A 64,135-nucleotide genomic window follows, 5' to 3' on the forward strand; every position below is an offset into this window, starting at 1 on the left:
AATTTAAACTTCAAAAAAAATATATAAATATTAAAAATGAATAATATAAAACAGTCTCCGTAATACGGAGATAAAAACTAGTAAAATTATATTTACTTGTTTGAGATTCAAACTTGATGACAGTTGCCAAACATAGATTGGTTGGTATGGGTGTTGCTTGCCAAACATATGACACGGGTCCCGCTTCTTTATTTCGATTAATTTTTTTACTTACGAGCACACACGTAACCTTTTTTTGTATTATTTTTTCATTTATAATTATTTTATACATAATTTATTTTTCTACAACGCGCATTCAACGAAATGAGTTTTTCTATTCTCAAATAAACTGCAGCTTGCATTTTCATCTACGTTTTGACATTCAAAACTACCCTTGCAACTTCAATACTTCAAACGTTTTGATATTCACCTACACACGACAGCGTCCGATAATTAATTATAATATAATTGTCATGCATAATAGCATAACTTATAAGAAATTTATTAACTAAGAAAACAAAATTACATAGTTGGTTTCTTATAATGTTTATGGTTGGATTATTCTTAGCTTTTAATTATTATTATTATTTTTTTATAATTTTTGGAGGATCATGTCAAATAAAGTGAAATTTGAAGTAACTAGATTTGGAATTCATTGAGTAGAGGAATTTATAGTTTAAATGAATGAATATACGCGATAGGACTGGAATTTTTAATGCTCTTGGTCGACAAACTAAAAAGGTAAGAGCCGGTTAAATTCCCCAACCTTATTTCCATAGAAAAAAATAATAATAATAATAAAAAGTGTTTTGTTTATGAGTGTTACGACAAGCTGGATGCGAATACGGTCCGTTTGTGGAGATGGAAGAAAACCTTGAACCAGGTGGAATGGAGCGAGTTGTCGTAATGTATGAATTTATTGAGTCATACTACCCTTAGTTCCTCCCCGAACCGATGGATTCGGGTGTTATTTTCCATAGTATCTACGAAGAAACTTTTGTTTTCTTCTTTAAATTCCCTCGTCTGTTTTGTTTTGAAGTGGATTGGGTTCCTAAAATAAAAGGATAAATATTATCGTTTGGGAGGCCGAAATGGAAAGACTCTTGAGTCTTGTGGGTTTATCAAAAAGAAACATTGATGTTGGCCCACTATATTGCAAACTTTGTGGAGATTATGAGGAAACTAGTGAACAAATTTTCACCGTCTTGGCAATTTGTTAGCAACTGGTGTCATATTCCTCGTGATTATGTCTTTTGGATTCGTGACTTGCTTGAGTATCAAGGCTCTAGCATTACGGACCGTCAGGTGTTATACGGGGTTATTCTCACAACCGGCATGTAAAAATGGTGGAAGATATAAAATCCTTAAGTTTTCTCTGGATAAAAATTCATTCTCCTTTCAAAAATATTGTTTAGAAAGATTGGTGTGATTTCTCTTTTTAACTTTTTTGTTGGTTTCTAGCGTCTCGCTGGTTGTTTGAATGAAATTTACCGTTAGAGATTTTTACATATATCTGTAACGGTAAATTTCAAATCTAGCTTTATCAGAATTCAAACTATATTCAAATATTAAATCTACCTTTATCTCTTATTTACATGTCTCGTTCGTTCATTAGTGTTTTGTTTCTTTAAGTCTGATTAACTTTTGTAAGTAATGTTGAAAACTGAATTTAGTTCACAAGTAAACTGGCATATAAATGTTAACTAATAATACCTTTCAAGTTTATTTCCAGAGAAATACTGAAAATACTAGACATAATAATTTCAACAATACACAAATAAAACTAGTCATTAAAACCCTCACATAAACCACCTCACAACACATCAACAAAAGAACATATTATAACACATGAAAGCCAAATTCACATCTTGGCCTAGTAATCAAAGAAAGGGTTGTTCTTGAACAACCTATCTGAACTGTTTCTAACTTTAGAAACGCGAACACTTCGAACATCTTTCTGGGATCCTGGTGTAACCCGAGCCCGATCAGCAAAAAGATTCGGATGACAATTTTCATCATCAATATTGTCAAATGTTGTCCATTTTTCCTCGGATATTATCGGCTCTTTCTTCTTCATGGCTGAAGTTGACATGTTCTTGATCTCATTAACATGATCTTTAAACTCTTTTCTCACCACTTCCAACACTGTTTCTCCATATTGATCACACCATTTCCTGAAATTCTCATAATAATAATAATTATTATTATTATTGGTAAAAATGACAACTTTTTTAATAAAAATCTCATCAAAAAGACATTATTAGAAAAAGTAACCATTTAGAGAATCCTCATCACAGTAAGAAGTTTTGGAAAAAATAACAATTTTTCAAAAAAAAATTCTCAACAAAATAATAAAAAGAAATATTGGAAACATTAACCTTTTAACTATATTCTCATCAGAAAAATTAAAATAAAAAACAAAAAAAAATAAAAATGACTTATTAAAATAAGAAATTATTGGAAAAATGATTATTTATCATAGAAATTTAAAAGTTTCTTACTTGGGGAAGAACTTCTTCAGGTCAGTTTTATCGATAGGAAGCCGAGTTGAAATCACTTCAATTTGATCATCCCTGAAAGATTTTGCAAATATTGTAGTTAAATACTTTGCATCAAGAAAGTAAATCAAGATCATGTTTCAAGAACAACAACAAGATCGCTTACGATAACTGAAGTTCGGATTTTGTTTTCATTAGCTCCTTCTTGATTTTATCTCCTAAGACCTGCGAAAAACATATGCATAAGCACAACAAAACACATAACTCAGATCAAATAAAACAACTTTTTTAAAATTAAATCACCTTATCAACAAAGAAATCAAAAGATGAGCCGTCTGTATACAATTTTCTTTTCATTTTAGAATCTGTCCCCTCATGAATGCCTTTGTAAGTTTCTTTAGCCGAATCATTTAACGATAACGGAACTGTATCCTTCTCCAAATCATCGCTCTTTTTCCATTTCATAAAACCATCAAGTCCCTTAAACGGCTTCCTCTTTGACTTTTTCGCTGACTCCTCAACGACCACACTTTCTTTCATGAGAATTGTCGGTTTTTCGTCGTCCTTTTCTTTTAACTCGCAGTTCCAAAAGGGGTTTTCTTGAGATATTGCAAGACTCGGAGTAAAGTTCTCATCTTTCATATTTTTGTGGGATGCAGCTGCTTTGACTTGTTTGATGGTTGACTTTTGCTGCTTTGACTTGTTTTTTGAACCTGAATCTTGTAAATCGATTACGGACCATTCGTCGTTCGGGTTCTTTTGTTGAGGTCCAGCAAGAACCACATCTTTGGGGTCAATTTTGACTCCTTGAGCTGTTAGTCTTTGCAGCAATGGAGTCTTTGATGCATGATACTCATCTTCTGATATGCAGTTTGCATATAATAACTCCTGTAATAAAAATGATAAAAGAATTTAACTTTTTTCCACAAAAACCTTTATAGGTAGTTCAAATCTTGATATATGTTATAATCATCCTACAAAAACATATAAATTTAAGTTTTTGAGACTCAAGAAACACAAAGTAATTAAGGATTCTATAAATTAAAGTATAAATTATTTTTTTAAGAGCCATTATTAGTTTAAATCTTCATATTATTACTCCTCTCCACCAAGAAGTTGTAACTTGCCCAAACTTAAAGAAAAACAAAACATTTTTTTAAGATCATGAGAAACCATAATAACAATTAGTTAAAATTTTGATATTACCCTCCACCAAAAAGTTACAATTTCCCCAAAATTCAAAAAAACAAAAAAACAAAAAACAAAACAAAACAAAAAACAAAAAAGAAACAAAAAAAATTACATCAAGAAAAAACACAAATTTTAATTTGTTTAAATCTTAAAGTTATTACTACCATCCACCAACAAGTTACAATTTCCCAAATTTTTTTTAGAAAAAAAAAATAAACACTCCACCAAGAAGTTACAGTTTCTCCAGAATTAAAGAAAAAAGAAATAATTTAAACCCAAATCTCAATTTGTTTAAATCGTGAAATTATTACTATCCTTCACCAAAAAGTAGCAAATTTTCCCAAAATTAAAGAAAATAAAATCATTTTTTAAGATCAAGAAATAAAACCCAAATAACAATTTAGTTGGAAAAAAATTTTTATTAAAATCTTGATATTATTTCAACCAAAAGTTGAAAATTTCCCCAAATCAAAAGATAAAAAACAAATTTTAACCACAATTAGTTTAACTTGATATTATTACTACCCTCCACCAACTGGTTAAAATTTCCCCAAAATTAAAGACATAACCAATCTTTTCACAGCAATAAAAACCCAAATCACAATTAGTTCAAATCTTGATTTTAATTACAATTTTCCCAAAATTAGAGGAAAAAAAACAACTTTGTAACACACCCAGAAAAATAAATAAAAATAAAAATAACAGAATCTCTAACCTGCAAGAAGATCAACTTATCCCTCAAGATCACCGGCTGCTCAACCTCATCCACCGTGACAACCGTCTCAATCAAATGGGCCCGAAACCCCGAAACCTCAGCTTCCGCCAAGATCCCTTCTTTACACAGCCCCATCAAGTTCAAAATCTGATGGAAAGACTCCTGCTGCCACTTCAAGTTATCTGACTGCTGCTTCCACAGGCGCTGCTCGGCCGCAGCAATTGCGGGCAACCGACGCTTCTTGAAGGAGAAGGGGAGGATGTTCTTGCAGATGGATGTGATTGAGTCTTGGAGTGATGAGTAGTAGGTTGGAGTGTATGTGTACACCATTTTGTTTTGTGGGTTTCAAGAGTTTGCGTGGTTTAAGGTTGTTTTGAGGGTGTATAAGGTTTTGATTAATGATTGTGTTTGGTTTCTTGAAACGGTCACTTGGGTAAACTAGCCGTTGAGGAATGATTCAAAAGGATAAAGCGGGTAGGTTGTCACGACGTCGTTTTGAGTTTTATTATTGGGCCACATGCATTTTTATTGGGCTTTGCCAGTTAAATGAATGGGTCACCTTTGAAAAGTAAATTATCAAAATAAATAGAAGTTTTATATTAAACTTTAACATATTTATCTTGCATGCGATTTTAATCAAAGATTAAGTGAAGTAATTAAAGATGAGAAAGCAAACTTTAGTTGAATTCTCACTTTCATGGGCGGTAAGGTGATTAAGGTATAAAATAGAAGGTTATGGATTTAAACTCTATCGAGTATAAAAATTTAATCTTTAAAAATAGATTTTTAGCATAAAATACTAATTATTTCATACATTGTTTGCAAAAGAATATATTTTATTGATATTAAATAAATTCTCTCTTGTTATTTTTTATTTTGATCTTGTTATTGAATGACTAACAAAGCTTGGTCACCCGGTGTACATTTAGGGTATCGGTCGTTCTGACCTGACCCATTTCGACTCAAAATCGTACCGACATGAACAAATCTAAATTAACCCCTTTTGTATCGGTCGTTCTGACACTAATTTGGTCTTACACATGACCCGAGCTCACCTGACTCGATTTGTTAACGATCCTAACAGGTAATCACGTATTATGTTAATTTTTTAAATTTAAAGAAGTATAGCAAAAATATTATACTCAAATTAAATAAAATAAAATGCTCTTTTTTATGATGTAATAAAAAAAAATATTAAGGTTAAAATAAATTATGACCTCTTAAAAAATCGTGAGGGTAGTTGGTTTTGAATAAGAGTTAAATATTTAAATATTATATAAATTAACAAAAGTTGATAGAAGTTTAAGTATCAAACTTGTAAAATTTCAAATATAAAAAGGTTTTTCTTATTGAGTATGAACTCTTTTTAAAAGTTTTTTCTTAAAAGCTTCAAGTTAGAAGCTCTTAAGCTCTTGAAAGCTCCCTACCAAATATACACTTATTAGTAAAAGTTTACCCACACATGTGATCGTAAATAGCGCTGGTGAAAGAGAACCACTGCTCGAAAGCCGATTGTGGTAAAACCTCTTACTCGCACACGACATTTTGTCACGAACGAAAGCTAGAATCATTGACTTTCCTTAAAGAAAATCATCAAGGTATCATTAGGGTATCATTAGAGCATTGCTCCACACATAAAATTGGGCTTATTTCTTGTTATTCAGTGTTAACTATGGAGAAAAAAAAGGAAAAAAATTAAAAGAACAAGTTAACTTAATTTTCTACGATATGTAAAGGTTTCACAACTCATTTTGTGAGCTTATTTTTGAAACACGATAAATGCCTGTTACTTGCACAATCATTCATATGTAGAGGCTACTCCTTTGTTACTAACATGAATTTCATGTAAAAATAACTATTCGCTTCGCTGTTTTTAAATACATTAACGCAACTTCGTTAGATGTTGATACATTTAGTTAATATTTTTCTGATACTAAAACTATGTTTATGTGAAAACAGTTTTAGAGATTTTTTAAGATATAGTTACTAAAATGTCTACATATTCCCACGTGAAGAGGTAGGTCCCAGCAGGGCTCAGTTGGTCCCGCATGACTCACCTTGAACAGGGATGTCTGCGCAAAGACCATCTACTCCCGCAGGACCCACCATGCTCAGAGAAGCCTACGCGCAGTATGCAAGCTGCATACGCAGGGAAAAGCCTCCCAATGGTAAAGTAACCCGCCTGTTCCCGCAGTTGCGGATACAAGCCATCAGGGAAGGCTACCCGCACAGCATAGCTACACGCATAAGGCTTAACACTTACAAATATTCAGTGTCACCTGAAAGAATGAGCAAAGGCGGGAGGGGGAAAACTCCCGCCAAAATGGGCCAGTCCGTATGGAGGATCTTTTGCGTGATACCTGACGAGGTAAAGACAAAAGATCTGACCAAGAATGCGACAGCTCACTGACAGCAGCGTGGCAGACAGCACGCCACAGCACTGTGACCAATAGCCGCCGCCTGCCCACCAACTCCTGCCAGACCACGTGCCTAGCCTGCAGTTGGTAGAAGACGAAGAGTGCACGGCACGCCTGCTCTGTGTCAGCCGCTACCTATCCACCACTCACAGGTAGGGCACGTGCATAGGTTACAGTTGGTAGCGTGTTGGGCCGGCTAAACCCCTTGGAAACCCACCTTCGGCTATAAAAGACAGCAAATGGTATTATCATTTCATCATCTACTATCTCGTATAACTTACTTGATAATTGCTCTAATAGTATTCATATACTTTTATATTTAAAGAGCAATATAGACTGATTCTCACGCCGGAGGGTGGTCACAAGGAGGAACCCCCCCCCCCTTCTCAGTGACGAGCTCACGGTGTCTGTTTTGCAGGTTCCCTGAAGTACACTTACTCTGCTGGACCTAACCTTCGTGGGAAACATTACTTAGCCCCCAGATTGCCCATAATCTGCCCGGGGTCACCTAGTGTTTCTTCATTGGCGCCATCCGTGCATAAAGCTAGAACTACATCTTTCTCCAGTTTTTCAAAACTTCCAAGATGACTAGAGAAATTCCGGTAACCACAACCCCAGCCACTGGGGTAAACACCGGCAACACATTGTTTACAAACACTACCCCAGCCACCCAAGCTGGGGCAAGTGAAGTACATTTTACGAACACTACCCCAGTCACTCATGTAGGGGCAAGTGGAGTAAATATTCCACTGGGATTCACTGATGCCCAGCTGGAAAAACGAACTCGAGCCCCTCGCCAAACACTTGATCAAGTGAAGGCATGGGCCGAGGCACGTCAAAAAGAATTTCAGGCTGAGTTGGACGAACGCTTGCGTTCAGTCCAATAAGCTGAGGAATTCGGTAGTACTCGCCAGCACCTCAACATGAGTAGTGAGTACGAGTACTCAGACGACGAGAGGGAAGACTCTGACACCGACGCGAACCCTCGCCATAGGGCGAAAGGGAAGCGTAAGGAAACGGATCCCCAGCCAAAAAGGAATTTTGGGGAAGCATTCCAACCAGTCACGGAAAAAAGCTCGCGTGACTTCTCCAAGGCCTTTAGACCTACTGCCACAAACGCAGGAAGGTCAAAATTTGCAAGGGACATTGCAGAAGCAATCGCCCCGAGGAGTGCCAAACAAATGTCCAACATTGGCACATACGATGGTCTATCCGACCCAGATGACCATCTGAACAGGTTCATTGCGGGGGCAACCGTCAGTAACTGGACGGAACCCACGTGGTGCTACATGTTCCAGATGACTCTGGTAGGAGCAGCCAGAGCATGGTTCGACCGTTTACCGGTCCACCACATTTATGACTGGGCAGACTTCCAGAACAAGTTCAGTCAACAGTTTAGTCAACAGAGGAAGCACACTGAGGAGCAGTGGACGATCCTCAACTGTGTGAGAGAAGAGGATGAATCCTTACTGGACTTCATCACCCGCTTCAACTCCAAGAAGCTGAGTCTGGGCAACATCAGCGAAGACCTCGTTCGCGCCGCTTTCATTTAGGGCGCTGAGTACCCAGAACTTATCCGCACTCTGACGGGTAAAGACGGCATGCCATCCACATGGGATGCCATAATGACGGCAGCCAAGCGCTTTGCCGAAACGGAGAAACAGCTGGGAAGAGATCTCCCCCAGAATACAAACCTCTACACACAGAGGACAAGGGAGAACAATGTGAGAACCGCCCGGCTAAACAAAAAGAGGCGGCAAGGTATTTGGCAGTCAAGGATAAACTTTGACACCCCCTCAAGCTCTCGCCCTCTGGTTGGCGGAAGGGACAACACGCACCCTTCGAACCGGAAAAACCGTTGGACGCCACTCACCAAGAGCGTCACGGAGATATTTGCCACGGAAAAACTGCCATGGCCAAAAGCCCCAGCGATCCGACAGAAACCCAATGCGGATCAAAGCAAGTCTTGTGACTTCCATGGGACAAAGGGCCATAGCACTGAGGAGTGCACATCCTTGAGGGACATCGTCGAGACATTCGTCAAGGATGGGAGGCTCGCACACCTCGTGGCATCTATCAAGAAGGGAGGAAGGAACGACAACAGGTACAGGGGTAACGGACGAAAGCCCGTCGACATCAGCATCAACATGGTCCATGGTAAGGTCAGAGGAAGAAAGAGACCGATGACCGAACCATGCGCATGGAAGGAAGCAGAAGTGCGCTTCCCGCGAGTGCCGGGAGGCCCAAACAAAGAAGGCCCCATTGTCATTAAAAGCCAGCTGGGGCACTACATCACCTCCCGCACCCTCGTTGACAATGGCGCATCGTCGACAGTGATGTACAGGCAGTTCTTCGACAAGCTAGACGATGAAGACAAGGAACGCCTGGAGACGGTCTACGCTTCAATGGAAGGGTTTGACGGCAGCATGAACACTCCCTTGGGCACCCTATCTTTCCCCGTCACTCTCACCGATGGGAATTATTCACGCACGGAGGATGTGGATTTTGTTGTAATGAAAAAACCACATCATACGTATGACATCCTATTCGGGAGAGACGGGATGGCAAGATTCAACGCCGTGGTATCCTCAGTCCACGCCATGATGGGATGGCCAACAACTGAAGGCATAGCGATGATCACGGGCATTCCCCAGGTATGCATCGCATCTGTCTCCTCTAAACCCAAACCGAAGATGGCCAAACAAACCATCACTGAACCTGAAAAGTGGGCATTCAATGGGAAATATCCCGATCAGGCCGTTACCATTGGCCCGACAATTGTTGATCCAACACGCACCTTACTCAAGCGCTTACTGCAGCGAAACGCAGACATCTTCGCGTGGACACCAGCCGACATGACTGGTGTACCCCGGAGTAAGGCAGAGCATAAGCTCAAATGCGATCCGGCCGTTACGCCGATCGTACAAAAGCGCAGAGTAATGGGGCCCGAGCAAACCAACGCGTGCAGAACCCAAGTCAAGGAACTCCTTGACGCGGGCATCGTACGCGTTAGCAAATATCAAACATGGGTTGCAAATCCCGTAATGGTACCGAAGAATAACAAACAATGGCGCATGTGCATAGATTTCAAAGATTTGAATAAAGCATGCCCCAAAGATTGTTATCCGTTGCCAGAAATTGATCTCAAGGTGGATTCGGTGGCACCATTTCGCCTTAAATGCTTCTTGGATGCGTATAAGGGGTACCATCAAATCCACATGGCTGTAGATGACCAGGACAAAACCGCCTTTCGGACGCCCGATGGCACATTTTGTTATAAAATGATGCCATTCGGACTTAAGAACGCGGGGTCCACGTACCAACGACTAATGGACAAAGAGTTTCACGCCCAAATTGGGAGAAACTTGGAAGTCTATATGGATGATTTGGTCATCAAAAGCCCCGAGCCAGAGGCGATGTTGAAAGACATTGAGGAAACTTTCAACACGCTCAGAAAGATAAACATGAAGCTCAACCCGAGCAAGTGTTCATTTGGGGTGGAAGAAGGGAAGTTCTTGGGAGTCATTATTACTAAAGATGGCTTCAGAGCGAACCCTGAAAAGGTCGAAGCCATTGTCAAAATGGAATCACCTACCACCATAAAACAAGCTCAAACACTGAATGGACGACTAGTCGCGCTTAACCGCTTTTTGGCAAACCATGCGGATAGGTCGTTCCCTTTTGTGTCAACGCTAAGAAATTGTTTGAAGAAAACGCACTTCCGCTGGACACCAGAAGCGGAAGCAGCTTTTCAGGAGATTCGATCACGCCTGATCGAACTCCCAACACTCACAGCACCACAAGCGGGGGAGGAGTTAATCCTATACCTCTCCGCAACAGATAGAGCAACCGGGGCAGTCCTGCTTGTAGAACGAAAAGGCATCCAGATGCCAATCTATTATGTTAGCCGCGTGCTGGCAGACGCGGAAACCCGGTACTCTACCCTGGAAAAATTAGTCTTGGCACTTATACACGCTTCACGCAGGTTGAGACGATATTTCCAGGGTCACCCAATCACTATTCTCACCAACTTCAAACTCTCAAATGTTCTAGGCAAACCCGAGTTATCGGGACGTCTAGCCAAATGGGCAATTGAATTGGGAGAATATGCGATTCAATACAAGCCGAGACCAGCCATTAAAGGCCAGGTCCTGGCTGATTTTATTGCAGAAGTCCCCGCTTCACGGGAGAAAGAGTGCCAGGAGGAGGCTCAACCCTCCCCAGCACACGAAATCAATGAGGTCTGGCGACTCTACACTGATGGAGCAGCTAGTAACGAGGGTTCAGGCGCAGGGTTAAAATTAACAAATCCAGCAGGCCAGGAATATACTTATGCTATTCGGCTGGATTTTCCAAGTACGAATAACGAAGCTGAATATGAAGCATTCCTGGCCGGATTGAGGATTGCGCGTAAAATGGGTGTAAAAAATTTGGAAGCCCATGTAGATTCCATGCTAGTGGCAAACCAAATAAACGGGACGTACACGGCTGTGAACGACACAATGGCCCTGTACCTTGCCCAGGCCAAAGCCATCATGCGCGATTTTAATGATTGTAAAGTCATACACGTCAAGCGCAGCGAAAACAAATCTGCGGATGCGTTAAGCAAGCTTGCATCACTGGCCTTCACCCACTTGGGAAAGGACATCCGCGTTGAACTCCTCGAAACACCATCAGTCCCGCACAAGGAAATTTGTGTCATCCAAACCGGTACAGAAACATGGATGACCCCAATAATAAAATACCTTGAAGCAGGAACGTTACCAGAGTCAAAGTCACAGGCAAGAAAACTACGCTGTAAAGCACTGAATTATCAGCTGGTCAATGACACCCTTTACAGACGTAACTTTCTTGGCCCATTGTTAAGATGCGTGGACAACCAAGATGCTGACTACCTCCTAAGGGAGGTTCAAGAAGGCATCTGTGGAGTACACGCAGGCCCCCGCGCTGTGGTAGCCAAGCTAAACAACGCGGGATACTTCTGGCCGGGGATGCATATGGACGCGTTGGCATACATCAGAAAATGCAGATCTTGCCAGCTTTACGCACCCAACACGCATCGCCCGAAAAATGAACTTGTTCCTGTCACTTCCTCGTGGCCATTTCAGAAGTGGGCCATTGACGTGACAGGCCCATTTCCTACAGCAGCTGGGAATGTTCAGTTCCTAGTGGTAGCCATTGACTACTTCACCAAATGGATAGAAGCGAAACCTTTAGCCCAAACAACCGCAAAGCATATCAAAAAATTTATTTGGGAATTTATTATTTGTCGTTTTGGACTTCCACAGAATTTGGTAAGCGATAATGGCACCAACTTTGCTGACAAGAAGCTACAGCAGTGGCTGAAAGAACTTCAAATCACCCACACCTTTACCTCAGTGGCACACCCGCAAGGTAACGGTGAGGTGGAAAGAGCAAATAAGAGCATCGTCGAAGGCATAAAGAGAAGACTCTTGGAACATAGATCCGGTTGGGTGGACGAGCTTCCACACGTCCTTTGGGCAAACAGAACGCTGAAGAAGACCAGTACGGGAGAAACCCCGTTCAGTCTCACTTATGGCACTGAAGCCATGATCCCAGTCGAAATCGGTTTACCCTCACCAAGGGTCTTAATCCAACCAGAAGACAATGATGCGGAAAGACGGTTAGACCTTATGCTAACCGAAGAGCGCAGAGACTTAGCCGCCGTGCGTGAAGAAAATTACAAACGACAAATGCAAAAATACAACACGCGGGTAAAACTCTGCAATTTCAATGAAGGAGACTACATACTGCGTAACAACGAGGCTTCGAACCAACAACGCCCAGGAAAGTTGGCCCCGATTTGGGAAGGGCCATACGTTATCAAGGAAGTTCTGGGAAAGGGCGCATACCGGCTCGAAAGGCTCGATGGCACTCCCATCCCTAGAACATGGAATGGAGCTCAATTACGAAAATGTTATATGTAGATCAATTCCAACTTGTAAAGAAAAGGCCTAGAGCCACTTCTAATGGAAATGATTCTCCTTTCATGATGTATTGATAGCTTGTAACCTATGAACTTCCCTTACGGGAAGAAGTAGTTCCGTGTGGAAGGCGGCAATACCCGCATAAACACAACGCCAAAATGTTAAAAAGTTCTAAGGAAAACCTACACGCAGGTCAGATGTAGGTAAAGTTTAGCCATCCTTGTAAGTGTAAGTGACGGTCTTACCCGCACAATCACAAACAAGGAAGCCAAACTTAACTTACCATCTACCACGTTAAAAGGTTAACTTATGAACACTTAAAAAAGGATAAGAAAAACCTACACGCGGTCAGATGAAGGCAAAAGTTCAGCCATCCTACCAAGTGCAAGTGACGGTTCTACCCGCACAATCACGAAAGAGGAAGCAAAACTTACCTATTATCAACCACGTTCAAAGGTTTACTTATCCTCAAAAGGTGAAGAAAACCTACACGCAGGTCAGATATAGGTCTAAAGTTAAAGCCATCCTACTAAGTGCAAGTGACGGTTACACCCGCACAATCACGAAAGAGGAAGCGAAAACTTTAGTCCATTATCAACCACGTTCAAAGGTTTAACTTAATGCCTTAGAAATTTCGAAAAGGAAAACCTACACGCAGGTCAGATAGAGGGTAAAGATTAGCCATCCTACCAAGTGCAAGTGACGGTTTTACCCGCACAATCACGAAGGAGGAGGCGAAACTTTAACCCATCATCAACCACGTTCAAAGGTTCTTATTCTAAACACTTGGAAAATTGCTAATTCAAACTAAGTATGCAAGTCATAAGTTTATAAAGCAAGGAACCCAAGGAAGGAAATAACAATCTTATACGCAAAAAGATTAATATTTCACAATCTATTACAAGAATGGCTGGGTAACTACCCGCCTAAAAGAAATCTATACAAAGCTAAGTCTATCCTAGCAGTGGGAAGGGATCTTCAGGATCAGGCTTCAGGGCCACCTCCGCTTGGACCAGCACCGTCAGAGCGCGGCTGCCCAAGGAAAGCCTTAAGGATGTTTAGCCCATCATCAGCAGCAGCAGCTTCATTCACCTTCTCCACCACTGGATGCGGGAAGGCAGCGTACTGGTTCACAGCTTGGTCATAAGCAGCTTCAGTATTAACATTGAATAAAGGGAAGTTGGAGGGCGGAAAGCCTCTCTCAGCAAACCCTAGACCAAGCAGGAAGCCAGTCTTCTCCCCATCCTCATGAGAAGCGTTGAGGGCTGCACTCATCGCATCGTCATAAGAGGTCTCTGAAAGGACTCGACGCACAACCTACAAAAGAATATTTTCTAAGAACATTTTCTAATTACGAGCGGAAAGCGTAAAGAAAAAGATAAAGAAAAAGATAAAGATACCTGAGGCAACGCTTCTCGAAGCAGCCATTGGAGGGTAGCTTGACTTTCTTTGTAAGCACGTTCGGCTCCGCTTTTATCAAGGTTGGCAAGTTGAACTTCCTTGGCGGCAGCCTCTTCGACGCTTTTGAGTTTCCTTTCAGTGCGGTCAAGCACCCCCCTCTGGTCAAGGATCTCCTGCAGCTTCTTGGCATCTTCCATTGCCAAGGCGTCATGAGCATGCTGAAGAGCCTTTAATTTGCATTTAAGCTGCTCATTCTCTTCGCGAAGCGGCTCAGCAACAGCTTCAGCCTTGGCAGCCCTCTCAGTTGAGTTTCGCGCAGTCTCCTTAGCCAGCCGAAGCTGTTCATTCACAGCTTGGGCAGCCTTGGAGCGGGCCTCGAGTCGCGCCTGGACTTCAACCTCGAGGGCCTTGAATGCTCTCTCCTTCTCGGCGGCGGGCAGCGGCCAACTGCTGGTTCTCCTCCCGCAGAGCCCGCGTCTCAGATATTTCTTTGGCGCGAGCTGCTTTTAACTTGTCGTTTTCACGACAAAGCAGCTCGACGCGGGGCTGCATCCGGGCTTGGAGAACCCGAAGCTCATTGGTTAGCCTACCCTCCTGGTAGCTAGCCATGGCTTCCCCCAACGCACCATGAGGAGCAGCGTGGCGAGCCCAATCCACGCACTCCACAGGGGTGCGAAGGGTTGTTCCTCGGCGTATGTTCCATCTTGGAACATACACTTCATTGGAATCCGACACTGCAAAAGAAACAAAGACAGTTAGGAAAAGATGACAAAAATATACAAAGGAAAAAGAACCCTACGTACCTGTAGGGTCAATAACAGGCCGATAGCCGCCAAACCCATCACCTGAACCTAAAGGAAATCCATCCAACAGGTCAGGTAGACGGGAAGGTGGCATAGATCGGCGGGAAGCCCGGCGCGTACCTGATGGTCCGGCCATCGGTGCCGGTGGCGCAGGTATAGTGGCAGCCGCTGTGGTAGCCATTGTTGGCGCCACCTCCTCAGCAACAGTAACCGCCGGCTCCGTGAAAGATGCTGTAAAAATTGCACTCACGGCCGGCGGAGACACCTTCTCAGCTGGAACAGCCTCAGGAAGGCTGGAACCAGCGGAAGCAGGCGCAGACGCCTGGGTCGACGCCTCGGGAAGGCTGACCGAGCCTACCGTCATTGGCGGGGGAATACTTGCTCCAACTCCACCCTGGAATGCGTCAACATCCACACCTGCACAAGCAAAAGTGTTAGAAAAATTTATTTGAAACAACAAATCTAGACAAGAATTATGGGGGTACTTACGGGGTTTCTTGAGCTTGAACGTACGGACGAGCGGGGCGAACCCGATGGAGCCGGCCTCTTGACACCGGTAACCGTCGTCGTCGCTGCCTCCCCGGAGGTAACACCTACAGCCTCCGGAGCGGTGGTCTCCTCACCACCGGGCTTCCCCGCCACCTCTACACTATCTGACTCCGAGTCAGATAGGACTACCGGGTCGGCCGTAGAGGCCACCTTCTCCTTGCCTTTCCCGACGGCAGCCTTTTTCTTCCGCACCAGTGGAGGACCTTCTGCGGATTCCTCAGAAGAAGAAATGTCAACTCCAGCAGCAGGCACAGCATTGAGAGGTTCAGGGTAGAAGATAGGCTTACCTGGCCGTCGGTGGCTCAGGATCTCTTGGCCTGGCGGGTAAACCTCCACGAACCGACCCGCGGTCTGCTCTAAGATGGGCAACTCGTTCTCGTCCAGAGCACGAGTACCCATCCGCGCGGGACCATCTTCCTCCCGCGGGTTCAGGAGCGACTGAAGATCGTTCCCCTCTGAAATCAACAAGAAAGTTAGACAAAATCGAAGTCAGCAAAATGAAACAAGACGTACCATAAGGGACAGAGTTCGAACCATATTCAAGGACGATCGGAACCTTATCCGCATTCGCCGCCTTCCACACCCGGCTCATCCCCAGCATCACCATCGCCGACTCCGGAAAACGGAAAACCGGGGACTGGACCCGGGATATCTTCGAGAACCATTCCGCCTCCTCGTAGTTGATGGCGGGAAGGTTCGGAAGTGTCTGGCCATTCTTGAACTTCATGGCAATGGGGATGGCTCGAGCGGATATGAAGAAGAACTCTCTTCTCCATGAGCGAAGACTCCGCTCGGTGGTACAAATCTTTAAACCCTTGATACGGGTTGTAAGAGTGTACCACCCTTGGATGCACCTCCAAGTATAGAAGGTCATCAGGCGGTCAACGAGGGGCTCAAGGCCCAGTATCCGGCACACCCACTCAAAGTGCCGGACCTTGGCAATGGCCATAGGGTGCACCTCTGTCAGGTGCACACCGTGCCTCTCTAGGACACGGTACACAAACTTTGTCAACGGAAACCTAAGGTTCCCGTAGACAAAGAACGCAGCATAAACCCCGATCTTGCCACTAGGGGCATCGTACACAGTATGGTGGGGCTCAGGAAACTCAGGCTCGAGAGACTCGAGCATGAACTTCCTGACGATATACTGGTACAGCTCGACAGGAAGAGAACACTGGCATTCGCCAGCAGTCTTCTGATCATCAGCATCGTGAGAAGACATGGTGGAAGAAAGAAGAGATTTCAGAGTAATGCTTTACTGAAAAGAGAACTTCGCCGGAACTTACTGGAGAAGAAGAGATGAAAGTGGAAAGTGTGAATTGCAAATAACCCTCTCCCCCTTTATATAGTAATCGCAATTAATGCGATGAATTTAATACGGAAGAGAGAGAAATCAAAGGTGCAATGAAACTATGACGCGTGGCAAAGGCAAGCTGGCAACAGCTGTCAAAAGGACGTGTGCCAGAGATTTCGCGGCTACGCGCCCGAAATCCCGTGCCCACGCGCCTGAAAAAGCAACTGGAATGACCACATAATGTCATGTCGCCATAACTTCTGGCACGTCCTGACACAGTCAGAAGAAACCGTCGCACGACGTTTGAGGTATTGGGTTGTTATCCATCCACCAACTCTTCAAATTTCAAAATTTAAAAATTTGAAGACTAAGGTTCAAAAAAGTAAGCGGGAAAAATACCCCTTACCTTGGCAAACAAGTAACCATAAGCCGGGTGAGGGTACAGTGTAAAGGCAAAACCCTTCACATACCTAACACCCGCAGGGAATTGAAGCCAAAATATTTGGCAACCAAGTAACCATAAGACGGGTGCGGGTATAGTGTAAAGGCAAAACCCTTCACATACCTAGCACCCGCAGGGAATGGACGCCAGGAATACCTTGGAAGTAAAGTAACCGTAAGACGGATGCAGGTACAGTGTAAAGGCAAAACCCTTCACATACCTAGCACCCGCTGAGAATTGAAACCAGGAAGGATCTTCTGGGCAATGCTTGTGAAAACGGAAATAATATCCCCGCATAGCGGGAACATCGAGTACTACGTTGTTTGAGGCTCCAAGATGGAATTGGTGGTTTAAACATAATTGATCACTATGTTCAAAAACTACCAGAACCACAGGGAGAATCCGCACAACTAAGACTCAATGCTCCCGACTTGCGAGGAGGTTACAGACCTACCCGCATCATACCCAAAGACCAAGCAGGAAACTCGGGAATTTCTGCAAGTGACAAGGACTTCCGCGGGAAGAACCCCCATGGAAAACCTTACAAAAACCCCTTTTCAAAACCCTTTGCTTAAGTCCAAAAGTTCACCTCACTTTATTAGACATTCGTGAGAAGAACATTGGACTGGGGGGACTTGAAGAGGTAGGTCCCAGCAGGGCTCAGTTGGTCCCGCATGACTCACCTTGAACAGGGATGTCTGCGCAAAGACCATCTACTCCCGCAGGACCCACCATGCTCAGAGAAGCCTACGCGCAGTATGCAAGCTGCATACGCAGGGAAAAGCCTCCCAATGGTAAAGTAACCCGCCTGTTCCCGCAGTTGCGGATACAAGCCATCAGGGAAGGCTACCCGCACAGCATAGCTACACGCATAAGGCTTAACACTTACAAATATTCAGTGTCACCTGAAAGAATGAGCAAAGGCGGGAGGGGGAAAACTCCCGCCAAAATGGGCCAGTCCGTATGGAGGATCTTTTGCGTGATACCTGACGAGGTAAAGACAAAAGATCTGACCAAGAATGCGACAGCTCACTGACAGCAGCGTGGCAGACAGCACGCCACAGCACTGTGACCAATAGCCGCCGCCTGCCCACCAACTCCTGCCAGACCACGTGCCTAGCCTGCAGTTGGTAGAAGACGAAGAGTGCACGGCACGCCTGCTCTGTGTCAGCCGCTACCTATCCACCACTCACAGGTAGGGCACGTGCATAGGTTACAGTTGGTAGCGTGTTGGGCCGGCTAAACCCCTTGGAAACCCACCTTCGGCTATAAAAGACAGCAAATGGTATTATCATTTCATCATCTACTATCTCGTATAACTTACTTGATAATTGCTCTAATAGTATTCATATACTTTTATATTTAAAGAGCAATATAGACTGATTCTCACGCCGGAGGGTGGTCACAAGGAGGAACCCCCCCCCCCCTTCTCAGTGACGAGCTCACGGTGTCTGTTTTGCAGGTTCCCTGAAGTACACTTACTCTGCTGGACCTAACCTTCGTGGGAAACATTACTTAGCCCCCAGATTGCCCATAATCTGCCCGGGGTCACCTAGTGTTTCTTCACCACGTCTTGTGTATAAAGAGACGTAATCGTTAAAGATATCTTCAAATACTGATATTACAAATGAATAATAGATATTCATATATCAATTTTTTTCATTTTAAAAAAAAAAGTTTAATAAAAAATAAATTTGACATAACAAGTAAACATTCTAGAGTTAAAAGAATTAACGGATTTGAAAAGACCTAAATCATCAACAAATATAATACAAAACATATTATTATATTTTGCAAATACATATTTAAAATAGTCCAGCTTAAGTAATTCACAAATACATATTGTCAAATAAATTATTCATTCTAGATATGTCAAAAGATCGAGTTTTAAACCCTTCTCACTATAACACAAAATTGTGTTAGCAAAAAGACAAAAATACCCTTTCATATCTTGGATTTTTGCCGTCTTTACTCCTTGGTTGTTCCCCACTAATATCTTCTAACTCATTACATGTGTACAATATATCTCATTGCCCTGTCCAATGAACACAAAGTCACAAACCATATAAAAACACACACAACTCATAACTCCTAAATCCTAAAAACATATTCATATGGCTAGACCACAACCTTTTGATGTAACCAACACCACACCACCATCAATAACCATGGACCATGACCATGAACCCAACCACATTTCCAACGAGGATATTGTTTTCACCAACGGGTGCGGTTGTTTTCGTCTTTTCTCTTATTTTGACACGCGCCATCACGATGGGGAAACAACCTCGTTTATCTACCATAGGACGGGAGATGTGTTGGACAATGATGGTTGGTTGATGACACGGTTCAAGAATATGAAAGAGTTTTCAGAGGTTGTGGCTGGTCCAAAATGGAAAAACTTTATTAGAAGGTTTAGTAAGAAACCGAGGAAGGGGAATTCGCCTTTTCAATATGATCCCCGAGAGTTATGCTCTTAATTTTAACGATGGTGGTGGTGGTGGTGGAGATGATGATTCGTTGTCGTGTAGTTTTTCCACGAGATTTGCTCCTCATTCGCGACCTATGGCGAGTTGATAACTTTTAAATTTTTGTTCGTTTATATAATTCTACTAATCCATTGTATTTTCATGTAAAAAATGTTGAAAGATAAAATCAAATTTCCTATAAGATTTTGTTGCATTCTAAATAGCTATAGTTATGATTACTTTCACAGCATAGTTATAATAAGGGTGTGTGTGTGACAGGTTGAATCAATATGGTTGGTTGAAATCGAACAAGACTCGTATATTAACCTAAATCTGAACACACGTAAATCATGTTACCCTAACACAACTCGTTTGTCTCATTTGTCTAATCGAGCCAGTCGGGGTGACATTTTTAAATGGATGGACTAGCCATAAACAAGTTGTAAACATGTTAGAAATTGTAAAAAAACTAGCCAGAAAGACGCGGTTGCTCAACTTAGAGGTGCACAAACCAGGTATTTTCAGAAACCGGAAGGTCAACAAAAGTCAAAACTGAGCTGGGTAGGAACCGGTTCCAAGTATAGTCGGGTATTTGACTCGGTTTCCGGGTGTTTTTGAGGTTTCGAGTAGGGTGGAGCGGGATTTTGACCGGTTATTTCCGGTTTCAGTTCAACCAGATCCGGGGAAAAATTCTATACCAAGTCGCACCCGAAGTCTGGTATGGGTAGGAATCGGTTTTGGGTTGGGCCCGGAACAGAGAATTTTGTGCATCTCTAGATCAACCTGTTTAGTTAAACAAGTCATCACCAAACACAACCAGTTTAACGAAACACGTCGACCTAGAACACCGTTTAGTTAAAGTTCAAATCTAAAATCATGTTATAGTTAAAAAAGCAAACACGAACATACCGTGTTTTATTTAACAAAGATCGACATTCGCTTGTGAGTGACGAAACTAGAACATGCGGAAATACAAAACTCATAAGTAGATCACCATGACTGTATTATCAGATAAAAGTATATCATCCTGAAATACAAGTTCACTTAAAGCTTCAAATACTCAAAACACAAAATCTCATAATCTTTGCTTGCCATCACAAAACCATTCATAAAAACATAAAAGCAAAAACAAAAAAAAGACTAATTTGCCCTTGGAGCAGCCCACTCAACACTCAAGATCAAATTATCATACCCATACCCATTCAGCTTAGCAATAGCCCTCTCACCATCTTCCCTCCTCACAAAGTTAACAAACCCGAACCCACGGCTCATTCCCGTCTTCTGGTCCATCGCCACATACACCCGAGACACACTTCCAAACGGTCGGAACAGCTCAAGCAAGTCAGGCTCACGGGTGTCCTCAGAAAGGTTATTGACCCGAACCGAGTTCTCATCGTTCCTACGCCTCATGTCTGCACCACCAGCAGCGGGCCTGACTGCGCCAGCACGCATGGTGGGCGGGACGTACGCACCGCCTTTGCTGGGACCAGAAGCACCAGCGTCTGCAGTGGGGTTCGGGTTCTCGACAAAGGTTTCGCTGGGCTGGGCGAGGTCCTTGTACGGGCACTTTGAGGTCCAATGGTCACCTTTCTTGCCACATGTTCTGCATACCATAAGAACCGCGCCTCCTTTCGACATTTGAGCCAGTGGGTCGCCAGATGCGTTTGATTCTTCCACTTTTGAACCTGTTTATTACAAGTTCAAGACATAATATGCATGAGTCAATAGTCAACATCATTCAAGCAAAACAATGAAATATACATTCTAATAACTGGATTTGTATCATATTTATTTTACTTGTAATTCAAGCCAACATATGTACATTTTTGTTATTCAGGTCGATGTACTTTTAAAGCGCTTCCATGGGCAGCTTAACTTTACAAAAGTGCATTACACTTTAACGACTTTTACCACGGTTTCAAACTCTAGTGACTTAAATGACTAGAACCTACAATGCACAAATTGGTTATAAATAAAATGCTCCGTTTCAATCACTATAACCCAAAAACTGTCGTGCATTATCAGACAAAAAGTAGCAAATCTTAAAAACCATTGCCACCAAAAATGCATGAACAGTATAAAAACTGAATCTTCTTTCAAGCATCATATGAAACCATGTTAAATTAGAAAAAAAAAATAAACCCTATTTCTGATGAATCTGATTAAACCTTCGACGAAACTGAAACTTTCACAGCAGTTAATATATAACACTATACTACAAATTATACCTAATAATAAATCCAAAAAAGCACAACATACCTAAAGTAGAATAAACAACACATAAACTTAATCACGATAATCAAAATATTCAGTAACTGATTTTAAAGTTTAGTGACCCGATAAACCAAATAGAAAGTGTGTCAAATAAAGTGTCAATTTTATGAAGTTTGTTACGCTTCAATAACTTTAATCCTTTAAATCTAAGTATAGTAACTCATATGATCAATTTCAAACTCTATCTCTAGACAATACACAAACGGGACATTTTATGATACAAGTTCCACTTTGATGACTTTAACCCTAAAACTGTAGTACAGAATTTAAGCAAATTTTTAAACAATTTCTCAATATCCATAGCTTCTGAACAAGCATGTTATGAGGCCATCTTAAACCGAAAGAATGGATCGAGCTTTCAACCAGTTGTCATATAGAATTATACTAAATATAATAATGATAATAATAATAATAATAATAATAATAATAATCTGATCTAATAACAATTTACCTGGAGCCCTAGGACGCTCAAAGATAATTTCCTCAGTAGAAACCATAGTAAGCCTAGCACCAACATCCTCATGAACCGCATCACCAAACTTCGCCCACGACCGCCTCTCCACAGCGCGCTTGCTGAGCCGAGCATTCGCAAGCTTACGAACGCGCGTGGTGGTAGTTATCTTAACCCTGTTCCCATCATCCTTGAACTTATACTCAATCACCGTCTTCTTTCCGTGTTCATCTGGTCCAATAACCTGTTTTGGAGGCAACAAGAAGTCGTAATCACTTCCGTCGTCCTCTTCTTCGAGCTCCCCCCATCGCGGCTTTTGCGCAGGTGCGGTATCAATCGCCATGGTTACTGTGAAATTAAAACAAGCTGCAAATACTAATTAAAATTGTGAAAAATATATGACTAACTGAACCTATTAAATACTTTTCAAAATTCTGAAAATTTCAAAATTTTCCAAAAAACTAATTAACAATTATCTGCAAATACTAAATAAAATGTCGCAAATACTAATTCAAAACTTTTTAAAAATGAAACTTTTAACGATTATCTACAAATACAAAATAAAATTGTGAAATTTTCGCAATCAATCCGAAAATTGGCGAAACTCTTAACGATTAACAAACCCAAAATATATATAGTGAAAAATATATATAGCTAATAATTGAATCTTTTAAATAAATTAAAGTTTGTAATCAGTAGTTCCCCGTGATAGCATGTGAAACCGAGATCCTACGAATACTAATTACAGTAAAATCTGAAAACTGGGTAATCTTTTAACGATTAAGAAACCCGAAAACGCAAACTTTTCAGCAAATACTAATTAATTTAAAATCTAAAAACTGAGTGATCTTTTGACGACTAAGAAACCCGAAAACACAAACTTTTCAGCAAACACTAATTAAATTAATCTAAAAACTCGGTAATCTTTTAACGATTATAAGAAACCCGAGAACGTAAATTTTCCAGCAAATACTAATTACATTGATCTGAAAATTGGGTAATCTTTTAATGATTAATAAACCCGAGAACACAAACTTTTCAGCAAACACTAATTAAATTAAAATCTGAAAACTGGGTAATCTTTTAACGATTAAGAAACCCGAGAACTCAAACTTTTCTGCAAATACTAAGGTGTTGTTTGTTTTTGAAGACAAAAATTGTCTGCAGTCCGATTTCATCTGAATTCATGTCTGCAACTGAAGATGTGGTTTGCATGTCTGCAATCTAAAAATATAATACTGTTTGTTTTATAAACTGGGTATCGTCTGCACCAAAAGCCTTTTTTAATCACCATAAAAAAATGAAATGGTAACTTAAAATTAATTAAGATCCACATAACGGAGGATATAATATTTTGTTCATAAATTAAATAAAAGAACATCACATAATTAATAGATTCATCCAGAACCCCTTTTTACTCCACATTTTCACCGGGAAAAAAACCTTACGCCGGCGGTCAACCAATTTCTCCGATCACTTCATGCCGTCACACTTCCTTGTTCTTCTCTGCATCCTAATTATTTCCTTATCCTTGTTCCAACCAACGTTACTGAAAATCCTAATTCGACAGCCGGATCTCCATCGCCCTTACGCGTCATCTCTGACAGCGGCGAAAATCAGCCTAATCCGACGGCCAGATCTCGATCGCCCTTACACTGTCAATTAGATTTATTTCTGGTATGTTATGATATGGCTTTCAATTGTGTAATTGATTTGCAGATTTGTGATAATCTATGGTGATGTAGGGATTTGTGATAATCGTTGGATGGCTAGGTCGTCGATTGCGGCGGTGTCCAGTGACGGGCAAAGATATGGTGGACAGTGCGGCGGTGTCCGGTGACGGTGTGACGGTGTCCGGCGGCTATGGGTGTTTTTAGGCTTTGAAGATGTCGTCCAGAGAGAAAAGAAGAGAAAAAGCAATTTGAAGATGTTGAACATTAGCTTTTTATTTAAGATCATTTAAGCACTTTTAAGATCTTTTTAAACAAAAAAAACAAACAGTCTTCACAAGCTTATGTCTGCGAGCCCGCAGACATAGCTCCCTTGCAGACCTTTTAAGCAAAAACAAACACTACCTAATTAAATTAAAAATCTGAAAACTGGGTAAAGCTTTAACAATTTATAGAAACCCCATAACTTCATTTTTTCTGCTAATAATAACTAATTAAATTAATAATCTAAAAATTGATAATTTTTTTAACAATAAACAAAAACCCAGAAACGTAAATTACTAATTAGATTAATCTAAGAACTGGGTAAATTTTTACAAATACTAATAAAACTTTAAACGATTAAGAAACCCTGAATCTGTTAAATAAAATTAGGGTTTGTAATCAGTGAATCCCGATGGATGCGTGTGAGATTAATATCATACGAATACTAATTAGATTGTAACAATTAGGGTTTGATGAATACCTTTACGGAGTGTTAATTAGACTGCAAACGATGACCAACGGCGGCTGTTGTGGTGTGAGAGTTTATGGAGCTAGGGTTATAGATGTATCTTTGGTTGTGTATACGTTTCGGATTATTATTATTATTTATATATTTATTTTAAAGAAAAATATAAACGAGTTGACTCCAAGTTTGATTAGGCTTGAGTTCGGCTCGTTTTGATTTATGAGAGATTGAGGCTCGATGAGTAATGAGCTTCGGATACAAGGCTCAAGCTCGAACTCGATAACTAAACAAACTTTTTTTTTTCTCGAAAAAACTTAGCTTGTTTCGAAGTTTTTATCGATCCGAGCTCAAGTAACTCGCTAGCAGCTTGGCTCATTTGCCTACTTATTATTATTCTATTTTTTTTACCATACTTACATTTTTAAAATAAAATTCATGTATTACCATTAAACTTATAAAATATATTCTGTTTTTCAAATTATGCCTTGAGGATATTATACTTTAGTCATTAGAAACTTATGTTTAGAAAAAAACGCTATAAGTTTTAAAGAGACGGGAAATTCTCACACTCATAATTAACATTCTAACGATGGTTTTGACAAGTCATGTAACATAAACAAAACTTTATAACAATTATTTTCGAATAAACATATCTTTTGTTAATATATCACTTTTGTTTTATCCCTAATTAGTTGGGTTTAAAAAGACGATTAGGTAGACGCATTTTTCAAACCAATTTAACTCTGGAAACAAATAAGAACCGATTAAAAATTAATTTATGATTTGATTTAATCTAATCTTGAATCAACAAAGCCAAAGAAATAGGGAGAACTCAAAGTTTGCACTACAATGTTTAACTGTAATAATCATGATGCGATTGGTCTCTGGTTAAAAATTTTTTAATAATTCACAAAATTCGAATATGCAATTGTATACGTTTATAAACACAATGTCAAACACCACTACACCCAATTAGCTAGATTTGGACTCTTGTCATAACTATTTTGCTGGTTCAAACTTCAAGTAACCATAATGTCTAAAGCCATATGGTATCCATCAATCTTTAGATTTTATGGCTTGTTTTTACTTATGTTTCCCAACTAAACCAAACCTTAACCTCTAGAATAGCGAGAGTATAAGTCGTGTTTTACAATGTTATTGGTGATTGAGTATTGGCGGGGTCAATGAGTTTTCCTAACAAGTTAACATTGTCAATTATATACTGAAACATGAACATAATCACATAACTCTAATCATTTTTCTTCAATCATAAACATGGAATTACATAGACATCAAAATGTTGATACTTGTGGACTTTTGATGTAGAAGATGATGCCATACTTAATTGATATTCAATCCTGTTATAATGTCTTAGTCGATGTAACAACTCGATGAGAGCGTAAAGTAGTGTTCGCATTTTCTTATAATTCTCTGGACAACTAACGGGAATCAGTTATCTATATTATTACTTTTAGTTATATCCATCATATACCATTTAGTAAGTTGAGGGACCTTAATTAAATGGTTGAGACCACTTACAGGATTTAATGATTTATCAAACACTTTATAGAAAAACTGAAAATAACCATCTTAGGAAATAATCGAATATATTTAAGTTTCATAATAATTAAACGTAAATTAGGTACATCTCATTTACAAATACCTCATAGAATGTTTTTGAGGCTAATTTAATTTCCAACAAGAATCATAAATTATGTGAAATAATCAAAGTGATTAAGGTAATGAGGGTGAGAGTGTAGGCTTTGTGACTTTGACTTCACCACAGTTACTAATGTACAATGTTTCTTGAGGCCTGTCCCATATTGCTCGTGCAGTTTTAGCTCTTTCGTCTCCGAAAAACTCTGCCAAGTCATTATATTGTCGGATTCTTTCCCCTGGTTTGTATGTTGGAATTGAAGATATGTTTGCCACAACATCCATACCTACCAATAAAACATGAAAACTAAGATCAACGTTAATAATTGTTTTGTATAACCATGGCACTTAACCATTCATTTTTTTAACCTATGGGGTGTTCATAAACCATTGAAACCGATGGAACTATCCAAACCAAAGCAAATTGGTTTATCTGGTCAGTATGAACCGTATATGTTCCTTTTTGACAAGGTGATGGTCCGACTGGCGGTTTGGAACTTGGAAACGAACGTTTTCCATTTATTTTTTTTTTTTTTCACTTTAGGAATAAGCAAATATATATACGTATCATATTCATGATAAACAAGTTATTTCAATAAACAAACGCTTTTGAGAAAAATAAAAATGAAAACCGGTTCAAAACGTCAAAACTGAACTGTCAAACCACTGAATCCGACAGGTCCAGTCAACCCAACTAACCCGTCCGGTTTGTCTGTGTTTCATAAACAGTAGTTAGCGATTCAGCCCATAACTTGACAAAATCAACTGAACCGAACCAAAAAATTCACCTAATAACCAATGCTTTTCTAGCTGTTTCTTCTTAAAATGTTACATTCAATATTCAGCCTTTTTTTTATTTGTTGTTGTTGAATTTAGTACAAACTAAACTGGATACATGTCTGGTTGGCCTAGTGAAAACAGTTAAATAACTGAATGACCTTCTTATACATTACCCCCAAAATATTTTAGTACATATCAACAACCACATACACGCACAGTCCAGGTTCTATGACATGTACATCGATAAAAGAACAATGTGACATTTATATTTTCGGTTTTAATAAGCATGTAAATCCGAACATTTTCCCCTCATAACTCCTAGCATTTTTCTCAGATTCACCATATTATAGCACTCCATACCATTATATTGCTTTGATTATTCTGGACATGGACAGACTGACTTGAAGGCTAGGGGGTATATACCCCCACTCAATTTTTCCAAATTAGTGTATATTTGTTCCAAAACATGTCTCTTTAATAGGTTTTTATGAATTTTTTTCCAGCCCTTCTTTCTGGCCCAACTAAAATTCACTTTAACATCTTTTTGTAGTTTTAAAACTAAATCTAAATAAAGTTTTACATATAAGCAAGAATGTAAAAATTGTTAAATAACTAACCTACATGGAAAACTTAATAATAAGTTGTGTTATGAAGAATAAATATTAATATAGTATATTTATATATATACGATAAAGCGGATTTAATTCACTTTTAGAGAAGATTCTTCGTATTATGGAAAACGTATTAAAATCTAAGATTTTAATATTACTTGATTTTTTGACAATATTGTTGTCGACATGAAAATTCAAGAGTTTGGTCATCGCTTTAAAAAGATTAACACAAGGTTACGTCATGGCAACTTTGAACCCGTATGGTTCATTTTTTCTATGTTAGTTGCGTGCAAAGAGATAAAAGATTTGTTAACTTTGAACTCGTATGGTTCATTCCTTTAGCGTAACGGAAATTTAAGTTAACAGTTGAGATGTTTTTTGGTAGTAAAGATCGTAAAGACAAATTGCACAATTGAACAAAGAACAAATTTTCCATATGCACTTTTTTTTTCTTTCAATGATTATTTTTCCCCCCACTGAATAAACTTTCTGGATCCGCCACTGATTCTGGATAACATAAATTAGTATTTGAAAATCAAATAATTAGAGGATTAAAACCGGAAACTGGTATGTAATTGCTAATTCGTTTAAATAATCGGTTTTCTTCACGTAATTCTTATATGATTCTCCAAATCACATTCTAAACACTTTGATCCAAATAACTAGTTGTCAATTTTAACTAAATAAACTTCAATTTCACTACGTAACAAGCATTTAAACACCTGGGACGGATCTAGCATAGGTTGAGGCATAGCGCAATATTTAAACTGATTTTTTTCTAGATCCACCAATGTCAATCACTACCTTATACAAAACTATCCAACACAGACAAAATAACATACCTTCAAGAACGGAACCAAACACGATATTCCTCCCATCAAGATCCGGACACGGCCCAGGTCCAGTAGTAATCATAAACTCCACATTATGATAATCCGGATCAAGCTTAATCTCATCCTCATCATCATTCTCCGACAAACAAAGCGACAAAACCCCGCCCTTGTTATGCCTTAATTCAAACGCCTTCGGGTCCACGCTCTCCGTGTTCCTAACCAAGCCCACCGGTGGCTTCACTTCCCCTTTATCCCTTCTCCCTTGCCTTCCCGCCAAAAAAGAACCGACCGGGGTATAGCTTTTGAATTAACGTGCCTTTGTAGTATCCAGAGACTCCCATGCACATGGATTTGAAATTGGAGACAGTTATGGGGACGAGATTGCCGTAGAGGCCGAGGACAATGCGGCCGAGGGGCTGGGAGTCTGGGCAGGAGGCTAGGTCGGACCCGAGGGTGCGGGTTTGGAAGTAACTCGGGCAGATACTGAAGTCCATGAATACGCGGTCGGTGATGGTGGTGTCTGGGGGTTTAGGGGAGGCGAGGGAGATTTGGGGGAGGGATAAGGTGGTGGAGAGGAAGACGAGGGAGCGGCGAGGGAGGGCGAGGGGGTTCGGGTGGGTGGTGGGAGGTGGGAGGATGGTGGTGGTGATGGTCATGGTGGTGGTGAGTGGTGCATGGTGTGAAGGATGGTGATGATGATATTTTGGGTGGTGTGGTTTGTGTGTTGGAGGATGATACACGAATGCGCGGGAGTAGGGTCATGAGTTGCAAAAATATAAGTTTTATTATGATTTATTATTTTTGTCTAAAAAGTTTGTTTTTTAAAAAATTTTTGGAGTTATGTTAATATAGTTTCGTATTCTTGTAATTTCGGTCTAACTTGCTAACACCGTTACTTATGTTTTGTTAAATGAGAGACATTTATCTATTTATGTCATCGTTGTTTCCTTCTCTCTCTCAAACGCACACATATAACTACAGTAAAGTAGAGCACGAGAACACAATAATTTTACGTTGTTTATTTACAATGAGTAATCTACGGTCACTGGATGTCACATGATTTATTATTGGACTCTTCACTATTATGCGAATTACAAATACAAGAGTGACAATATATATATATGGATACATTCAGGGTTTATAACTTGTATAAATCGAGTACCTGGATGATGAATTCAATCAATGATGTAATCATGTAATCTTGATTTCAATCTTGGTTTCTTAAACAATTATTGTCTGGATTAAAATCTGAATCATGTAATCGTTATCAGATAAACCTATTTGCGGGTTACACACAATGTTTTATCGAATAAGACAAGGATTTTTGTATATATAGAATTGGATTTTGAAGAATCTGTGTATACGATGAAGAACCAGAGAAGAAGTAACCATCATCTCTTTTATGTGTTTTTGATCAAGTGGAATATCCAGGAAATGAAAAATATCAATTAATACAATCCAAATTTAATTCCTTTATGAGCCAAATAAATTAATTCAAAACTCGTTTAATATTGCACTTAAGACCAAGTAGATAATTACCCAAACACATGTATAAAACCGAATAACAAAGACCAAATAGCATTATTGTTAAACAAGCTCGCACTCCTGCATCACTTAACTCGTTTAATCTCCAACGTTTTTTCCTCGATCAATAAGTTTATCCAATAACATTAAAATAACCAACGTAACTTAGATAACAAAAAAGCCTACACGGGCTAAAACAAAAGAGAATAAGGGTCGACAAAAAACAACATCATTGTCTTCGATCTCCATTAAGTCCATAAATCTTCTTCTTCTTGTCATCGTTAAACCAAAGCCAATCCCAATAGTAAATATGGTGGTTAGCTACAGTGAAGGGCGGTAGTCATCGTTTTAAAGGAACATTAAAAATCGATACACCCTTTTCAAGTATTCTCAAATAGACATTCTATTCATAAGTATCTTAAATCCTCTAAACAGTAACTAAACATGCATTTTATTATTATTTAATATAATAATTAAGAATATTAAACAACTTATAGAAATAATGTTACACATTAGACCAAGTCAACGTCACAAATCAAATTAACATTTACACTAACAATTGCAAAATTATTTGTTGAAACCCTATTGACACTTATATCTATTAACGCACACAGGATACTCTTTCAACATAGTCGTTGAAACATTTCATGATTCGACCTAGTTAACCACGTTTAGTATTCATATCCAGCAACCGATTTGCTAAAATAGATAGTATTCGTGGACTCACATTCGCTCACAATAAGAGATACGGTCGACCTATCAAGCTTGACTGACCACGGGTATTGACTAGCTTGAGGACCCGGACTAACATGAGAAGATGAACGTTGCATCCTTAGGGCTCGTGGCACGTTCCTTCCTTCAATAGAAGGTCTTCGCTTAATACTGCTTGTAGATTGTCTCTCATGGAGCCAAGTATGATCCACAGGGCGTTGCTTAGGTGCGCTTTGAGATCGCACTTTGGCTCGTGAAGACTGAGTATTGGCCATGTAACTTGGACATGGCTCGAATTCTTTTAGGGTTTGAGTATCATCAATTATTCTATAATTAGAATGTGGTCTAGAATAATTATGACCAATGTCCATTTCCACAATCTTGATGTTATCTTCCATTAGCTCTTGATTATTGAGTACTCCATGATATTGTAGTTGTGTTCTTTGAGCACGAGCCCGAGCTTGAGCCATCACTAGAGCATGCATGCATCGGAGGGTCTCAGCTGCCTGTTTTCGCACCAGATGACCTCTAACTAACGCTTGCAACTTCACTAGCCCTTTCAACGCACATAACGCTTTTCTTGCTAAATAAGAGCGGAACACCGATTGAATCTTTGTTGCGGCAACATCCTCTGGGATCTTAACCTTGGCGGTGAGAGGCATCCTAGCACTTGTGTCCACTTGTTGTGCCACCATTGGCGGTGCATGGTTTTTCTGAGTGGATGTAACGTCCATGGAATATGGATTGGTGGTGGCGGTGGCGGTGGCAGATGGTCGTTGGAAACTCCATCTATGCTTCTCCTTGGGAGGTGTAGCGTGCGCTGTAACGGGGGATGATGGGTGGTCTTGGGTGGTGATTGGTGGTTGACTGGTGGTTTTGACTTTCTTTCCGGTCAACAAATTCTTGATCCATTTGCTTGCCTTACCCATTTCTAAACTGACATTGGATCACACAAATGCAATAATTTGTAGATTTGGATCTCTATTTCTCTCTCATTGATTAATTCTTTCTCTCAATATATATCATTCCTATAGCTATTCAATTATTTTGTAGATCCCAATGGAATGCAGTTATATATATGTTTTTCTTCAACTACCTTTATTTTATATATTTATTTTTGTAACTTCAATATTACAATAATTAAAACAATGTATATTTCTTGTAATTAATATACAAGATTATACGATTCTCAAATAATTAAAAAAGTTATTTTGTCTTACATATATGCATCCGTGAGTCTATTAAGAGTGGCTTTTGACCTAACAATTGTTAAATAAATAAACAATTCACTGGTTTTGATCATGTTAAAAGATGATGGGTACAAATATAATTAATGTAGACTGTTCATTGGCATATATGCCAGCTTGAAAATGCATGGGGTAGCTTAGAATAGACAAACATGGCCATGTTCTTTGTGAATTCATCCAAAAAATGTAAAAGAAAATTTATTACTTCCGTATTTATGCAGAGACAGTTATGAATTACAATTAAGATATCTTTATAATGGTCTGTGATGCTACACGTTTATTACAAGTCAAATATAGGGTAAAATTAAAATACAAAGTGAGACAAAAATAAAAAATGTGAGAAGGATTTGTAATCACACAACAAACATCTTAAAATATAATTCAAAAATATATTAAAATATTATAACTCAAAATATAAATAAAAAACGAAAAAAATAAAAAAAACTAAAAAGTTTCCGCCATAATTTTCGTTCAACAAAAAATTAGAAAAAAATACAATAAAATAAAAAAAATGACGAAAAGACACAATGGTGAAATCAAAGACACAATGACGAAAATGAATAAAATACACAACTATAACTAAAAAAGACACAATATATTACAAAATATAACACAATGTTGATATATACAATGTGTTACTCAACAATGTAAGGAAAAAATGTACAATAAATGAGGGAAATAAGACACAATAAATCATGGAAATAAACACAAGACACAATGATAAACAAAAAGACACGACTTTTTTCACTTACCATTGTGTTTTGTTTTTTGTTTTTTTTATGAGAACGAGGAAGACGATGGAAACATTTTTGTGTTTTTACTTTATTTTTTTTATTAAATTTGGAGTTATGATTTTTTATTTATTTTTAAAATTTTGTTTGACGGGTTTTTTGTGTGGCTAGAAATCATTCTCATCCTTCTAATTTTTGTTCCTCTTTATAGAATAACTTGACCCATCAAATATAATCCAAATTTAAAAGAAATTATTTGACTTTTAATTCATATTTAATGCCAATGAACTTAGCTGGCAATGGTGAGGAAGTTAAGATTTGGGCTGGAGACTGCATGGTTTCAAGTTCGAATCCGATTTCAACCTGGCTTGGGCTACTAGTGTTGTATGTGTTTGCGGTTGTATGAGGTTGCCTTTTGCCTTTGGGTTACCTCAATAGCGGAGCTTTATCAAAAAGAAATCATATTTAATCGTTAAGCAAAGAAGTGAAATTGGCTTTAAAAATATAATAATAAGCTTGGCTCTATATTGAATTATGAATTAAATTATTTCAACAGTATTCTTTACATCGAAATAGAAGGCAACTAGACAATAAATTGTGTGGTTTATAGGAACAAGTCGGGTTTTATTACCCCAAAATGATGTGCTATGGTTTTTAGGAACAATTGGATTCTACCAATCGTATCTCACATTCTCACGTGTGTTCCTCTATCTAACAAGTTTTAAGAGTCCATGAAAGACACATTTGATGGTAAGGCGTCTCTTCTCTATCATAAAAGTGTAGAATTTACATCTTGTAGACTGTAGAGTACATGTATTGGTGATTAACATGAGTAGTCAAATGTGGACTTGCTGTTATAGGAGGGTGCCCTATCCTTAGTTTGTAGTGTAATAAATAGTTTAATTTTCTTGTTTTACTCTAAATGTCCACCTTTTAAAACTTTAAGCCCAAGGCTCAATTAAAATCTAATCCTAATTGGTTAATTTTGATTTTTGAATGCACCGTGGCATCGGGAATCAAATTATGCCTACCAAATCCCGCTCCGACTTCTCATTTTCTCGTGTTGTATCGCCTCATTGCAGCCACCAATTCGTATTATACTCCCCGTAGAAAAGTTTTCAGTGTCCGCCTCTAAAGGTAGTTAAGTAATTATTTATGTTTCTTCCTTTTTGTTTTTTAATTAAGTAGCTTTTGTAAGACTTGATTCTAGTTAAATGCATAACGCTTCTAAAATAATTTTATTAAAAGTTCAGATATATTTTTATTATTAGTTCGAAAAGGTTTTGTTACTTTTGTTTGATTACAAAAGGGTTGTCCACTTGAATCAACTATGAACGATATGCACCAAGTATTGTTCGGATGGGCTACATTAATTAGACTTCTCCTTACCAAACTGATCAAGGGTCATCAATGCTTATGATGACAATAAAAATGATTGTAAATATGTTGGTATGTAGGTAATCTTTTAGGCTGACCGGTATATACCCTTCACACCAGTGAGGGGTTGACGTGAGGTCGAAGACTCACTCAAAAATAAACCAAATACAACTAGTTATATAGCGGTAAGCGGGTATCGAACACAGTGAGTTTGTGGAAATGTGTTACCAAGTAGTTTTGTTATTTATCTAAATTAAACTAAATGCAAAAGTAAATTCAAATAGTTGGTTGTTTGGTTTTGATTAATGAAAATAACTGAAATAATTAAACAAGTTTTAAACAATAGAGAAACAATGCACTCTCCCGATTTCAGGTTTCCAATGTTGATAAAGTTAATGTTTACTTGTGAGATGAACTACACAATTATAGTTCGTGAAAATGCGTTTGGATGTGATAAGAGAGGACTAATTACTTGGATTACAAAAACGCAAGGTTGTCATTCAAAAATCAGTTTAGTATTGTTAACCCTAATTCTCTTCTACTAAATCTCGATTGCCTATGGCACCAAGAACGGATAGTCAAGAACACGAAATTATACCATACTAACAATTACAAAACAAACACACAATCACCATAGCCAAATAATCATATGATCAAAATACTATCTCATCAATAACATAAACGATTAACCAATATCCAATTAGAAAACCTTACAACTCAGGAGAGAACATAAAGAGTACTAGCCACACATCGTTTGATTAATCATCACCTCAATTAAGATAATCGAACGAATCATAAACCCAAACAAATGATTATAATCACCAAAGTCTTGTTCTTGGACCCAAAAATCGCCCTAGGTCGTTCCAAAGTGTTAGATAGATGAAAAGACACCCAAAAACGGAATAAAAACAAGTATTTTCGGCATTTACAGCTCCGCACCGTGGCCCACGGTTCCCACCGTGGCCCACGGTGGTCTCCACGGTCTCCAGAACGCCACGGTACGGTGTAAACTGTCGTTTTTGATCAGTTGGACCGTGGCCCACGGTCCAGACCGTGGCCCACGGTGGAGCTATTTCTCATTTTCTTTTTTTCTTCATATCTTTCTCGTTTCAACTCCGCTTTCTTCACCGTTTTCGCCCATGTTCTCGTAATTACATCCTCTATCTTCTCCTACCTGCAATTATATGAGTAACCATAGTCAACTAATTCCACAAAATAAACCGATTGTATGCATGGTTATTAACGGTCTTATATCACTTAAGGGTTGTCCAATGGACCACCCGTCAGGGGTCCAACACGGAGCAGACGTGGAAGCCTCATCAGCGCGTGATACCCTTCAAACACCGCCCGACGTCCTTCATGTCACGCGTGACGGGGTCTGCGTGAGGGTGGTCAGTCAGGTCGCGCGGGCTATTTTTCCAAATTCTCTTTTTTTCTCCTTTTTATTGTTTTGTGTTTGGCTGGAAGAAGGAAGAAGTGGGCAAGTGGTGGTTGGGTTTGATTTGGGAGGAAGGAGGAAATAGTCCGACAGTAGTAGGGTTTTACGACGAGTTTTCCGGTGGTAAAGGTGGGTATGTTGAAGAAGATAGGGTGGGGTGGGTTGGTACAATATAATATAGAGAAAATTACTGTTTGCGTCCCTGTGGTTTCAGTGCGGAGTCACAATGAGTCCGCAAAAGAAAATTTTGAACTGGTCGAGTCCCTATGGTTTTAAAAACGAACCATTTAAGTCCCTGCCGTTACTTAACTTTGTTAGCTTCAGAGGTAGATTCGACATTTTACTAATATATATATATATATACACATTCACTCTGAGTCCTTGAATTTTCATAATTAGTCACATTGAGTCCCATTCTCCTTTTAACAAAAACAAATGAACTAGACAAATTTTTTTAACAAAAATAAACAAACCGAACCACATTTCCAACAAAAATTAATGAACCAAACTATTTTTTAACAAAAATAAACAGACCAAACTAATTTTTGTTATTAAACTAAATGAACTGGATCACTTTTTTTAATAAGTAGTTCATTTCATTTAACAAATATAAACGAATCGAACTACTTTTTTTAACAAAATTAAAGAACCGAACTTGTTTTTTTTTAACAAAAATAAACAAATCAAACTACCTTTCTAACAAAATTAAACGAACATAACTTATTTTTTAACAAAAATAAACAAACTAAACTTATCTTTTAACAAAAACTAGTATGAAACCCGTGCGATGCTGCGGCGGTAATAATTTGCAGTTTGATACTTGTTTATGTTAGTTTATCAATCCTCTCATGATATGGTGTATAGTATTTATCCATACATGTTCAATTTATTATACAAAAATAAGATAACATTAAGAAAGATGCAAAGGTTTGTACTCTTAAAAAAACCCTCAAAAAATAATAAAAAGTAGAGAAAGAAAGAAACAGAATAAAGAATATAATAAAAAAAACTCATCACTCAAAATTTAAATAAAAGAAAAAAAAAACAAAAATGTCCCTCCTGTCTTCCTCATTTAAAAAAAATGTTCAAAAAAATATTATTGTGTTTTTATTTATTTTCGTCATTGATTGTGTTTTTTTTATTGATAGTGTCTTTTTTTAATATTGTGTTATGTTAATCAACATTGTGTTATATTTTTCTCGACATTATGTTATATTAGGTTTTTTATAGTTTTTTATTTATATTTCGAGTTATTATTTTTTTAATATTTTTCTTGAAATTTTTTAGGGGTGTTTTCGAGGTCACAAATACTTCTCCCTTTATAGATTAACAATTTTCCTATACTTATAATAGTTTTCTTAATCGTTTAATGTTTTACAAAAGTTTATTACGTTAATTGTTGAATTGGTTTGGTTGATACATGTATGTTGGGTTGTCAATGAGCGGAGCCGAGCCAAGCTCGACTCGAATACATGTTGAGCTAGCTCGGCTCAAGCTCGAAACAACCAACATGATTAAAACAACAAAAACAAAAGGCAGAAAGCAATATACAATATTTATTATATTATTTTCATATAATTTTAATTATGTTATTTAATATCAATCAGTAATAACAAATTTAGTATAGTATTTAGTATTAAATTGTTCCATAGTTTTAATTATCCCTTTGTTATTAGTGAAACCATAACATTTTTTTTATCAATGTCATTGAAAGTTTGAAAAATTGTTTTTGTCACTACATTGCATACGGTATTCCATATATCATTAACATAAGAATGATTTTGTAAACTTTAACAAAACAATATACAGTATTTATTTAGTAATTACTTTCACCCATAATAAAAACGAAAAAGACAGCGTAGGTCTCAACAAGCCTAATAATAATAATAATAATAATAAAGTTGAAGGATAGTTATTGTAACTATAACTAAAGAATGTAAATTTATTTATAGGTTTATAGTTGCATATCTAACTTGTACATTAATGCTTCATTAACTTGTACATTATAATCTATATATTGGTTTGGAAGATTTTTTATATCTAAACGTCGACAAAAATTAGCACGTCGTAATGGTATGTTCAGTTTTTTTCAAAACATAATATATTTAAAGATATATACAGAAACAAAAATATAAATAAATTTGTCAAGTTTTTGGATAAAGATGAGGGTTAGATGTGTAACTATTCTTAGATATTACAAATGTTATCTAGTTCAAGGGTAATTATTGTAACTATAAAAGGGTAATTATTGTAACTATGAATTAAAATGAAAAGCTACGGTTATTGAGTGTTGAGTAAAGACATAAATACCCTCAAATTTTGAATAATATAAGCATTTACAATTGTTCATATTGCGTAATTGATTGGACCTCTTAAAATTTAAGAGGTCCTTCACTCACTCTTTATATATAGTAGAGATAAATAAATCGAACTACTATTTTTTTACTAAACAAAACGAAACGAACCACGTTTTTTTAAAAAGCACTTTAGTTCATTTCGTTTAACAAAAATAAACGAATCCAGCAACATTTTAACAAAAAAAAAACAATCAAACTTATTTTTCAACAAAAAAAAACAAATTGATCAACTTTTTTAACAAAAATAAACTAATCGAACTACTTTTTCGAAAAATATAAAGCTAACTGAACTACATTTTTAACAAAAATAAATATACAGAAATACTTGTTTTAATACAAATAAACAAAGCATACTACTTTTTTTTACTAAAATAAACGAACTGAACAATTCTCTTTAACAAAAACAAACGTATCGAACTACTTTAAAAAAATGAACCAAACATATTTCTAACAAAAAAAATGAACTAATTTTTTTAACAAAAATAATGAACCAGACTTTTTTTTAAACAAAAATAATCTAACCAAACTTATTTTTATAAAAAAATATCATAGTAACTTGTGCTAAGGTTGAGTTCAGTTCGATTACTTATATTAGAAGTATTTACATTTGTTTAGTTTAGTAAAAAAGTAGTTCGTTTAATTTTGTTAAAAAGGTAGTTCGGTCATTTATTTTTGTTAAAAAAAGTAGTTTGGTTCGTTTATTTTTGTTATACAATAGTTCGGCTCGTTTATTTTTGTTAAACAGTAGTTCGGTTCATTTATTTTTGTTTAAAATAAGTTTAGTTCGTATTTTTGTTAAAAAAAAGATTGGTTTGTTTATTTTTGTATAAAAAATTAGTTCAGTTCGTTTATTTTATTAAAATAAGTTAGCTTATTTTATTTTTGCTAAAAAAAAGTTCGGTTCATTTTTTTGGTTGATTATGGCTTGGTGGGATGATTATGGCTTGATTGGTTATAATTTGGTGGTTAATTATTTAATTTTTAGGTAATTTTTAATGAGGGACTAAAACTGAGCAATCAGTTAACTATAATGACTCATACGAATCATAAAAAAGGGTAAACTAGTAATTCAACATTTTTAGTTAACGGCGAGGACTTAAATGGTTCCTTTTTGAAACCACATGGACTCAACCAATTCAAATTATCTTTTAGGGACTCATTGTGCCTCCGCCCTGAAACCACGGGACGCAAATAGTAATTTTCTCTAAAAAAGTTTAGTTTGGTTCTTTTATTTTCATTAAAATATGTTCACTTCCTTTATTTTTGTTAAAAAAAGTTCGGTTCATTTTTTGGTTGATTATGGTTTGGTTTTTTGATTATGGCTTGATTGATTAAAGTTTTGTGGTTGATTATTTAATTTTAAGGTAATTTTTAAATAGAGACTAAAACTGAGCAATCAGTTAACCATAAGGACTCATACGAATCATAAAAAGGGTAAACTAGTAATTCCACATTTTTAGTTAACGGCTGGGATTCAAATGGTTCATTTTTGAAACCGCATGGACTCAATCAGTTCAAATTTTCTTTTAGGGACTCATTGTGCCTCCGCACTGAAACCACGGGGACGCAACAATAATTTTCCCTATAGTATATATATTTTTTGAAATACTTAATTATAGACAATTTAGTTTTTGTTTTGTATATCTTTAATTATATATAATTTATATTAAAATTAAATAATTAAAATTAGAAAATAGAAGCATAAATTGTATAAGTTTTAAATTCACACGTTTTTTTTTCAATTTATAAATAGTATTATTTTTAATTTTTTTTATACAAATTATAAATATAAGTTGTATTAAACAAAAAAGAAAAATAGAAAATGAAAATTGATGGAGAATGAGGAGAATTGTCTATACCCTTGGTTGAAGGGTGATGCTGAATAATAGAGGAATAGCTGACATGACGAATGAGAAGAATGGTGTTGAAGGATGTATACCCCTTAACCTTATTACAAGGTGTTTTTCATATTTCGCTTTTCCTAAACGTACACATTTCTTTTCTTTATTTTTATGTATAAGTAATATAACAACATAGTTTTATTAAAGTTTTAGTTTTATAGTATTATAACTTTGTGTAATATTTGAACTTTTTTAGAATAAATTATGAGTCATCTGGTTCTATTATCCAGTCCGACCTATGACTCGGTAAGACGGCTGATTCGATGTTTGTTCCAGTTCTGAAAACATTGCTTTTATGTGATGTGTCACACCCCAACCAAAGGCGGCAGAACATGATGTGGCGTAACGTATTGGTGTGATAGTAGCTCAAAAGACACTAATTAAAGTGACAATAAATATTTAATTTCATTAACATTAAACAAGTACACAAATTTAATAATCATAACAAATGCATCATAATTTTGTGTTTTGAATCAATATCCCAATGTAAAACTAATATTTTCGATTTAGAACAATATCATTACTTGTGCCAGTATCATGTATACAAATAAAGTTTGTCAACACAAATGTTGGTGATAATACATAAGTTTTAGTTATGTGTGTGTGTGTGTGTATATATGTGTGTGTGTGTGTGTATATATATATGTGTGTGTGTGTGAAAAGGATCAAGAGAAAACTCATCCTTAGAAAGAAAACTTAAAAACTCTTAAAAATTATTTTTAATTAAAAATAAAAAAATATTTTCAAATTTACGGTTTTACCATTATTCCTAGATTTTGTTACTCTTCACTTGATAAAATATACGTTGTAATGCACTTACATATTACTGTGCGATATCGCTGTATTACACATGTGTGTTACTATGTATATTTATGTTTAATAGTGTTTAATTGCATATATTCAATATTTGTGTATTGTATATATGTAGTAGTGTTGATGAACTTGGGCTTGCGGGTCTTGGGATTGATAAGTTTGAATTTGATAAGTTTGACTTGAGTTAACTTGATTTGGGTATACTTGAGCTTAATTCACATATACAACTCTAGGGCATGCTAATACAAAGTTGACTCTGATCACCACAATTGTAGCAAGCTCGATATGTCTGGAATGGTCGGGTAAAGGGTTGAGTATATGGCATGGCATGAGATTGAGCAAAAGGAGCAGCAATGGTTTGAGCCATAGGTGGGTTGGGTTGGGTTTGCGATAAATCACGACATGTGTAGGTGACATGGCCATACCGACCACAATTGGAATATTGACGACATGGAGAAGAAGTTGGATGATGATACTTGCACGTGCTACATAAAGGATGCGGTCCGGTGTAAGGCTTCTTGTTGGTTTGGGCTTGAGGATCATGGTCTTGTGTAGGAGTTAAGTTGGTTAGGGCATAGTTCCTACGTTTGGAGGTTTGATAGTTTTTGGTATGGGTAGGTGTAACAAATAGGGTTTTTCATTTATTATATTATTAACCATTACCCGACCCGTTTACATTTTCGGTAATTTAATCAATCTGAATTATTTATATTATATTTTCTTGTTTATTTATTTAATCTAACTATGTACTTTATGCAAGATCAACCCCTTAATTAACTTTAACCCAAGTATGTATCGAACATCAAAGACCAAGGACTAAATAGCAAATCAACAAAACATTATCATCATCTTCACCATCCCGTCGCTACATGACACCCCCCCCTTGTTTCTTGAGCCTCAATATTCGGGCTATAATAAAAATTGATCTTGCAAAATCTTTTAGCTACCAAATTCGCGTCATACCGACACCACAATTAAGGAAAAAGATCACGAATTGATTCAGTTCCTAAAGTTTAACAAAACCGACTTTTTGAACTCGTATTTCGCTATATAGACTATATAATAATTAAATTAAACGGGTACACACCTTCTCGGCTACCCATCGACCCTAAACCCTAAATCAATTGCACCATACTTGACTGTCCAGAACCTGTTTAGATTCCGCGTTGGCCGCAAGCTCTAGTTCGTCATTCTCCCTTAATCCATTAATGTTTCAGGTAATTAATATATGCAAACTGGTCGTTATTAAACAATCAACCATAACCCTAAATCATTTGTAACCTGCAGTAACCAATTCAACGGATTTAACTTTCTAGGGTTTTGTTTGGATTTGGGGATGAACTATAAGTGTAGTTATAAATTAATGGTTTCATAGTCTAAGCAGGTTAGACATATGCCCAGTGGCAGGTGTATATGGATTTGGTCACCTGAACCGGCATGGGGCGCGGGTTCGAGTCCTTAGGCTCGGTTTTTGATATTTTATTTTTTTATTTGTAATATTTGTTTAAACGATTTATAAATTAATTATAATTAATATTAAATATAAAATAAATATTATTTTATTAAACCGACATCAATAAGTTAACGTTTCTTGTCAATTAATCTCGTTACAAGTATTCGTATATATTATTAAACAAAAATATAACAAACGTATTAAACGTGTCAACTATATTTTTACCATTAGATTTTCGTTAAAGATTCCAAAATGCATATTTATTTAAATATTAATATGATAATTATTAGAAAAAAGGTCTTCAATGACACGCATTGCGTGTCATTAAAGGCCCTTATGACACGCAAATGTGTGTCATTGAAGCCCCTGTCATAAATTGAATATGACACGCTTCTCGCGTGTCATATTTCATGACACACTTTAATGACACTCATTTGTGACACGTTTTTGACATTCATTTATGACGCGCTTTCAATACTAGTGTTTACGACACCAATTAACTACATGCATTTATGCATGTCATCGTATAACATTTAAATTTTTTATTTTGCATATTAATAATATTTAAATTAATGACTAAAAATATAACAGCAAAACTATACATTCAATTTCTAAATTAAACATCATGAGTCAAAATATTACATATAATTCCGAAGTTAACAAAAGTATCGTTTAATATTCAATATAATACATATCACTAACGAATTATAAATTGTGTCGTATACGCTGACCAATCTTCTCGAACCGCATCGAAATCCGCCTCCGTGTATTTGTTTTTGCCTCCTCCAACCTATGTTGAAAATTAAACAGAAAATGTTACAAAAAGTAGTACCAACGATTGAAAATATTAACCCAGATAAACTCAACAGGGTTAAGAAGTAAACTCTGACAAACCAATATAAAAATAATATAACAAATAAGTTGCACTTACATTGTTATCAACGAGGCTTTGAAGTCCTTCATTAACAATCTTCTTCATGAAATTATACTTACATTATTATTGACGAGTATTTGAAGTCCTTCACCAACGATCTCCTTCATGAAGTTTAAGACATAATAACCACACTCTGTACCTCATGGATGAGTCGGACACTACAAAATTACAAACAGTAAAATAATAAGACACATAATTAAGCTTTCTAGTGATTTATAAACAAGAACTAGTGTGCCCACACTTCACAACGGGTATGTAATTATAAAAATAAATTACTAGGTTGATATAGGTTTAGTTCATTATGACTATTTCATAAAATTTTAAACTTTTAAGCGTAGATAAGGATAGTTAAAGTTAAGTTTGCGTCCAAGTCGTGTCGAGACCTTTTTTAGGCTTTTGAGTTCTCAAGTTGGACCCGCATGCGTGACCCATTTTACACTCCAGCTATATATCACATTGAAGAAAAGTCCATCTAATCTCCTGTACTCCAAAACCATTTGAAGTATGGTTAAAACTTACATATTAGAAAATTTTAACACATAGCATATGTTGGAGAGATTAAATTATGTTTGTTTTGTAAACGTTCTTTTAGTTCAGTACATACTATCAAATATTAGTTAAAAAATCTTAAAACCATACACTTTTATAACTAAATAATGTTTTTTAGTATTTCTTAATAAAAAGAACTGTTTTGATTACATATATCGAAAATTTGAAGGAAAATTATTATGAAAAAAATCAAGAAGCATCACCATTTTAGTTTGTTCCTTCTTTACTTGGTAGCAGGTTAAAAGTTTAAAACATAGGTATCAATCTCATTTTACATATAGTGGTTATAAATGGACTATAACTACACATAACAATAACCTCAATTGGCTATACCAAAACACTGTCACGATGGACATACCACAAGCTGCACTCCCAATTCACCCCGCAAACCCCGCTCCAAAATGTGAAGGAAAAAGGCCCTCTACTGAACAAAGGTCAGCAAGGAGGAGCCTTTTAGGCTAACCATGGATAAATGTGTATGCAAAGACTACTACTTATTTTGGACATACCGACTTTTAATTTACCAGATGTGGCTGCTCTATAAAACAAATGACAATCTGAAACATGTGTTAACACAAACTAAACACGCCACTTACTCGGCCCGCAGCAGCGCGCGGGTAGGATTACTAGTTTTAATTATGACAGGTCATTCTACATGCCTTAATAGATACACTGTTGGGTTTTAACAAGATTATCAAAGTGATAAAATCCTTATTTTACCAAAAACGCAGCGGATATAAGTTTTAAATCTTGTTAGTTTTAGTGTATAGAACCAATTCAATACATGCAAAACCCAAACCCGGATCCAAATACGAATTACACACTATCAAACACATGCATGTCACTATAAGTTCATGCATGTTAAACTACCTTTCAAGTAACCAAAGAAGTGTGAAAAGGATGATGATTGAAAGGCAAGAACTTAAATATGGAAGCTCCTCAAGCTAGTATACCCCAAGCTTCAACAACACACCTTCTTAGCTAGGATTTAAACACTTGATTAACACCTTCTTCCTTGCCTTAGTTTGGCCGAAATCAAGAGAAAGAAAGGAAGAGAGAATTGATGTTTACTTGCATGTATGTTGTGTGTGTTATATGAAAAATGAAAGAGAAAAGTTTGGTTTTATTCAAAGCCATCTTTCTCTCCACCAATCAAACCCTTTGCATGTCTCCACTCAATAATAAAAAAATAATATATTTGAAAGAGTTATTATCTTTTTCTTTTATAAAACTTTAAACATATATATATATATATATCCATACATATATACTTTTATAAGTTTATAACTTATAACTTATAAAACCTATTATATGTTAAGAGACATGCTTGGTTATTATTATTCACATATTGTTATTTAACCAACTTAAATAACACTATGTAATGTTCTTTCATAAAACATAAATCATCCATATGATTTGTTTATTACACAAGTACATTTTATTTAGAAACCCCTTTCCAAATAACTCAAGTGTTAATATTCATTTGTTATGATCACATCATATATGAACGAATATTATCGGTGTTTGTCTAGCTTGTTATTGGGTATGACCCGACTTGGATCTTAACGTACTAGCCACATCAATTTAATATCTCTCTTGGGCAAACCGAGTCCAACAATCTCCCACTTGCACAAGATACATAGAAGATTGATGCAAGTAGCAAATACCGCCTAACTACGGTTTACTACCCCTAATACGTATGACGAAGTGCCATTCAATAACATCATCCCTTTCAAGTCCCATACTTGAAAATGATTTAGGTGAAACTATCATTTATCCTTTTGCCACAAATGTCATGTTAAATCCAGAGACACAGAGTGATCATTCTCTGTTGATTTAACTTTTCAGGCCTTAGACATTTAACTCTCTACGAATAAGAGAGACAAATCCCTTATTGACTACATACGTTTCTCACTATCACCTTGTACTATACTTGAGCTTAGCTTTATGTACTGACATATTTCAGAGCAGCGAAGAACTAAGTCAAAGCAAAATGGTCGATAAATATCAAGACCCAATATGTATCTCAGGTCGGAGGATCCTATGAAGTTCGCCTTTACTCAAATTTACTTATGATCACAAATCCTAAGGATTCCATGCAGTAAAATTGAGAGCGGGTCAGTCCAATATTTATCCCTTAAATATCTATGAACCTTGGCAGCAACCTTTTGCTATATTCATACCTCATAATATCTACCAATCCAGGTTCATAATAGTCTTACTTTCACATTTGTTCCCACAAATATGAACGACTACGGGCGTTTAGAATAATTCAAATTATTCACGGATTTAAACATACTAAAATGGAACATAACTCAAGAACATGACCATAACCAAAACCATATGATTGAGTTAAAATAAAATTGTTCCAATATCCAAATACAAATTTTGATCAAATCCAATCACTAGAATATCGAAGTCCTAAGGCGCAAGTATGACCCTCATGCTTCAGCCTTTCAAGGAGTTTCGTGAGTGGGTCCGCAATGTTTTGATCAGTGTGAACTTTGCGAATACATATCTTTCCCTTTTCAACTTCATCCCTTATGTAGTTGAATCTCCGCTCAATGTGCCTAGTCTTTTGATATGCGCGGGGTTCCTTGATTTGAGCAATCGCACCCTCGTTGTCACAAAAGATTTCTAGAGGGTCCTGAATGGTACGGACTACCCCTAGATCGGTAATGAACTTTCTAATCCATGCAGCTTCTTGAGCTGCCAATGAGGCGGCGATGTATTCTGATTCAGTGGTGGATAAGGCTACCACATCTTGTTTTGCACTCTTCCATGAGACAGCACCACCATTGAGAACGAAAACATATCCCGATTGTGATCGAGAATCATCTCGATCAGTTTGGAAACTCGCATCAGTGTAACCCTTTACAACGAGTTCCTACTCACCAGAGCCATATATTAGAAACATATCCTTAGTCCTTCTAAGGTATTTCAATATGCTCTTAACAGCCATCCAATGGCTAGTTCCCGGATTTTGTTGGTATCGACTTGTCATGCTCAAGGCGCATGACACATCCGGTCTAGTGCAAATCATGGCATATATGATGGATCCTATAGCAGATGCATATGGGATACCACTCATTTTGTCTTGCTCATCCTTTGAGCTTGGACATTGAGAAGCACTCAACATCGTTCCTCTTTGAATAGGTACCAAACCTTTCTTAGAGTTTTCCATCTTGAACATTTTCAAGATCTTGTCAATGTATGCACTTTGATTCAAACCTATCAATCGCCTTGATCTATCCCTATAGATCCTTATTCCCAGAATATAGGCGGCTTCACCAAGATCCTTTATGGAAAAACAGCTTCCAAGCCAGGCTTTCACACCTTCCGAGGTTGGAATGTCATTTCCAAACAGTAATATGTCATCGACATATAATACCAGAAAGGTAATGATGCTCCCACTAGCTTTCTTATACACACAAGCTTCATCAGCGTTTTTGATGAATCCAAATTTCTTAACTTCATCATCAAAACGGTGATTCCAACTCCTAGATGCTTGTTTCAATCCATAGATTGATTTCTTCAACTTGCATACTTTGTTAGGATGTTGTGGATCGACAAAACCTTCAGGCTGAACCATATAGACACCTTCATTAAGATGCCCATTTAGAAAAGCAGTTTTGACATCCATTTGCCATATCTCATAGTCATAATATGCGGCTATGGCAAACAATATCCTTATAGACTTTAGCATCGTCACGGGCGAGAAAGTTTCATCATAATCAACCCCTTGAGTTTAAGTGAAACCCTTTGCTACAAGTCTAGCTTTATAAGTATCCAAGTTTCCATGCATATCAGTTTTCTTCTTGAAAACCCACTTACTTCTAACCAGCTTGGAATTTAGAGGTGGAGCAACCAAGTCCCATACTTGATTGTCATGCATGGATTGCATCTCAACATTCATGGCTTCTAGCCATTTGTCACAATCAGATTGCGACATTGCATCTCGGTATGTGGTGGGTTCATCCGAATCTACCACGTAGCATCCATCCATGAAAAATCCATATCTCTCAGGTGGAATGCTAATTCTACCAGATTTGCAAATGTTTTGTGTGTTTTGATCAACCATTTGATCATCCTCAACAACCTCTTGTTGATTGCTAGTGTCAACCAAACGTGTATCGGCTTGTAGTTCTCGATCCTCTTCGAGTTCTACAGTTCTATCAGTTCCTTCCATAAGGAACCTTCTTTCCAAGAACTTAGCCTTTCGAGCTATAAACACTTTATGCTCGCTTGGATTGTAGAAATAATATCCCATCGAATCCGTGGGATATCCTACAAATATACACTTAGTGGATCGACATTCAAGTTTGTCAGTGGTGTAGATCTTAACATAAGCCTCACAACCCCATACCTTTAAATATGAAAATTTTGGAGCCTTTCCATGCCATATTTCAAAAGGTGTCCTATCCACTTTCTTGGTTGGTGCCATATTTAAAATACGGGCAGCGGAGATCACAGCGAAACCCCAAAATGATAGAGGTAATGAGCTTCTAGCCATCATGGATCGAACCATGTCCAATAAAGTTCGATTCCTCCTCTCGGACACACCATTATGTTTTGGTGTTCCAGGTGGAGTAAGTTGTGAGACAATCCCACAACTCCTAAGATGTTCTAGAAACGCATCATTGAGATATTCACCTTCTCTATCAGAACGTAGTACTTTGATTGTTTTGTTGAGTTGATTTTGTACTTCATTTTGGAAGACTTTGAACATTTCAAAGGCCTCATTTTTGTGTCTTAACAATAACACATACCCATAGCGACTATAATCATCGGTAAAGGTAATGAAGTATCTTTCACCATTTCTTGTCATTGTCCTAAAAGGTATACATCCGAATGTATGATACCTAATAAGTTTTTCGCCCTCTCATTTGTTCCATTAAAGGGCTCTTTGGTCATCTTTCCCAATAAACAAGATTCACATTCATCAAATGAATCAACATTTGATTTCAAAAGACCATTCTTTCGAAGTGTATGAATACGATTCTTGTTTATGTGACAAAGACGACAATGCCAAAGAAAAGTATTACTCAAATCCATTTTGAGTCTTTTGGTGTTAGCTTGGTACAACGAGTTATCAATGTATGAGTCATCATGAATTAATTCATAAATGCCATTAAACGGCATTGCTTTAAAATAAAAAACATTATCCATGAAAACATAAATACCATTATCAACAAACTTAAAGTCATAACCAGATTGTCTTAATACAGAAACAGAGATAATATTCCTAGTCAAACTAGGGGAATATAAAATGTTTTTCAAAATAATTTCCAAACCATTTGGAAGTTTTAAAACATAATCTCCTCGGGCTTGGACGTCAACCTTTGCTCCATTGCCCATGAAAAGACTTATATCTCCTTTCTTCACTTCATTTCTTCTTTTGAACCCCTGCAATGAATTGCATATATGAGTTCCACATCCGGTATCCAATACCCATGTATTAGAAGAAATAATATTAAGATCAATGTGAATCATGAAAGTTGTACCTGAGGTTTGCCCCGCATCCCTCTTAGCTTTCAACTCCTTGAGATAGGTCGGACAGTTTCTCATCCAATGATCTATCTCACCACAACCAAAGCACGGATCCTGAGCGCTAACCTTTAGCTTCTTTGGTTTTGGTTCCGCCTTTGCCTTTCCCTTGAACCCCTTCTTGACTTGCCCCTTGCCAACGGCAACCCTTGCCTTTGGTTCCGGGTGATGCCTTTTCTTTGAGCCACCCTCATTGATCGCAAGAACGGGTAAAACCTTTTTACCCATGCCGGCTTCGGCTGTCTTAAGCATTGCGTGAAGCTCACCAATGCTTTTGTCCCATCCGTTCATGTTGTAGTTCATGACGAATGTCTCAAACCTTTTAGTTAAGCCATTTAGGATCAAATCCGTGGCTAACTCTTTTGAGACGGGACAGTTAAGCCGTTCAAGCCGATCAATGTGGCTCTTCATCTTAAGTACATAAGATGAAACAGATTGGGTTTCTTCCATATGACATGCATGAAGCGCTCGAACCGTTTCGAATCGCTCAACCCGAGCTTGAGTAAGGAACATTTCCTTAAGCTGGGTAATCATGTCATACGCCCCATGATTCTCGAAATCCTTTTGGATCTCGGGAATCATTGTTCCCAACATGAGGCAAGAAACTTGCACCGAATCCTCGTTGTGTTTCAGCCAATCCGCATAGGCATCCAAGTTGTTGACATCGGGTTCATCGGGAATAGGATCGTCTAATATATAGGACTTCTTTTCTTGCTTGAGAACAATTCTCAAGTTTCGATACCAGTCCATAAAGTTGTTAAAGTTTAGACGATCCTTATCCAGAATGGATCTTAGTGATAGATTATGCACGTGTGGGATAATTGCGTTTGGTGCGTTGTTTGCGTCCATCTAAAAGAATTTAACAAAGTTCAAATTAGTATTTTCGATATTAATAAAATTTTAATCTTTAATACCCTTTAAATGTCTCCAAGACAATTATTGATTAAAATCTAGAACCAACGTTTCATTCAAATAGTAGTTAGGTGACCTTTATCCTACTATCCGAATTAACAAGGTAGTCAACGTTCGACGATTGCAACCCTTTGCAACTTCTAGTTTTATGGGATCGGTTAAACATCATATGTTTAGTTGGTATGTTTAATCCCATCAACACCTTTGGATGCCATGTTAAGGTGACCCTATAGTCATGGTTTCCAAATCAAGTTGTCCTACTTACACACACGTGTGAGTTTACTCATACAAGTGGTCAGGTGATCCTAATGCCAAAAGTATTTGTAAAATCACCTTAAGATCACAAGTTTTCTTAAAAGTGCTTAGGTGATCCTAACCCACTATCAAGTCTACAAGTGACTAAGTTTCGTATAAAATGATGGTGTTTAACTTGTTTTTAAAAGGGATTTTAGTTTTCTAAATTCTAGATCGGAAAACTATTTATTGTACCTTTCATTTGCATGCATTCAAATGTATGGTACTTAGTTGAAAAACCCATTTTCAAAATTCCTTTTAATAAAACCCATTTTATTATGAAATCATTAGCTCTTAATAAAACCAATTTTATTACCTAACAATTTCTAAGGAACCAATTTTATGCTAGTTGATTTTAAGTTGTTAAGCAAACCATATTGCAAATAATAAGTAAATCAATCATGCAAGCATAAAATATACACAACCACAAGTTCATAACCATAGCCTCCTAATGTTGACCACACTTGTTGACCGAAGACAAGTGTGTCAAAAAGTCTCTCCTAAGGGACCCAAAAGAACATGCACTTGTGTCGGTGAACTCCCACTTGATTCCGCATCCATATGCTCCAAGTGTTTACTCCCGGTGTTGTGGTCTTCATCATTTTATTTAGGCTTCCATCCATGCATCTTCTTTTACAAAATATATCCTAATACATTTTTCTAGTAAAAGAAATATATCTAATCTACTTATTATTACAAGCCATATGAATGAATAAATAGATTACAAACCCAAATAAATATTACAACCAAATCGAATGAACAAACAACCAACACAATCATTCAACCAAACACAAGGCCATGGCTAGGTTATGAACATCTATTACACATCCAAATATGCAATAATACAAGACCAAAATGGTTCCCCTTTTTGCCTCAAAACTTTCGGCCAAGCTTAAGCAAACCGAAAGTTTCGGGTTTTGTCCAAACAAACTAAACAATCATCCAAATGACTTGGTTTTTCAAGATTACCACATGCATGTAAAGTATAACCTTGAAAAACCATGGGGTAACCAAAACCCCTAAAATTTTCGGCCAAATGGTGAAACCCACCATAAAACCGAAAAATTTTGGGTCTAATGAAGCATGCATTCGTATAAGCGGCTCTTGATGCCATTGTTGGGTTTTAACAAGATTATCAAAGTGATAAAATCCTTATTTTACCAAAAACGCAGCGGATATAAGTTTTAAATCTTGTTAGTTTTAGTGTATAGAACCAATTCAATACATGCAAAACCCAAACCCAGATCCAAATACAAATTACACACTATCAAACACATGCATGTCACTATAAGTTCATGCATGTTAAACTACCTTTCAAGTAACCAAAGAAGTGTGAAAAGGACGATGATTGAAAGGCAAGAACTTGAATATGGAAGCTCCTCAAGCTAGTATACCCCAAGCTTCAACAACACACCTTCTTAGCTAGGATTTAAACACTTGATTAACACCTTCTTCCTTGCCTTAGTTTGGCCGAAATCAAGAGAAAGAAAGGAAGAGAGAATTGATGTTTACTTGCATGTATGTTGTGTGTGTTATATGAAAAATGAAAGAGAAAAGTTTGGTTTTATTCAAAGCCATCTTTCTCTCCACCAATCAAACCCTTTGCATGTCTCCACTCAATAATAAAAAAATAATATATTTGAAAGAGTTATTATCTTTTTCTTTTATAAAACTTTAAACATATATATATATATATATATATATATATATACATATATACTTTTATAAGTTTATAACTTATAACTTATAAAACCTATTATATGTTAAGAGACATGCTTGGTTATTATTATTCACATATTGTTATTTAACCAACTTAAATAACACTATGTAATGTTCTTTCATAAAACATAAATCATCCATATGATTTGTTTATTACACAAGTAAATTTTATTTAGAAACCCCTTTCCAAATAACTCAAGTGTTAATATTCATTTGTTATGATCACATCATATATGAACGAATATTATCGGTGTTTGTCTAGCTTGTTATTGGGTATGACCCGACTTGGATCATAACGTACTAGCCACATCAATTTAATATGTCTCTTGGGCAGACCGAGTCCAACATACACAACTTAATGATGTTAACAATTAATTCACAGAAGCCACCTAAGAAAATAATTCATTCATCATCAATGAAAACCATATTGATTGGACCTAAGAAAGTTCATTATGATCCAAGTATTACTCATCAAACATGACCAATAATTTAATAAAAATCAAGGTAAATATGCTTCTAAAAATGACAAATATATTACTTACTTTCTAAGAATCCTTGCAAATAGTGTGCAACCAATGAGCATAGCTGCTAACATGGATTTAGTGTTGGGAATTTCGGTATAAGGCATTACTTGGTGTGCAAGGTTAAGTAACAAGATTTAAGGAGTGGATAATTATAGATAATTAAATGTGCTTAAATTTAATTATTAGTATAATTATTATGTCCTATTATTTAGCAATCCTAGTTGTAGTCTAATTGTGATAGGTTAGATTATAAATACCCGTGCTTTGGGGTTAGAGATTGTAACAGTGTAATTGGGTAATTGAGTTTTGTGAAGTTTCTCAATAATAATATTCGTGTTTGGGTGTTAGCCAAATAAACGAGTCTGAGTTCGTGTTCGATACCTGGTACCAATTCCATTAATTGGTACCATAGCGTTCGAAAGGGACCTGTGTTAAAAGACTTGCAATCGGAATCGTACCTGCGGTGCGAGGATGTTCCGATCAGTGAACAGCGGTGATTTCGGGTCGACGGTGTCTTCGGCATCTGCAGTCATTAGCCGGAGTAACCCGTGACGTGAGGGAATTCCGACTAGTGAGCAGCGGCAATTGACAACCGACGTGAAGGTCGGACCTGTGCAATTGAAGGTTGGAGTAGCCTGTGACGTGAAGGAACTCCCACCGTCGTTCAAGATATCATCTGCGTTCAATCATCAACCATCGATTGAACTGACGAGAAGAATAAGAAACTTACGCAGACTTCATTCACCGGTAGCGTCCAAACAGTAGCGTGAAGGGTTATTGTTTTCTTGAATTGATTTATTGAATTAATTAACAATTTGAAACATTGGCGTCCAAACCGAGGAGGAATTTCAAGCCAACATCTTGAATTGATATTATAATATTGAATTGAATTCACCATTTTTTTAGTCTGTGAACGTGAAGGCTCAACAATAAAAGTGTGATTTCAATTGCAATTATAATTGAATAAGAAGTTGTGTTTGTTTCTGAAACCGAATGGTGTGTTCGGATCAAATTTGGAACCGGGTTTAATCGTGTAGGCTGGAAAAATTGAACCAGTTACATCAAAGGATTTTTCAAACTCTTATAGTCGTAGAACCAAGATGGGTGACGCGAACCAAGCGAAAAAGGAGACGATCTCCGGGTCGTTTCAGTGTCCGCGTTTGACGAAAACAAACTATACGATTTGGAATATGCATATGGAGGTTATTTTTGGGATTCATGGAGTTTGGGATGTGATTGACCCGGGCTCTAATGACGCGAAGCAAAATTACATCGCGAAGGCACTTCTGTTCCAGTCGATTCCCGAGGAACAAATACTTCAAATCGGTAATTTTAAATTGGCAAAAGAGATGTGGGATGCCATAAAGTCAAGAAATATGGGCGCGGAACGTGTGAAGGATGCTAGACTTCATACGTTAATACGTGAATTTGACGGTTTGATGATGAAAGAAACCGAAACCATTGACAAGTATGCCTCGAGAATAACCGCGATCTCTTCTAAAGCAGCCACACTTGGGCAACCGTATGAAGAAAGAAAGTTAGTTCAGAAATTCTTCACAAGCCTGCCGAGCTGGTTTATCCAAGTTGTAGCATCCCTCGAGCAAGTGTTAGACCTTAAAACAGTCGGTTTTGAGGATGTTGTCGGGAGGTTAAAAACTTATGAGGAGCGTATCAAATGACACGTGTTGCGTTCTGAAGAAGGTAAACTTTTGTTTAATAATTCTGAATCCTCTTCGAGTTCGAATCAGTTTTCACGCAAATCGATTAGGGGCGCGGGAAAGGTTCGAATCGAGGACGTGGTAGTGGACGTGGTGGTGGACGTGGGAGTCATAACCGTGGTTCACAAGGTGGGTCTAACGAAGGGGATAAACGAAAGGGTAAAAAGGATTATTCGGAAGTTCAATGCTTTCGTTGTGATGAATTTGGTCACTTCATTTCGAGGTGTCCGGTACGAAGGAAAGAGAGGCAAGCACATTTGGCCGAAGCAAAAGAAAAAGACCCGTCCCTATATATGGTGCAATGTGTTCAAGAAAAAGTGTACTTGAATGAACAGAAGGTTATACCAAAATATTACGAGAGTGGTTCGAACGAACAAGACTTGTGGTATTTGGATAACGGTGCGAGCAACCATATGACGGGTAATTTATCTTTTTTCTCTGAATTAAATAAGCGTGTTGGTGGCAAAGTTAAATTTGGAGATGGGTCTTATGTGGATATTTGCGGGAAAGGGTCGATATAGCTAGTCGGTAAAACGGGGGAGCAACAATTATTGACCGACATTTATTATATTCCTAGTTTACAAAGTAATATTATTAGTCTTGGGCAAGCAACGGAAAGTGGTTGTGATATTCGTATGAAAAATGATTACTTGTTGATGTATGATGATCAAGGAAAATTGTTGATGCGGGTTACTCGATCCAAGAATCGTCTTTATACGATAAAATTAAAGACGGGGAAACCCGTGTGTTTACAAGCCCGGATTGATAACAAGAATTGGCTTTGGCACGCGAGACTAGGACACCTAAATTTCGAGTCTATGAAACAAATGGTGAAAAATAATATGGTCATTGGAATGCCAAAAGTTGATCAGGAAAATCAAATTTGTGACTCGTTCTTAGTCGGGAAGCAAACGAGGAAACCGTTTCCGAAGTCAGCGACTTTTAGATCAACCCGAGCGTTGGAACTAATCCATGGAGATTTATGCAGGCCCATTACTCCTAGTACCATAGTCGGAAATAGGTACGTGTTCGTCTTGATAGATGATTTTTCTCGTTTCATGTGGACTTTTCTTTTGAATGAAAAAAGTAAAGCTTTCGACACCTTCAAGCGATTTAAAGTCATGGTGGAAGCAGAAAATAGTGAGAAAATTAAGACGTTTCGAACCATCGAGGGGGAGAATTTACTTCTCGTGAATTCAATCGGTTCTATAAAAACGAGGGGTTTATTCGGCATTTAACCGCTCCATATACATCACAACAAAACGGTGTTGTGGAGATGCGGAACCGCACAATATTGGATACAACTCGGAGCATATTAAATGCGAGATTGGATCCGAGTATAAAAGTTTCTAGATTTGAAGACGAAGAAGATTTTGATGCTACGAGATATCGAAAGATTGTCGGGTGTCTCCGGTACCTTTTACAAACTCGTCCCGACTTGGCGTATTCGATCGGAGTCGTAAGCCAGTACATGCAAAGGCCGAAGCAATCTCATGCAACTCTTATAAAGCAAATTCTTCGTTATATTCAAGGTACTCTCGGTTTTGGTATTTCTTACACTCGTGGGAAAAACGTGTTAGTTGGTTTTAGTGATAGTAGCCATAACATTGACCAAGACGATGGCAGAAGCACTACGGGGCACGTATTTTATCTTGGGTCTTCACCAATTACTTGGTGTTCTCAGAAGCAAAGTACGGTTGCACTCTCATCATGTGAAGCAGAGTACATGGCGGCAAGCGCAGCCGCGTGTCAGGCGGTTTGGCTAAGGGACTTGATAAGTGAGTTATTCGACAAGGAAATTCAAGCAGTGGTGTTACGTATCGATAATACATCAGCAATAGCAATCCGGTTTTCCATGGAAGGATCAAACACATTAAATCTCGGTTTCACTACATTCGAGAATGTGTAGATCGTGAAGAAGTTAGCGTCGAGCATGTTAGCGGTGTTAAGCAATGTGCCGATATCTTGACGAAGGCTCTTGGGAGAATCAAATTCAAGGAGATGCGGGAATTACTTGGAGTTGAAGACTTGTCGGTTTCGAGTTCGAAATTCCGGGGGTGATTGTTGGGAATTTCGGTATAAGACGTTACTTGGCGTGCAAGGTTAAGTAACAAGATTTAAGGAGTGGATAATTATAGATAATTAAATGTGCTTAGATTTAATTATTAGTATAACTATTATGTCCTATTATTTAGCAATTCTAGTTGTAATCTAATTGTGATAGGTTAGATTATAAATACCCGTGCTTTGGGGTTAGAGATTGTAACAGTGTAATTGGGTAATTGAGTTTTGTGAAGTTTCTCAATAATAATATTCGTGTTTGGGTGTTAGCCAAATAAACGAGTCTGAATTCGTGTTCGATACCTGATATCAATTCCATTATTTAGGCTCCTTGTGAGTTAGCATATCCACTGTTGTGATAAGTTTCTTTCCATCTGTCTCGTTAAGAATATTAAAAGTGAAATTACATCTCCATCAATTAATATCATTTCTTTAAAACGATTACAATAACAGCTGAAATCTATAGCATCATCAATAATACAAACAAGATTAGTGTTCATAGCCTTACAAAATTACTAACCAAACGCCATCCATTTATGAAATTATAATCAAGTCAAAGCAGTCCTCATTATTAAGTATATTATTGACCAATAACCATATCCATGTGCAAAAGCAACCCTAAATGATCTCGAATGCAATCATAATAGCACTTTAAGGCTGTAAGATGTGGAGCACGATTTGCCGACGGAGGAGCTGATGTGGCTCGCGGTGCCGGCGGTGAACACCGCCCCAGCCACATCGGTGCCGCCGGCGGTGATATTTTGGAAGGGAAATTGCCGCTGAAGATGCCGCTGAAGTTTCCAAGATTCTTAACAATCAGGTACTAATTTCTTATCTTTGTTATCATTAAGCTTTAGTTTCTGGTTGCCTACTAAGTGTTCGATGAAATGCCTATGTAAAGTTTTATATCAAGATCTGCTGCAGCTGTTATGTTTCTTACTGGTTTATGAGTTTATTGTGGTCTGTGTTTCGGTACATGGGTTTGAAAGTTCGATCGCTTTCGCTCTTGTTGTGACGGAATCGGTACACGGGTTTGAGAGTTCGATCGGTTTCGCTCTTGTTGTGACGGACTCGGTACACGGGTTTGAAAGTTCGATCGGTTTCGCTCTTGTTGTGAAGGAATCGGTACACGGGTTTGGGGATATTTTGCAACTTGGATCATGTATACAATTTATGCAATTTATGCAGCTTTGATTGGAAATGAGTAATTTGATCAACTTATGTTTTAATTGGATTATAATTATTGATATAATTTTATTATAGTTATTATTTTAATTGAAAAAAAGGAAAGCAAATTGGTAACCATTTCCTTGATATTATGGAAAAAATTGAGGTTGAGAGAAGTATGATGTGGCGTGACGTGACAGTTTAAAATAAGAAGCAAAAAGGAATCCATACCTGATAGTCTAACAGTCATACCTACACCATAATCTAGTCAAAGCAGTCCTTTAATAATCATCATAAAATTAAAAGAAAAATCTATAAAATTGAGATTAGCATTCAGATTTCAGCATTTAGAATACTAAAAATTTTGTTTTTGCAAGCAATCTATAAACTGAACTGAAAGCAAACATTAAACTAATTGACCATTAAACCCTAGCCAATTAATATAGAAAAATTAATATAGAAAAAGGAATAATTGAAGGCATATACCTCACATTGGATGAAATCTTACCAAAAAATCCTTCAATAGATTGAAAATTTTTACTTCAATAAATTCCAAATTAGTAAAACCTGGCCGATTGAACCCTAGCCGACTGATAATTGCACGGGTCGTGGTGGTATAGAATCATGGTGGACTGAACCCTAGATGGCATCGTGGTGTAGAGTGGAACTGACGGAGAAAATCAATGGTGTGGAAGGAGATGAACCCTAGATAGTGTTTGATTGTGATGGAATTGGGAGAAAATAATGGCTTTGTGGTGACTGATGTACCAGAGCTTAATTAGTCGTCATATTGAAATAAATATTGGGCTAGGTTTAACTTTTTAATTGGAACAAAGGATGACATGCATATATGACATGCACATCAATTTATTAATTTATGACATCGGTTTAGTGACACGCAATAATAAGTGTCATAAATCTTCTGATTTTCAAAAATTATGACATTTTTTTATTGACACATATATTTGCACGTCATAAATCGCCGCGTGTCATTGTGCGCATGTCTTTAAAGCCCTTTTTTCTAGTATTAGATTATTTAATATATCTCAAGTTATATTTAGTTATGTACACATTTATATAGTTGCATTATATTTATTTAAACATTTATTTATTTAAATATTTATATAATTGTATTATCTATATATCTCATATGTTATTTATAAATTGTATATTATATCAAGTATAACTAATGGTTTTTTATAAATAATAAAGCTAATAATTTTATAAATAAATGGTGAATAATAATGTTGTTTTTACAATAACAATAACAATAACAGTAGAGATAAATCATTCATTCAATAACATGCTAATCACAAACATAACACAAATCACATCGAAATTTTAAATTCATTATATGTGTTATATAATTTATAATAAACTCATAATATAATATTATTTAACTAGGAATCTTTGACGGTAAATCCCGAAGGATTTAAGATCCTCACATTCTCACTTGTATTTTTTACATCTTATCAGGTGAGTAATCACTCCCCTATTTTATTGGTTTTCAAACGTTTTGGGGACTTATGCGTACCTGTTATCAAGTTACATTTATATTGTATTCTCAATAGCAAACTGTGATCTTTGTGTGTGTATCAATCAAATGCTTAAATGATACATGTTTATTTTGTTTGTTTTATCGCATTTAGAGAGGTCCATCATAATCACATTATATTATGATCATACGACCGTCGAAGTAGCCAACGTTCGATTCGCATGACAATGGTTTTACCGACACGCATTATTTGCTCAATGGTTTGATTGTTTATACTCACATATAACAATTTTTCTCCTTTATATATATATATATATATATATATATATATCAAACTGATAATTTTCTCACTCAACATTTGTTGTTGACAAAATTATATTATTTTGTACGCATTTGCATGTTATCATCGGCTTGTTTATCAAGGTGAAGGACACACAGAGATGACCTTTAAGATTACAATCTATACAAGATTATTTGATTTTTTTGTAATTTCTTTGACTTGATGTACTTGAATTTTAAATTAATTAATTAGATATTGTCATATTCCAGTTGTATGATAGTACCTTGTGAGTTGTGAACAATTAGTTTGTGCCCCGACATTTTCTTCTTAGGTTGGGGTGTGACAGTAGGGTTTGATGATGATTCAGCCTTGACCTCATTTGGAGTTATGGCCTTAGCCGTCTCAATGGTTTTCTCGGTTGGTTTCTTTTAGTTTTTCCTCGTTAAGGTCCCGGTCTTAACGTGGTTTTCGGTCAAAGTAGCAGCAAGAGAGATGGCATCATGAAGGCTTTGCGGGTTCCTACTCAAGACGGAGTCTTGGATTTGTAGAGGTAACTCGAGTATATACTTATCAATGGCTCGAGAAATAGGAGTAACCAAATGGGGAACCAATAAACTAAGTTCATGGAAACGGTTACTATAAGTATCACTATATCCACTATCTTGCTTGAGTACCCAAAATTCCGCGTCCAACCTTGTATCTCTTATTTCGGGCAGAATTCTGTTTAGATGATTTCCTTGAGATCGCCCCACGACATAGCCATCGCGACTTCGGCTCAACGAGAGTATTTTTCATTGTTCCACCAAGTAAGGGCTCTCGTCTCGAAGACACTTGAAGCATAGGTGGTTTTCTTGTCCACGGGACATTAGCAATGGAGAAAAACTCTCTCCATGCACTCAAACCATTGGAGGGGATAACAACATCCTTATCTCCAACAAACTTGGGAGGATTAGTAGAGGTGAATTGCTTATAGGAGCAACTGAACAAGCAACGATATAAAAGCATATGACTATTACCGTTATGGATAACGAATTGAGGGAGGACGCTGAACTAGGGCTCACGGCTTAACTCATAAATCAAAACGGGTCTTAACAACAAGATATGATGCAATCAGGTTAGGATTTAGTGTCGTGATGTTATGAGGATGGTGTGGTAGGATTTAATTGTATTAAGGACGTGTTTAAATAGCGTAACAAGGTCCGATTAGGCCGGCTTGTGAAGCTTGTTAAAACGAATTCATAGCTGTCAATTAGTCATTGTTTTCCAAGATTAAGGTGTCAGAGTGACTCGTTTATAATCAAGGAATGACTTGTTAATATCAGTTATGTTGATTATGCCACGAATTAAGGAAAAAAAAGAGGGAGGGGGGATTGTATGACGTCGGTGGTGACAAGGAAAGGAGAAGGATGGAAAAAAATGCTTGGATAATTTTTGCAACTTGGTCCTTAGATTTTGGGGTTGGGTGCACAAGTGGTTAAAATGTTAGTTAGGGGCATGGTATGCATATTTCTCATAGTATTATCAATAAACAAATCTATAAATAGAAAGAATAGATATACTTAACGGAAGCAAGATTTTATTTGATAATGAACGTTCGAAATAATAAATGACACAGAAGAAAAATAAACGGGCTGGGTCTCAGGTTTGAAAAATAATGAATGTTACATGATGAATATAGATAATTACGTGAATATAGACATGAGACATCCACTAGCTATGTTTTAAGACGTGTGATTAGTATAATTTGCATCTTCGACAGATGCTTCATCATTTTCAACTTGATTTCGTATTATGAACGACTTAAAATTCACAATCTCCGAAGGTTTTACGAGTAGAGCTAACCCACATATTCAAAACCGGTATCACGTGATATTGATATATTTTTATGTGTTATATAGTATTGGATTCGCGTTTTTGTATTTTATTTGTGTATCCGATAGTCGAATGACATAACATTTTGACACCAGGTAGTAATTAACAACTCTAGACACCATTATTTACGAGTACATGGTGTTTTGGAAACGTTAGTAGGAAAATCAAGATTGTAAAATAATGAAGAAAAGGAATCAATCATTAATTCGACCCAAACGAACCCAAAACTAGCCTTGGAATCTGTAGCAATATTAATTGTCTTGAGCATGTTGTTGAAGGCTCTAACATATGGTTAACAAAAGTAGTTAAAAATCAGAAAGAGTGAACTGTGGTTTTCGTCAATGTGGTTTGTCCAATCTGCGGTTTAGTCCAATAGTTTCAAATTTGCGATTTTGGTCCTTGTGGTTTCATTTCACTTGCAATTAAACCTGACCCCACTAACCCCATTAAGTCTGGACCTTAAACCCATCAGTGTGCCCTTCACATGAGGGGTAGTTTTGTCCATTTCTCCCCAAATACACCCAACCCTCACGTGAGGGTGCTTGCGAATTAGGACATGGTTTTTATTTGGGGAGAAAAGGGACAAAACCGTGAGGGACACGTTGACGGGTTTAACGACTAGACTTAATGAGGTTAGTGAGATCGGGTTTAATTGCAAGTGAAATGAAACCACAGTGACGACAATCGCAGATTTGGACAAACCACAAGAATGAAAACCGCAGTTTACTCAATCAGAAATGATATGTAATTTATTCCTAACTTATAGAATGTAACTTCTTATAACTCACAATAGTTTACAGCACTAGGCAGCAGCAGACCTAACGAATTTTCTCCCAGGGATCAAAATTTTTTTAGTTGACTATTGTTCTATACTCATGTATCAATAGGAATTTTTACTCTATAATATATAATAGTACTAAATACAATTTCAAAGCTGGCAGCCGACCTCGTTCCACAAGGATACCCCCCCCCCCCCCCCCCCAGACACTAGGTTTACAATAATGCATGTTATTTTTCCCGTTTTACCCTTTATTTCTTGCATTCCTTTAGAATTGTTCTTGAAGTTCAGACTAGATGTTCAAGGGTTCGAGTTGGTCTTAATTTGGAGATAAGCTATTATTGTAGCCTTCATTATGCACAAAGTTTCAAATCAACAAGAAAATGATGATGATGCATTTGCTTAGGGGGGTGGTGGTCCGTGATGGGGGTCCCACCATGCGTTATATAGCGTGGAACACCGCCGTCGGTACCCCCCATCACGCGTGATTGGGGAAAAACCGTGGTGGGGATCACGTGTGATGGATTTGTAATATATTAAACACAAGTACACACACGCACACACATTACAAGCTTAACCATCACACCACCACCCCCACTAAATTTCATCACTAGTGATGGATTTGGGTGAGGTGATGTGGCACATCATCATTGGGTGGTCAAAATGATGGAAAAATCATCACAATGAACCACCCCCTCCCCCGTAAAGCGTTGATGTACCTGGTTTATATTCTTAAGCTTGATATGCATATTGTTCGGTTTCATTCTCAAAAGGACAAAAACTAGTCTAGACAAGCCAACCTGTTTAACTTCAAGCTCAAGCAGAAGCAGACTCAACTCGTTTACACTCTTATTATTATGCAGTTGAAAAGAAGAAATGTAGGCCAAACATGTTCACGTATCAAATGAAGTAAATGGCTAAAAGGAAACCAAAGGATCCAACTGGACCCGTTCTAGTCACCACCTATGAAACATTGAACAAGAACAAAACATAAAAAGAACTAATGTCAATATATTAATTAATCATCATGATTTGGACCATGTGTTCCAAGCTCGCTGGTCACTCCGACAAAGAAGAAGTAACACGTGAGGAAATAGAAGAAGCCGAAAACTTTAACCCTGCTATCGAATCTACACTCCATGACCGCCTAATTGGGTAAGACACGTTAGTGGCATGGGAGCAGTGACCGCCACTAGAATCATGAAGAGCGCAACTGCAGTTGCGGTGGTAGGGCCTGTGTTGAATACCCAAGTCGTCACTCGATATACAAACCACCATAAACTCCATGAAACATACCACCTCCGGTGGCCATGATAATGTGTTCCGGTTATCACTATGTGCCAACTATCTAAACAGAAAGTTTGAGTGATGTGTGGAAACTACAATAGCATACCGTGCATATATTTATAATATAGAGACAAAGTGTTGACATAGGGGACTTTGTAGAGAACTAGAATTTTGTCATGTTTTATATGGTTTCATTGTAGACAACTACTAACAAAAGAAACAAAGCACATCTACGAGGTTACTACTACGTGGATTTTACATTTTTACTGATGCAAGTTTGATAAATTTGTACAACAAAGGTTCAAAACTCATTCATTAAGTGTGATGTTTTGAAAACCTAAACAATTATTGAACCGGTTAGGCGGTTATAGTACTGGCTTACTGGTCGGGTCAGTTGACCTGAATTTAAAAACCGGATGATGGCATGGCTTATATAATAAAAGTTCAACTCGGGAGTTTACATTGTATTTTCCTAGAATTTTTGATATCTTTGTTAGCTATTTTAGATTCCTTAGGATACACGTCTAGAAGTAAGTATCCTAATAACAAGGTCGCCTAATTCGGGTTTAACGAAATTTTTATCCAGTTTAGGTAATGCTTAGTTAAACATTCGGGTAGTAGTACCTGATTTTCCTAACCAAATAGGTTTTGAAGATTGATTGGGGCGCTTGTGGAGAAGTACTTGATGAAACCATGAAATTACCCGAGTGGTGCCCCAAGTACCCACTACTAGAAA

At 37.3% G+C, this 64,135-nt stretch overlaps 3 protein-coding genes and 2 pseudogenes across 6 annotated transcripts; 1 reads left to right on the forward strand and 4 right to left on the reverse strand.

Annotated features, from left to right (window-relative positions):
- Positions 1 to 1,695: 1,695 nt before the first annotated feature.
- On the reverse strand, positions 1,696 to 4,762 carry LOC143596633 (uncharacterized). Its single transcript, XM_077075357.1, has 5 exons — positions 4,384 to 4,762; positions 2,781 to 3,365; positions 2,644 to 2,702; positions 2,481 to 2,552; positions 1,696 to 2,153 (listed from the first exon to the last, which is right to left on the reverse strand). Exons 1-5 carry the CDS (start codon positions 4,711 to 4,713, stop codon positions 1,853 to 1,855), a joined length of 1,347 nt encoding a protein of 448 aa, XP_076931472.1. The 5' UTR covers positions 4,714 to 4,762; the 3' UTR covers positions 1,696 to 1,852.
- A 15,922-nt stretch (positions 4,763 to 20,684) lies between these two features.
- On the reverse strand, positions 20,685 to 24,954 carry LOC143596635 (uncharacterized). Of its 3 annotated transcripts, none has more exons than XM_077075360.1 (3): positions 24,846 to 24,954; positions 22,431 to 22,778; positions 20,685 to 21,390 (listed from the first exon to the last, which is right to left on the reverse strand). In XM_077075360.1, the coding sequence occupies exons 2-3, from the start codon at positions 22,771 to 22,773 to the stop codon at positions 20,846 to 20,848; spliced, it is 888 nt and encodes a 295-aa protein (XP_076931475.1). In that variant the 5' UTR covers positions 22,774 to 22,778; positions 24,846 to 24,954; the 3' UTR covers positions 20,685 to 20,845. The 3 variants fall into 3 exon arrangements, with proteins under 3 accessions (XP_076931475.1, XP_076931473.1, XP_076931474.1); XM_077075358.1 differs by having other exon boundaries at positions 22,431 to 22,796; positions 24,846 to 24,950; XM_077075359.1 differs by having other exon boundaries at positions 22,431 to 22,805; positions 24,846 to 24,922.
- Positions 24,955 to 26,465: 1,511 nt separating this feature from the next.
- Positions 26,466 to 29,464, reverse strand: LOC143596637 (peptidyl-prolyl cis-trans isomerase CYP28, chloroplastic-like; annotated as a pseudogene). Its single transcript, XR_013146746.1, has 2 exons — positions 28,720 to 29,464; positions 26,466 to 26,773 (listed from the first exon to the last, which is right to left on the reverse strand). The product of XR_013146746.1 is annotated as a peptidyl-prolyl cis-trans isomerase CYP28, chloroplastic-like (transcript).
- A 1,288-nt stretch (positions 29,465 to 30,752) lies between these two features.
- On the reverse strand, positions 30,753 to 31,882 carry LOC143596636 (protein IQ-DOMAIN 19-like). Its single transcript, XM_077075361.1, has one exon. The coding sequence runs from the start codon at positions 31,872 to 31,874 to the stop codon at positions 30,906 to 30,908; it is 969 nt and encodes a 322-aa protein (XP_076931476.1). The 5' UTR covers positions 31,875 to 31,882; the 3' UTR covers positions 30,753 to 30,905.
- A 23,853-nt stretch (positions 31,883 to 55,735) lies between these two features.
- Positions 55,736 to 56,368, forward strand: LOC143596630 (secreted RxLR effector protein 161 pseudogene; annotated as a pseudogene).
- Positions 56,369 to 64,135: the final 7,767 nt, after the last annotated feature.

This window comes from Bidens hawaiensis, unplaced genomic scaffold (genome assembly GCF_021521415.1).
Source record: "Bidens hawaiensis isolate Kalapana, Puna unplaced genomic scaffold, B.hawaiensis_p1.1 tig00046799_1, whole genome shotgun sequence".
NCBI lineage: Eukaryota > Viridiplantae > Streptophyta > Magnoliopsida > Asterales > Asteraceae > Bidens > Bidens hawaiensis.

What these genes read in the sequence shown, in the direction of transcription:
- LOC143596633 (XM_077075357.1), bottom strand. Translation starts at nt 4,713, where the DNA reads ATGGTGTACACATACACTCCAACCTACTACTCATCACTCCAAGACTCA. An exon ending in AAATCCGAACTTCAGTTATC is followed by an intron (nt 2,553 to 2,643) that starts GTAAGCGATCTT and finishes AAAATCTTTCAG; the next exon opens with GGATGATCAAATTGAAGTGA. An exon ending in CTGAAGAAGTTCTTCCCCAA is followed by an intron (nt 2,154 to 2,480) that starts GTAAGAAACTTT and finishes TGAGAATTTCAG; the next exon opens with GAAATGGTGTGATCAATATG.
- LOC143596635 (XM_077075360.1), bottom strand. Translation starts at nt 22,773, where the DNA reads ATGGCGATTGATACCGCACCTGCGCAAAAGCCGCGATGGGGGGAGCTC. An exon ending in TGAGCGTCCTAGGGCTCCAG is followed by an intron (nt 21,391 to 22,430) that starts GTAAATTGTTAT and finishes TGTAATAAACAG; the next exon opens with GTTCAAAAGTGGAAGAATCA.
- LOC143596636 (XM_077075361.1), bottom strand. Translation starts at nt 31,874, where the DNA reads ATGGGTAAGGCAAGCAAATGGATCAAGAATTTGTTGACCGGAAAGAAA.